Genomic DNA, 55,875 nt, shown 5'->3' on the forward strand with positions numbered 1-55,875 from the left:
CATTCATTACCTCTATAATCTTCATCTTTCTGTTCTAAAGCTGCACATTTATTTGCGAGCACCAGCCTGAATTGGTCTGCATTTACCCTTTCTGCGTCAAGGTTGGCCTGTTTCCTCTTGACTAATTTTACTCTTTCTATTTTCAAATTGAGGGAAATCTTAGACCTCACTAACCTATGGTCACTGCACTTTACCTTACCTAACACTTCTTGATCCTGCACTATGCTGGGATCCGCAGAGAGTATGAAATCTATTTCATTTCTTGTTTCTCCATTAGGGCTTTTCTAGGTCCATTTCCTGTTGCTACGCTATCCTGAAGAAGGTATATTCCTTATTCGGAGCCTATTCCTTTCCGCGAATTCTACTAACATCTCTCCTCTAGTGTTCCTAGAATCGATGCCGTAGTTGCCAATTGTTTGTTCACCAGCCTGCTTTTCTTCACTTTTTTGCTTTACGTCGCTGTAGTGTTTAGGACTGTTCGGCACTTTTTCTAGTGCGCAGTGATGCGGAATAAGAGTCGTTTGGGAGCATTTATAGAAATCAAAAGAACCTTAAAAATATATAAAGTTAATCAGCTGCGTAACTGCAGTCAGTACGCCCACACACAGTACACGAGGATAAAGGGACTGAAACAGTCTCGTGTTGCGAGGCTCACGGTTCCGTCGTCACGGCACTGTAGATTCACCCGTGCTCGAGCCGGCTGCGACGACGACACGTTCAGGCGCCGTGCAGCACGATTCTCGGGACGCACGGCACGCTCAGGAACAGCAGTGGCAGCAGCCAGGAGACGCCTTGTCCAGCACGGCATCGGTGCCCAGCTCGCACGCCGCTCGCAACCCACGTGCGGCGGTCGCACGTGAGGGCCGGGTCTAGCACAGCAGCATCTCTGCCAGACTGGAACGCTACTCGCCACAGCTCAGGTGTGGCAGCTCGGGGACTGGCGGCCCTCGGGTAGCCAGCGTCTCGAGCACTGGCAGCTGGAGCCCATAGTACCTCGGACTCCCTCGCCCTCACTCGGCTCCGCGGTCCTCCGCACCTTGCTACGGACGTCTCGCTTGGCAGGACCTCGTTCACCCCAGGAGCTCGGAACTGCTGTCCGCCTGGTCCGAACGCTGCGAGATGATGATGTTGTTGTTGTTGACCTGAGTGGTTGTGGCGCATACCGCAGTGGGGGATTGGCCATGAATCGGGTGGTTATATTCGGTGTATAAAAGCAAGGGATCACGCCTTGTGCCCCCGTGCTCGTGCACCCATTCACTTCTTCCTTCTTCACGGAGCTTAGGCATTGCCTCCCCCCCCCCCCCCCTCCGTCGGTGTGCCACTGCTCTGCCATGTTGCAGTACTGACCGCCGCCTTGGTCAGGTGCTCCGCAACCGCTGGGGAGTGAGGGACATGGGTTAATTGCAGGAATCATGAGGGAAGTAGTGGCCGAATACTGCATCATGGTGGCCAGTTCCTGTTCTGATGAGGGAGTGTCTTCGTCGAAGCTTCCCTAATTGGACCTTCATAATTTGGTTGCACCTTGACTAATATAGCCACACTGGTATGGTACGGTATGGTATCACCTTTTTTTTTTATCCAGCGGCCGTGGGTATGGTATGGTATAGTATGCCTTAGTTGATGGCGCACACCCACTGCGGGGGATGGGCCAAGATTTGGATGGTATTAGGAAATCTTTGTTAATACTAAAATTGCTAAAGTTGTCTGGAAGAATTGAACAAAAATAGAATTTGAAGAATTTAAGAAAATCTCTTTGAAGCAACTATAAATTCCTCCATGGCTGAGCAAATATCGCTGTAGCACTTTCCGCTCTGGCTGTCGGCGTCTTCTTTTTTCCGTCAGGCGCCACTCCAAGCTTGAAAATGTAGTGGACTGGAACAGGACTCGAATTCACGACCTTCAGATTAGAAGCCCAGTTTTTAACTCTGCTCCGCGCCAACCCCATATAGCGAGGACCACATAGCACGTGTTAAGGTCATGTTGCTGTGCTCCAGGAATCGCTCAACGGGTATGCTATTTGTTGAACCACACCAGCAGGTGCGACGTCTAACGAATACGTCGCAGTTAATGACGACGTGATGATGTAACCGTAACTGGTTACCGAAGGCGTCATCAAAGCCATCTAGGGCGGAAAGGACGCGAATGGCAACGAAGGCACTATTCCAAATGAACCAAAAATTCTGACCACAAGGGATTCGGTGGCAACGTTCAACGATCTTGGTGGCGCAAGGAGAGAGCAACAATCAAGAGGTACATCCCAACTGAATGGATGACGGCAATCACCACCAAGCCCTTACCCCGAAACATGACGCCGGAGAAAAATGACGGCAGGAGAGAAGCCAGAGCTCAGGCGATTAATTGCAAAATGCAGCGGTTGGAGGGAGTCCTATACATGGATGCGTCCCTCGTCAAGGGCAGCAGCAAAGCAGCGGTGGTGGTAACCGACGGGGAACGGTTGATAAACAGCGCTGCAGTCAACACCGTCAGCGACAGCAGAGGAAGTGGCCATAGCCCTGGCCATAGCCTCCTCGGAGGCTATGGCCAGGAGGCTATGCCCTGGCGCTCGTCCAACCGGGTGCCAGGGTAGTGGTTAACGACTCCAAAAGAGCTTACGGCGGCTACAGGAAAGAGGTGATCTCCTCAGAGGCAGCCGCGATACTTTAACGAAGAAAAGGGCACCGGAGCGAGCCGTAGAGCTCGTATGGGTGCCTGCCCACACAGCGGTAGCCGGCAACGTCATAGCCGATTACCATGCCCGAGCGATGACCCTCCGGGCAGGGCAGGACGCCGACACCACCAACCCGGTGCTCACGTACAGAGAGATTACCTCCGAGTATAGGGAGGATCGGCGCACCTTCCCCGGGCCGCACCGCACCCTGAGCAGGGAACAACAAACAATCATCAGGTGCATTCAGGCGGGTTCGCTTACCCACCCTGCCCTGATGAATAAATTCTACCCAGAAACCGAAGAGGACATTTGTCCATTTTGCAAAAATAACACAGGCACCCTCGCACACATATCCTGGTGGAGGGCACGTCACTGAAATCCCCTATACCATCTTCCCCCCCTCCGTCCCCCACTACCCCACCCCATGAGCGATGGGAGACCTTACGGTCCAGCCCCGCCCTGTCGATCCAGCTTGCGCTGGCGGCTAGGGGCCAGGAGCTGCTGGCCGTATATGGGTCCCGAAACCAGGGAGCCACCCTGTCCGTCGTCTGAGAAGACGCCGTCATTTGAGCTCGATAAATGTTTTTTTTTTCTCTCTCTCTCTCTCTTCAACGATCTCCATCTATGCCTTTCTTCACTTCCGCGTTTCGTCTCAAAGCATGCCGTGAACTTCTGTGCATTAAGGTCAGCTGCAGCCGCGTATTACGTCAAACGGAGTGTGCACCAAAAATAAAATTGGCAACTAATTTCACCATGTCTCCCTTATTAAATAAATGTTTTCTCTTGTCGAACATCCTCAACCTGATCTAAAGGTGCGCGATCTTTATAACGAAGTACCCTGTATAAGAAGAATTCCGAAATTCCCAAGTCCTGTTGTTGTTACATTATTGCGCTTGTATAATCGGAATGTACCCACCCCTTCTGTAATGCCACTGGGGCCCTGAGGGTATTGCAATTAATTAATAATTAATTAATTAATTAATGCATCGTAATAAATGCGTTTGACTGTTTTATTGCTTGGGGGGAGGAGGGGGGCACTTTCCGTTGCATTGTTCACCTGCCACTAGTACCCAACTGTAGCAGAAAGTAGTTAGTGGAAGCGGGGCAGTACGGCCCGGGAGAGAAGAAAGGCGGCCATCGTAAGCTTGTCCATAGAGACGCCGCCCCTGTTATAAGAACACATGCACCGAACTTGTATATGCTCCCTTCCTTACATCTGAAGAGGGCCACATCAGTGCATTCAAAGAAAAGTTGTTGCACACACCATCCTTTAGATCTATGTGTTTCTGGTGTTCAGCTGTTATGTCTGATGTGCTGTGACCTTGAGTTTCGATTAAGGGTCGCAGCCTGATGTGCTATGACCGTGAGTTTCGATAAAGGGTCGCAACAATAATCTTGAATTGACTCATCATGAAAACTGGTTTCTTAATATTTGTGCTATTCTGTTTTATTTAATCCGTTGTTTTGGCACGTCAAACACAAGAATTTAATTTTTACATGTCACCGAAATAGGTGATTTTCAAGACCTGATGTCCATGACGGGTTTTCGATCAATCGCTTCCGCCGCATGCAGCCAGCAAAAGCATGGCCTTCGAGATTTACATTTGTTAGCCAGAGTGTGAGAGGGGGCGTAGCTGGGCTGAGGAATTTTACACCACCTATAAGCATAGATTGCAACGCCATCGAGTGCACCGAGGTGCGACGCGCGTTTGTCATTGGTGACGTCCATAATTATACGTCTGATATGTGTAATGCTTCCGTCGCAGGCAACATGCAAAAGCATAGCCTTTGAGATCTACATTTCAGAACGTTTGAACACCACCTATTATCATCATCATTAAACTCAGATCAAGTCTACCGTTCAAATAAAAGTGATAGTTATTCGCACGGCTAAATGGCATTGCGTTGCTATTTTCTTTGTTTTCGTTAGTTTTCGCTCGCTGCGTGAGCGGGGTAGGCAGGCAGTAGGCAAGCGAGGTTGCACCCGTTGCACTTGATCCATTTAGGAGTCAGTTGCGCGGAACTGTTTCGCTGGAACTAAATTGGCTGTTGGGGGGCCTGGACACTGACATGAGTGGTTTTGTGGAAAGTGGAAACGGTGCGCAAAGACTGAGGATGTTCAAGGAGCGGCGCAATTTCAGTGAGTATGGCATCCCTTCCATCAGCTGCGCGCTTGACAACAAAGCTGGCACACCGCAGTCCACGCGGAGCTGAGCTCGCGTTGCTGAGCAGCCGTTTTTCAGACGCTTGCAGCATGCCTTCGCCGCTGTTCTCTGCGTGCTGACACATATTGCGTTTGGTGTAACTTATGGAACGCGCGGTGTCATTGCGGCAACGCATTGACTCATCGCGCACAAAACTGTGTTTTTCGATAAGAGTTGTGGCGATTTCATTCCAGAACTACCGCGCAGTTCGCCTGCCACCTTTGAGCGTTTGTGTAGCAATCTTTCAAATTCGTTATTTTATTTTTCGCCTTACTTTTGGGCCTGCTTCGCTGCACCTGACTTTAAGATCGATTTCATTGTGTGAGGCACGTTCACTGCCTCGTTTACACAACCATTGATTTAGTTCCGCTAAATGAACACCTTCTTGGATGCAGTTCAACGCAAGAAGGATGTCGACGCAATACGCGGGGAGCACCCGTCCAAAGTTCCCGTAAGTTGTGCGAAACGCTGTTCGTTTCCAATAAATCCCGACTCGGTGGCCTCGCTTACGGCGTTGCGCAACCAATGCTTGTGTTGCCGTCTTCGCCCGCAGGTCATCATAGAGCGCTACCCGGGTGAAAAGCTGCTGCCCATTCTCGACAAAACAAAGTTTTTGGTGCCTGACCATATCGCGATGGCCGAACTGGTGAAGATAATCAGGTAGGCTTTGTCACGACTTGCGCCTGTTAATATCTTTGGCGCGAGTGACGACTGCTGACAAAATGCGATAAGGCTGGTAAACAATGCCTATACATTTGGCGTTCATGTCAGCGATGAGATCATGGTCTGATGTATAGATTTATGAACTGTCATGGCTCCATGTATGTTTAGAGATAATTAATTTTTAGAGTAAATGTATAAAGTATTGTCTGCGGGGCTGTACTGCTACTAGTTGACTTGTGAGAGTACTGCATGCATTTGTGCCTCTCGTCATGTTTCATTTCCTTGTTGCTGTATTTATTTTTGCATTGCATAGGTAAGTGAGGATATGCTAAAGAAACATCTGAATAATAATTCATGTTCATGAAGGCGTGTTGGTGGCTTATTTTGTATGAAAAACTGGAGGCAACATACATGGCCACTGTCTTCAAGTGCACTTTTACTTTCGCAAATGTACAATATATGTGTGCGCATACAAGAGATGAAAATAAAATGGTAACAGTGTGCAGTCACACAATTTTGCCAACCATTCACGCTTGGCTGCTGGAAAATCGCGACCCTACCTTTATGACATGACTTATTTTGGTTATGCGAGAGAGAAAACGAGACACATATCCCGTTTATGTGATTTTCTTTGGTGTGATGTATGTGCCTGTCTGTATGTAGCAAGGGAACGGCTGAACTAGTGCTGCATAAATTAAGGTGCATGGATATGGTAGGGTTGACACACTTGGTCTCAGAAAATCATATGCAGACAGTGCTGGTATTTTGTCGACTGTCAGTTCTGCATACATCAGGGACTACTGCATACATTGACTACACTGTCCGTGCGACATTTGCAGTGAGAACATACACTTAGGGGCACACTTCTATGTTCTGAAGCACTCGGGGCTACCTTAGAAGGTGCATTTAGTCTCCCAGACATCGCTGGGATATTCTGACATTTCAATGTTCCATGGATGTCGGCTTACATCTGTAATATGTTCCAAGGGTGCTCACTGGACCATCCATAGCAGGAGACAGACAAGACAGACATTTTAACATTTCTACAAAAAATGCTCATAAGCTAGTTAAAAACTGTGCTATTTGCAAATAAAACTGTGACCCAGCTGGTCAATTTAGCCATTCCTAGAACCATTTCAACTGTCAACATCACCTCAGTCATATCTGCATGTGCTGAATTGTTGAATAGTTTTATGTACACTGTTTTCAACATAACTACAGCACTTAATGTTACATTCAATGCCTAGAATGCAGTGGGATGTTCTTTTTTCGACATCCTCCACATGGCATAGATGGCATATTCAACTATTTTAATTGATGTTTTCAACGCCAATGCTAAATGAAACACAGGTAGAGTATGGACACGGCACGGGTAGAAGTAAGAAGTATGTCATAAAAGAGCAAAAGTGATTATAATAATTAATACACATAATCCCACATTATTAGACTCGGGCACTTTAAAATACAAGTAAAGAGAGTTCACTTGAATTCTCGTGACTCTGGATGCCACCTTTTGCTCTCTCGTGACATCGAACTGTGGCTTCCAATAGCTGCAGGGCGGAAGTTGGCATCCGAGATCGGGCAGTGCACAGCCTTTTCTTGGATTCCATAATGTCACTTCTATGGTTACAACAGCTTCCACAAGGTGCATGTCAACACGCATTATGCTCAGCGAGTTCATGCCACCATTTTAAGTATTACAATACCTTGTGTGCAGCTATACAATAATTAAGCAATGACTAAAATGGCTCTGAAACATGCTGTCATTGCATCGCACGCGATGCTGTGCAAACCTAAATTGCACGTTACATTTTTGACCAATGATCACAGTTCCACTGATCAAAGTCACGTCCGTTTCACAAAGTGCGCATGATCGTCGCATTGTCATGATGCTATTGGCGCTGCCCGACAAGATTTCTAAAGAGAATTGCTATGCCCTTCTGTGTACTATCGACCAAAAAAGTTTACAGACCATGGCATCTCTGAAAACGCCAAATATCTGAGCAGCCTTTAAAAGTAGCCATTAAACCGTACATCACAATGTTGTTCGCGTTACCAGTAGAGGCTGGAAATGGGAATACCAGGCTGCGTTTTGAGGCTGCAGAGATATTCGGCTTTTTGTCAGATCCCTTGGTCCGTAAACGTTTTTGGTCAGAAGTACATAATGTGAAAAGAATTAGTTTTTGCCACACTTGTCCTCTTAACTGAGCCACTGCTGCATTGCAGGCGACGCATGGAGCTGCATCCAAGCCAAGCGTTCTTCCTGCTCGTCAACCAGAACATCATGGCCCCAGTGTCGGCCACCCTTGGCGACCTCTATTCCCAAGAGCGGGACGAGGATGGCTTCCTTTACCTGACATATGCCTCTCAAGAAGTCTTCGGCTGACAGCGCACAGTTGACTACTCCCTTTCCCACCAGCCCCCACAAAGCTTTTAGTAAAGAGGTTTTTTTATTTGCTTGCACAAATTTTACCAGCTGTGGTGTGTGTGCATTTTCGTGTGCCACATAGTGCAGGGAACTAAAACGGCAGGCCACATGCATTGGGCCAAGTCCTTGGGCATGACCCAGTTGATCGGACACTAAAAGTAAGTTAACGGAGCAGTTGTAATCAAGAATATGGCGCCAAATTGGGACGGCATTGGTGCCGCCATTTCAAATGCCAAGTGCCCCCTTGACATAGCACGTCCCGTTAATGAGTGGTACATTGTAGTTAGCCACCACTAACAAAAAGTTCAGTAAAAGTTGTCGCTGCGTGAGTTGGTTCAAAATGCTGGAGAAAAAGATACTGCACCAGTGGCAGACAAGCATGAAAAAGTAAATACAGACAAGCACAAAGTCTCAACTTTATTTACATCAGTCGTCAGTATAAGGGCCACACACACATGCACAATGAAGCAGCATATGTTTACTTCTTGAAAAAATATACAGAAATATCCGCCGGTGAAATATGAGCACAATAATTACACAACCACAAATTGCCACAGCTACTTTCCTGGCTACTTAACAAAAATAATGTGTTTGGCTTATGCATGTGTTCCTTTTGGAGGCAATATAAAATGCTTCCATCAGCTCTCTGGCAGTGAAATCGGGCAAACTGGTTGCTGCATTAATGATTGTGCAAGGGAGCACGAGCTGTTGATAAGAAACAACGGTATTGCGCATTTGCCTGCACGTTGTCGAGTCTACACATGTGCTCCACGACTTTGGGCGATCAAGATTCTGCGCAGAGGCAATGCTTCCACTCTTTGACGGAAGAAGGAATTGTTTTTTTCTTGCCTGCAAAGGGAACACATGCATACGCGAAACCTTAACTTCTTTGTTTAGCAGCAAGGGAGAGCTCATGTGGGGCATGTTGAGGTGATGTAATCATTATGCTCATGTTTCATCATTGTAGTGCTTTTATATATATGTATATATAAAGTAAACTTGTTGCTTCATTGTGTATGTTTGGCAAGGCTCTTATATTGACACCTCTGGCGAAAATAACATCTTGTGGAATGTTCGTGGTTATTCGTGTCGATACCCTCTCGTGCTTATCTGTTTTTGGCATAGTAGTTTTTCTTAATGAAAAATTTATTTCGTGTAGGTCAATTTGTTCCATAATCAATTAACTTTGTAATTATGACGACTGGCCTGGTGCTGCTTAAATATTTGTGCTACAGCTCGAAAATTTTTCCTTCATAGTTTCAGAAACATATATCAACTTGGAGGCCTTATGAACACTCAGTCACAATACGTGTTTGATGAGACTAACTTTTTATTGTCTGCGTAACTTTTTATGACACATTCTCTATTACCAGAAGAAAAATTTCGCAAATTTGCATTTGCAACTGCTTGTATGTGGAAGTGCTCAGAATATTTCCAGGCATTTCGTTGAAAACCTCGGGGTGTATTTTGTGGGTTTGCTATCGAAAAAAACAGACACCTGAAGTGCAAGGTGCTTTTATACCATCAGCCTACCTCATTATCTTCTGACCTGGAAAGCTTGTGTATTATAAGAGATTGCATAACAATTTGTAATGCAAATACGAGCCTAATACGCCTGTCAGGTGGGCAAATTTACTGTCATTTTCAGTGAGTGTACTTTGCTGTTAGTGTGATTTGCAGTCTGTCAGAGTGAAATTAAATGTTTAGCGACACTCGCAGGCAAGTGCATTTGTCAAACTCTCTTCACTGCGTCGAAGTGTGTAGCATCAAATAGCAGTCCGCCAAAAATAGGTAAAACAATACAAATTTTTTCACTTATGGAAACCGCCATTCTCTGTCTGTCAGTGACAGCTTGTCGTTTCCCAAGTGCAGACACATTGCCATTCTCAGCGCTTCAAAATGCACAGCACATTGCTCAGTTGTCGGATGCAATGCTGTCTTGTCGTCGCTTCCCGATGATTGATTGTGTTAACATTATTTTTCAGACATTGCCTAAGATAACAAATAATAATGTGCTGGCTGATTTACCGATGGACACCGCCACCAATTTTTAATGCCTTTCACATTTTGCAGTACGCTGTCCGAGTGACACCAACTGCACTGAAGTGCACTTGCTGAAACACCGATAGCCGGCACGGGCGCGAACACATTTGTTGGCAGAGTAGAAGCCCCCCCTCCCTTCCTCCCTCCCACGCTGCCTTCCCACTTTGCTCCTTTCGCATGGGAGATTGCGTCGCCAGTTCCCCTTGCGCCCGGTTCCAAGATACGCATTTGGTACCGCAGCACAGCGTCGCCCCCTTTCCCTCCCATACCCCCACGGCCTTTTGCGCCATGGAAGTCGCGTTTGCTTTCCGCTGTGCATTCGCTCTCCGTGAAAGCGCGCGTCCCCCGCGCGCCTTCACTCGCACATACGGCGCAGGGCGATGATTTTATCGCCCTTGGACTCATGCTCCACGTCTCATGCTCCTCCTCCGCATCGCCCTCGTTGATCTTCTCTCCCATCGGTGGGCGCATCTCGTTGAGAAGCGTGCTCATTACCGCCCTTGTCGACGAGATTTTCCCGCGGAAGCCGCATTATAACTGGTATTTCGTCTCGCTGCGGCTGCACTGTAAGCGGTATGCGTATACATGGAGTGTTATGGGAAAATTAACGGGAGTCTGAAAAGGCCGTACTCTGCACTATAAGCAGGTTACGTTATAAGTGGTCTATACTGTAAATATTAAAATAAACTAGACCATTTTATGATAGGAAGAGTAATTTTTACTTTCGTGGTTTTGCGTTTAATTACAATTGAGAGGTTATTCTATTAGCAGCAAGCGATTTGTTGCGCTTTATTTTGAGCAACCAACTTGACGTGCCTTCACCAGCCAAGCTAATCCACGTTAGGGTCTACGAGCCATGAAATCGACAATCGAATTCGTAATCAGCAGCATCTAATGAATCAATCTTCATTACACACGTTAGTTGAGAGAAAGCGATAATTGCAATCACTTCTCCTAGCTTACGAACTTCACGCGTTACTACGAATCAAGCCGAGTTTGGTACTCGGAGAGCCGTCGCTTCGATGGGTGCTGCCATGTTTGTTGACTCAGTGCTTTTGGGGCTCCCCCTAAATCGGTGAAATAGCGTGCCCAACGCAAAATTCAAACGCAGTACGCGTCTTGCGCATGCGCAGTGGTGTCGACGCTATTTCTTTGGGGCCCCAAAACGTTTGGGGCCCCTATTCTAAAACTCTCTAATAAGAGGATCCATGGGGCTCAATTTTTGTTAGTCATAGCCATTACAAAGCAACAGACAATGAAGGCAAAGAAAGCACAGGGAAAGATATGCAGTTAACTACACCCGAGTAAATGCTGTCCATGATGCTGCAGCAGGCCAATTTGAATCCGAAGTCTAGAAGCCAGTTTGTAAAATTTATTTGTGGGAAAGCTACGAGACTCTCAGTTGTACCGTTTTATCACATGTAACCGAAGTATCAACACATGCGTACACCTAAAAGAAATTGCCGGCGCTGCCTGCATTCAGGGTGGCATGCCATGCACCTGAGAACCAGCATCTTCAAGATTGCCAGTTGTATATATACGATGTAGATGTAGACAAAGCATTGCAACAAATGTTTTATCTCCCTCTCCAAGCATAAGCTATTTAATGACGCCTTCATGCAACAGAACATTGTAAATTGAACTCTTGGATCATCCTGAACATTGCATGCGTTTCCTTTTGCTGCATGCTGCAATGATTTCCTACCCGGAATACCGAGACAACTGAATGCACACGGCATTCTTGATGGGAAAGTATCAGGTGTTCAGTGTTAAAAAAGGGAATGCACACGAGGTTGATGATGATAATAGTTGCGTAACAGAAGTACCCTATAAAAGGAGTACAATAAGAAGTCTGAATCATTTGCTGCATGCTCGGGTAGTTTCCTATCAGGAACTCTGAGACAATTTAGTAGGCATGGCACTCTTGTTGAGAAAAGTACCGCGCATGCAGTGTTGAAAGAAGCAGATGCACACAATTGATGATGATAGTTACAAAAAAAAAGGCAAGTGCACATTAAAAGTTGTACCAGAAGTGTACCTCAGAAGTATATGTGATGTGTACATTACCTACAGCCTAATAAATTTTTATAATCCACATTGTACTACCTTTCTTTAGCACTGCGCACTTCATACTTTTCCAACATGAATGCCATGTCATGGTGATACAACATGCTGTTTGTGACCAGAAAGTATCGTGAGCATTGCGCTAAGGAAAAGAACTGCACGTAAAATAGATACAAGCCCCAAATGGTGCAGATTTTTCATAGTATGTGTTGGCCAAGTTCAATTTTCAGACTCCTGGTATTGGAGGCTCCTAGAATATTTTGGATCCTGGACTGGATTTCGGAAAGTGCCGAGAAGCCACCATTTCCTTTTTCTCCACATGTGCTCACAACATGATAAAGTACACAAATAAGAGATGCAGCTTGCATCACCCGGCCGGTGTCCGCATTCAGTTGGGTGCATGCGTGTAAAATTTATTACACAAAAATAAAAGCACAGATGTGCACTTGTAGGTGGTGCTCACATTTGCTTGAACATTGTGCATCCCACACCTTCTACCAACACCGCGATAATGGAAAGCTGCCATGATATCATGTCGGAAGCAAGCTTGGTTCTTTCACATTTATACTGCAAGGCACATATCATTTTATTGGTGGGGCAGTCAAACTACCACATCGTCATGAGGATCTTGGCATTGAATAGTGCACCAGAACTCTTTTTGTTAAAAACTGTGGTTTTCACTGGCAATAACCAGCTGTACACAAGTTTTGCTGTAGCCAGCAGCATATGTAACATCAAGTTGGCCAGCACGTCCCCCCCCCCATCTTGAGAGATGGTGCAACAGTACCAACCACAGAAGTTGTGACAACTAGAAGGTACAGTCTCATCACAGATGGTAAAGTGGGCATCACAAAATAATGGGCTGCAGATGAAGGATAAAATAATGCACCGGCACCTAGCATCTAGTATGCTGCACAGTCTGCACTTTCCAAAATGTCTGAATAAGCAGTGCAGCTTGTCAAAAGATAGCCCTGGACAATTCCTTGAGACCTTTTTGGAGATGACCGTTCAGGATAAAATGTCATAAAATGGCCACCGCAATTCACTTCAACGCTGTCTTGTGCCAAGTTCACTTCCTCTTCTCATGACCTACGAGGATTACATGCCTTTGAGTGTACCAGCCCAGACGACCTGCAAATGTGCACATGACACAGCTCATGAAGGCAAGACACTGCACACCAAATGAGAGCTCTTTCGAATGAAACATTGTCCACTAGCAACTGTGAAGTTTTGCAGGAGGCCCTCTGGGGACAATAAGCCAAAGGTAGCTTCCATTCAACGCAATCCATCACCCTGGCAGTGAGAAGTGTGTAGAGAAAAGTTTCTTCCAATTTGGCTGCACTTTCCGATCCAGTTCTTGACAGTGCCATCAACAGTGCAGTAGCAGCATGCTTCGTGATCCACGATAGCCAAGGATAAAAGTGCAGTAACAAACAAGCATCTAGCACTCGAGACTTCTCTCAAAAAATACATGCATGAGCACACAGAGCAGATATTCTCATAACACTATAACCCAAATAATGGTGTTACTACGAGGTGGCATCAAACTGGTGACCATTGATGCGACTTCATTGAAAAACAAATCCCACGAGAGATATATATGTATATATATATATATATATATATATATATATATATATATATTTTAAAGTAATAAGAGCAGAGAAATTTTGCGAACTGGCTCCTGCGTGGCATTGAATCGAAGATTGCAGTGGTCAGATCTACATTCCCTGAACTAAAGTGGACCCCAAACTGCGCAGACATAAAAAGACCTAAAACTGTGCAGGTTCTTGCCCAGCAGCACACTGCACAAATGTGCTCAGGCAGACTTCCAACGCTGGGAGCGAGTGTAGTAGTTAGTGAAGAGACAAAGTTTGGTCAAGATCAGTACTGTATGAGCTCAGGTTTCTTGGATATACTATGGACCAGACAGATGGTGAAGCAACAAGCTGCTGCACCAGCAATTTGGCAAACAATTTAAGTTGAAGATCTCCCTACGAACTTTTATACTTGTATGACCAGTCTTGAAGTTCCAACAGAACATCTGGTGGCTCTTTGCATGACCAATTATAATGCTCTTTGTTACCGGTTCCAGTAACCAAAACATGTTCAGCAACACTGAATGCTGGGCATATTAAGATGCTTATCAGAAAGAAAAAAAAAACTGCAAGAAATGCAAAGATGGCTGGCAGTAGAGACCCAAAGGGGGCTTGTGTTGTGGGCCTCTTCTACTTGCCTCCGAGCTTCTTTTTACCGCATATCTTACAAAATCATCGTTGTAGTTTGCTGCTTTTTTTTTTTTTTTTAACTGTGGACGAAGCTTGACATTCTAATAAAGCTTTTGAAAAGGTTAGATATGAGCTTGACAATACACTTTTTTTCAAATGCATACAAAGAAATGTGCTGTACCATTGAACAAGCATGAAGGTTGAAGCAGTGTACTTCACTGTATGACTTGACTGCAAGCACTTATAAATAGTTCAACAACTGTATCTACAGTGATGTATTAGAAATAAAAATGCCTTTACATAATATCAACAGCAGTTAATCAGGAATCCTTTTATGTTGACGTAGTAGTCTACACCTTTCTGGGAGAATTTATTTACAAGAGGCAGGGTCAGACTTGAACTAATGCACACTGACCGGCAGCTGACTACCAAAACAGTGTATGGAGAGCAGCAGCTATGGTCACATTATTTCTTCAAATGCACCACCTCAGAAGACACTAAAACAGCCCCTTTGTCCACACAAGAATGCTAAAATGGGTGTGCACCAATCTAAAGTCACTCCATCGTGGAGTCTCACGTAATGTGTGAGGTCCAACAACACCTCCGACTCATGGTCCGAACTTGACAACAAAATTAGATGCTGCCATCGTCGTGCAATGTCACTTTCTCATCCCGCTGCCCGCAGTTGAGCCCCCTGAAGCCTTCTTTTCACTGAACGAAAGACTCCGAGGCTTGGTTCTGGTTCCTTGCAAGCAGCCTGGCAAACAGGAGGTTAACGCATCCCTCCACCCAAGACTTGCTTCCATATCCCGGAATATGCATCCAGTTGGAAGCACTGTGTTGCATGTAAATGTGGTCGGCAAGCGCCATGGCAAATGTCTCCTTGTCAAGGTGGCAAGCCTTGGCAGGAGTGACCTTGCAGCCTGAATGCTCCACTGTGTCAACGACCCATTGGGCCATCGTCATGGCAGTATCGTCGTCCACGGGTAGTACTTTGACGTCGGGCTTAAACAAAGGCCGCCACATCCCTCTCTCAATAATGTCTAAGCGCCATGCACGAGGGCGTTCAGCCTTCCTCTGATGCTTCCTTGCAGCATTTCTGGCCCTGGAGTTCCTGGAAAGAATCAAACAGGGCAGAAAACTGTGACCAACCGAAGACGGCAGAACAAAAAACAGTATTCATGGCACATATACTGTCATATGGTGTTTTAAAATTAGTTAATACAGAATTTCTAATTACTTCCTGTGGTATATAGCACAATTCTAATCCTTAAGCTGGATTCCTCAAAGAGGCGGACATTAGTATAGTCGAACGCCTCCACAAGAAGCACCACCACAACGAAATTACCTTTATAACAAAGAATTCCATGTGTCCCGGCCAAATTTCTATCTTTCATATGAACTGTAAACACCTCTACAACAATGAGAACTACAACGAAGGAATTTAGGTGCCCCCTACGGCTTTGCAATAAACAATCGTAGGGACTGGTGCCACCGGAGTACTACTCCACATTGTCTACATGGCCCGCTATCATTGTAGAAAAAGAAAAGCCGAACAAGCTGAACGGTTGAACACATTGACGAGGGGTACCAGTGTATACCTAATGCTGTAATAAAAACAGTGTAATGGTAATAATGTTAGCAGACACAAAAAGAAAACAATTTTAAAGTCGCAAAAATCTTAGTGCTCCCACTCTGTTGCAGTGCTAAGTTACCGAGCTGTAGGAGCCGGATATGGAAACCAACACCAGTGAACTGTGAACAAGTGCAAGTACATGGATGAAACCTGTCCCTGCAGAGGGATGCGTGGACCAATCCGATTGGAAGTTGACGAAATGAAGTACATATACTCCGACTGCCTGCTAGGACTTTCCTTCTCAGTTGGCTGCAGTCATGCATATTGTCAGCCAAAGTATGCAATAGATTGTTAGCAACTACTTTAACTCTCTAGGTCAACAACTCGCAGAGAAACCTTATCATGAGAAGGAAGCTTGCAGAATAGAAATGGATTGGAGCACACACGGCAGGCATTACCAAATCATGACCGAGAGCTTACTGTTTTCCTTTTAAAAAAAGTTTACCATTATTTGCATTCTACCATTACCAACATGTGGAGCAGAAACATGGAGGTTAACATAGAAGCTGGATAACAAGTTAAGAACCGTGCAACAAGTAATGGAACGAGATATGTTAGGCTTAGCGTTAAGAGACACGAAGACAGCAGTGTGAACTAGAGAGCTAACAGGGGCACCCAATATTCCAGCTCATATCAAGAGGGAAAAAGATGGAGCCGAGCAGGCCATGTAATGCGTAGGGCAAAAAATCGGTGATCTATTGGTTACAGAATGGGTGCCAAGGGAGAGGAAGCACAGTTGAGGACGGCAGAGAACTTGGGTAGTGTGATGAAATTAAGAAACTTGCCGGCACAACTTCCACCACTTCCTCTTCCAACTAGATCAGCTAACCATGTGAGCCTGCTCTCTAATTCACACTCACATCTCGCTCTGTCGCACGTATTACTTTCTATTACATCGCTCAGTTCAAAATACCTGTTCTACACATCACACAACCGGACCTGCCATCACCTATTCTACTACAAAGAACACACTTACCTTATAGCAATTTTCTTTCGAGAAGCGATGAAATCCCTTGCAGCCTTGCCAGCATCATATGGACAATCCCATGAGTCTGCACTGCTGCCGGCCGGATGCGTCAAGGGATAGCCCAACCTTTCAATGACATTGGAAAAACACAACTCATTACTGTAAAGGGCGATAATGCTAGACTGACCTTCAAGCACAATCATTCTTACCAAAGCTAAGTGGTTTGTGTTGCCAGTAAGGCTCAACTGTTTCTCGCATAGCGACTAGTACAATCAAAAGAACCAACATGTCAGTAAATGTCCCCTTCTCCGAGTCTATCAAATACGCAGCAGCGCAGACGAACCTTCTTAATTCAACGATGCCTGTTGAAATTTCAATTTCAACACAAATAAACCCACATGAGCAACAAGAGCAGAGCGCAAAGACTCATGTGCTTCTATGTACTCGCTACCAAATTCTTTCCTATCGAAGGAAAACACGACTTCTACGATGGAAGAAATTGACTGCCAGGCAATGACAGCACGTGATAATGACAAAGAGAAACATCAGACTTTTACATTGTCACTGCTGGTCTTTTTCTACGGTCATTTCCTCACTTAAGAAGCGCTGGTCTTGGTAAAAAAAGCAGCGTCCTTTTATAAATTTTACTTCTGGTTACAAAGTTCCTAGGAAAGCTTGATATGTCGTCCAATTTAGCTTCTATGCGGTGCAGATTCGTTTAGAGGTGCACCTAGCCACCCATGGGAGACTAACTTGTATGTGTATTCCAGCAAACTGTCTAGCCCTTTCTACTGCAGTGCTGCAGGAGAATATTTGTAGAAGCAGTGCTTCATGTGAAAACCACTGACTGCACAATTCCTTAAATTAGTAACTTCTAAAAGCACTATAAATGCATATGCATTATTAACTTATTCTTTGTTGCACCAGTGCTGTGCTAGGGAATTTGTCACTGTTCGCAATAGCTACCTGTGTTAAAGCACAAGTTACAGTGCACACATGATTAGTCACTGTTAACAGTAATGAGACTGCAATTTATTAATTTAGTGCGCTTCTAGCAGTTACTAGTTTGAAGGAATGTGCAAGTTAGTGGAATTCACTTGAATGCACCGCCTTTATTGCGTTCTCCTGCAATGCTGTAGCCAGGAAGGTTACGCAGCTCGCTGCAATACGCATACAAGTTAGCCTCCCTCAGCTGACGTCCGAGTTCCCTCTAAACAAGAGCCATGAAGAGCGACTACTTCGGTCGGCACACCAATGTATCCCATAAATCTTCTGCAATGAGGAATAAAGACATTAAAGAACTTTGGAAAAAGCAATGCTTCGGACATTTTGAAATGCTAATCTGACACTCCAGCTCAGGGGACAATAAGCGGATGCTAAGAAGCAGCTCTAATTTAGTTTATCTTAGGCTGACATTCTTTCAGAACCCTTATTCATTTGGTAGGAAAATTTTGATTACTAGTAGAGAAGCTGAAGGCCAAACTTCCCTGCTATGAATTTTGTGCCAAAACTTCACACCAGCGTGTCAGTGTGCATTCACAGACTTTAATGTATTTTCTCATATTTGGGTTTTTTTGGTATTTTGGCTTGAGTCCTTGGTCTTTTTAGAATGCAGTATAGTTATTCTTTAGGAATAAACAATTAGCCAGACTAGAGTAGATGCTCTCAAAATAACAGTTGTGATGAGGAGCTGGTGTTAGGTTACACAGTCAATTACACAACAAAATAGTGCATGTATAGGGTTTCCCTACTACTTTCTTAACAATTTTTTGCGCACGACCTACTGGAAGAGTTCAGTAGGTCGTGGTTACACTCTAGTCGTGGTTTTGCACGAGTAACTTCCAACTGAATTGAATTGGGTTGGATTCTTTTTGCCAATGTGGCCTGACAAAGCGCTGGACGAACATAGAAACAGGACACAAGTGCAATTTCTGGGAGATTTTTCTGTCAACCGTACAACTGGGAGAAATAGTCCGAATCCGGGAGTCTCCCGGGTCATCCAGGAGACTTGGCAGGTATGCAATGGCAATGAGGGGGACAACTGCACACGGATCACTACTATTACATGCAAAAGAGCCCGATGTACTACAGATTAAGTTTAAAAGTATGGCTTTTTGGGCTAGTTGGTTAGATACATCAGAGGGGGTCATACCGCTAGAAGACACGGACAAGAACAAGAGAACAGGACGGGCGCTAACTTAGACCTAAGGATTTTGCCGATCCTCATCCCGTGACCAAATGAGGGCAAAGCCTCGAATAATAGCTTGACTTCATCTGAAAGAATCTTGCTCTGAAGTAGAAAGTCACAGGATGAGGATCGGCAAAATCCTTATGCCTGAGTTAGTGCCCGTCCTGTTCTCTCGTTCTTGTTCGTGTCTTGTAGCGCTATGGCTCCCTCTGATTTAAAAGCCATACTTTTAACCTTTAAGTATACATGCTCAAATATTTTTTTTTCTCTATGCCTTGGAATGCCTGAACCAAAACATGATGAACAAACAAACAGTACGTGCCCCATTCCTAGTTTATACCTACAATTCACAGTAAATAAAATGCACCCCGTATAGCTTCTTTTTTGTTCAACAACAGCAACACACTGGCCCTATTCGCATCACGCTGTGTGCTGCTTACTATGCATTCATTATACAGTGTAGACCGCTTATAACGTAAGTCACCGGAGTCGCGAATATCCGCATTATAAGCGGATATGTTGGAGTATATCTGTGGCTTGAGGGGAGTGTTCGTATCATTGTTGACTGCCAAACTTCCAAGCAGCCGCACTGTAACCGGTATTTCGTCTCCCACAACTACACTACAAGCGATACATGTATACATGGAGTGCTATGGGAAAATTAACGGGAGTCTGAAAAGACAGCACTATATCCAGTCCTGCACTATAAGCAGTTACATTATAAGTGGTCTATACTGTAATGTGCACAGTTCAGCATGCTTCTGCAATTTCATACCTATTGCAGTGCAATATTGGCTGCATAGCATACCTTCCACGGTGTCCAGGCAGAGATGTTGGATGCCTTGCCCCTCGCGTGCTCGCCTCTGGCTGCATTGTACGCCTGTACGCATTGTATTCCGCAGGCTGCATGGTGCGTCCATACGCGTTGTATTGTACATTTTGCCTCAGTTGCACAGGTTCATTTGAAACCTCAGATTTCTTTGCAACAAGCTTGCTTGCAGTTTGCGCAGGTTTCTTTGCAACCACCTTGCTTGGTGTTTGTGAAGGTTTCTCTGCAACCAGCTTGGTTGCAGTCTGCACAGTTTTCTTTACAACTGGCTTACTTGCAGTTTGAATGGTTTTCTTTTTAACAATCATCTTGGTCTGTTCTTCTTCTGGGTTAGTTTCACTAGATGTAACCCCTTCCATATGCTTTTGCTTAGGTACCATCTTGGTTTTAATGTTTAGTTCATTCTGTTCCTGCTTAAAGTTAGACTTCTTAGTTATTATTTTCTCCTTCTGCTTTTGTGGAGACTGAATTGTGGTTTCAGGTTTGGGCTCAGGCAGTTTTTGTTTAGGATTAGATATTTTGGGTGTTATTTTTTGCTTGTAATTTTGGTCTTGCTTGGAGTTGTTTTTAGCTTTAGCGTTTGGCTCGTTCTGTTGCCCCGTGATAACCTCGTTGGACGTCGATTCTTCCGTCTGCTTTTGTTTAGACACCTTCTTGGTTTTAACCTCTGGGCCAGTTTGTTCTAGTTTTCGGGTAGATATTTTAGGTGTTACTCCTTCCTTCTGGCTTATGGACTCCTCCTTAGTTTGAGCATTTGGAGCAGCTTTTTCTCGCTTTAGACTGGTCTTGCCAGATGTCAACTTTTGCTTCGGATTTTCGTTAGCCTCCCTCTTGATTTGAGCCTTCGCTTCATTTCGCTCTTGTTCCGAGTTGGGTTCTTTAGGTGTCGACCCTCCTGTTTGGTTTTGCTTCGAATTTTTCTTGGTCTTCTCCTCTGCAACTTCATTTTGCTCAGGCTCCTGTTTTCGTTTCGTGGCCACAACTCCTTCCTGCTGTTGGTAAGACTCCTTCCTGGCTTTAGCTGTAACATCTGGCTCAGTACATTTTTGTTTCTTCTGGGGTGTGCAACTACGACTTTCTTTCTCTTTCCTCCTGCTTTCGCTTTGACTTTCCTGGGTGCACAGTCTTCCGGGAGCACCTCGGTGTTGGTAGCCAACGCAGTGGCCTTAGCTGTGCCTCTGTTCATGCCTTGCACTTTGTCTTCTTGCCCTTTTTGCTCATCTACTTCATCAGTCGGATCATGATTAAGCTTCTTCTTCAACTTCCCAGACTGCTTCAGCACTCTTTCGGGTTGCCTTGTAGCCAAAGAGGAAGCTTCATCGAAACATCCATTTGCTGCTCTTGTACCCTCTACAGATCCTGAATGAATCTTTAGTTTGCTCGTTTCGTCTGCAACTTCAGGTGCTTTCTGTTTAGGTTTTTTTGTGACTCGCTTTGGCATCTTCTCCTTAAAGGAGGTCTGCAAAGGCAGCATTGAAACTTCCTCTTTTGCAGCTCTGTCTGCAAGGCTTGCGACTGCTGCTTTCTTGCTTCTGGTCTCTGGTTGTTCTTCTTCAACTGTACTGTGAACAGGCCGGTGCTTCGACTTCTTCATCTGCTGCTGATGCTCCTCTGAAGAGAACTCTGTGGTTGGCACAATTACAGTCGACGCTTGCAGACTGCCATCTGCAGTGTCATCCATATTTGGGCAGTGGCTGGCGTTTCAGCTTCTTTGTTCGCTTCGGTGCAGCCTCCTCAGATTTGTGGACTATGTGTTTTGTGGATGACGTGAGTGTCTCGGCTAGCGCCCAACTGGATCGGTTCCCGTCATCCCACTGCTCAGTGTTAGCCTCAAACCTCTGACCTGTAAGGTCACGATCTGGCTCATGCTTTGACTTTTTCTTGACTCGTGGCACACTGTGCTCTGAGCAAAACTCCATCTGTGATGCAGCAGTTTCAGGTAAGGCCTGCTCGCTGTTTTCAACACTGTTCTCAACTGTACGCTTCGATTTTTTCAGTCTCTTCGGGACATCCTCTTTCAAGGAGCATTCCACAGGTGATATGATGGTCTCAGTCCACTGATTTTCAGTGCCAATATGAGACTCATACTTCGACTTTTTCTTAACTTGATCAGGTGCACTGTACTTTGAGTGAAACCCCATCTGTGACATGGTAGCTTCGTGGAATGTCTGCTCACTGTCATCAGCATGTTTCAGTTTCCTTTGTCTCTTAGGGACACCCTCTTCTAAAGAGCATTCCTCAGGCACTGAGTCTCCACTAAGCCTGTCTGCTCGTTGCTCAGTGATAATCTCAGACCACTGGCTGTCGCCACCATCATAAGACTTGTGCTTTGACTTCTTCTTTTTCTTGAGTTGAACATTTGCGTTGTACATTGAGTAGGCATCCTCAGTATCAGCTCTGTTTAGTGCTAGTCCTGCTCCAACCACCTCTTCATCCGCGTGAGATGTCCATTCATCCTGCGTATGCTCGTCTTTCTCGTACCTCTTGTGTTTTTTCCTTGATGTTATCTCACTATCTTCACCTCTAGTTTCCTCTGTCTGCTCGTAAGACTGCAAGTCTCCGTCTTCATTAAGTCCTACGAAAGCAAAAAATTAAAAATGGTGCATTTTGCTATTACTGGTCAGTATGCTTCAAATGCTGCTAACTCATACAAAGTTCACACACAATAATTCAAATTCTTAACAATTCAGTTAAGTTAAACGAATCTCCAAATTTTGTAGCAACCTCCTTGCAAGGGCGAGTCGGTTCATTCTTAAGCTTCCCAAATGAAGCAGCACATAAAATAGGTGCTCCTCTGGTTTATAATTAGTGCACTACATATATAATTTGAGATGTTGCCATGGCAACTGCCTTGAGCATGAGGAGCCACAGCTGCACTTCCATATAGTGTGCAATGCAGAAGTCCCACTAGCTTCCACTTCACCAGAAACAGCGGGACTCAGCGCAGGCATTTTATAACGCTGGTCAAAAAAAGTGCAATAACTTACGCATAATGCGTCTTTTTACAGCATTTTAACAAACATTAAAGCCTTTTTAAGAATGCCTTTGTCAGCATTTCAACAAGCACTAACGACAAGAAGAATGATGTAGCACTGTGGAGCTGTACACAGGCAAAAAAGGCCTAAGGATAGATACCTTGGTGGTGAGTATGTATGACATTTTAGGAACCTGGTAGCAACACACAAGATACAATGGGCAGTGAAATACACAACATGGATTCTGGTTCGCAGTAAAATGCTATTGGAAAAGCATCAAGCATATCTATATACAGGAACAGTGCAACCATGAGCCAAGATAGTTGTCTAGCAAAATTTCTCTACAAACTAAGCTAACTAACAAAGTTACACCACGTTAACAACCACCAAGGTACAGGGCCTCACTGTCATGCAAAATTATTGATTTCTTCTTACGCTCGTGTCTGGATTGTTTTTATGGAAAGCCTCAGTAGCAAGTTTCACATGCATATATTCTTTTGCATTGCTTTTTCACATAGCTTGATGCATGCGTGTCTTGTTTCTGTATGTATGTTTGAAGCTTTCCCAACAACAGTTAGTAGCAAGTAGGTGCCTACGTTGTCACTAAATAACATCTCTTGTGTGCTGAAACTAGGTTCTAAATTGTACCAACTCGCCTAACTCTTGATTCATACATGGCACAATCTTGTAAACAATAGAGACTGGTTTTATCATGTTTTGGCATCCACATTGAACAATGTAAAAGTCTGACAATAATTTCCAACATAAAATGCACTGCGAGCCTCGGTACGCTATACATTCCGGGATCATATAAGGTAATGATTCTTTTCATTTTTCTATCTTTTTACCCTTTATCATTGGCTGGGATGTCAAGAGTTCATCATCGGTAGTGTCGACCACTTGCTGTGACAGGTGATTAAAAATGAATATGATCAAAGGAAGAGAATTGTCACATAATAAGTCCCCTAAATGCAATTTCAATAGCCTTTTCAGTTGCAAAAGTCACACTACAGTGATTTTCTGACGAGCAGTCCAACCTTTATGACGTCTTGATGCCTTCATGCGTTGAGCAAAGTACTCTTGGTAGCTCATGCTACTAGTGTGCGTTTTCAATCCCGACAGATCTTCCTGGCCCGTTGCATCTGCCTCTTGCACATTTTCCTGGAATACAGTGTGTGGCACAGTTTCGGTTAATGTAATCACGCAAGACATTTGGTTAGATTTTCTCAGTCTGCACCTTGTGGAGTATTTTTGAGCAGCGCGAGACATACTAGCATATATCATAGATGCACAATGGAACCAGTGTTGGCATTTTACTTATCTTGTCGGCAGATTTAGCAACCTTTCTGTCTGTTTAGCGTCAAAGCTTTCTATTTAGCGACCAGCAACTCTCTTTATCGACATAAGAGAACAATTTCACGACTCTTTAACAACTTTGAACTTGGTTGCACCAGAAATGGCTTTCTAGAATGCACCTTATTATTCAAAAGCTACAAGTAGGAAATTGTATGCCATTATAAAACATGGTTACAGTGTCAGGAGAAACAAAACAAAGCTACATAGAACAAGTGCTTGACATCGACTGGCTTTACTGCACCAGTTTTTACATGCTTGAAAAGCACAGTCACTTCGGAAATGCAGAGTACATGGCATATCTTTCAAATCGCCCATCAGCCTTTGTATGGTGCTTGGGTTCTGTGATCTTGATGAAGCAACTCATGTCACTCATGATGAAGCAACTCAGTCACTCATGAAGGCCATATGCTGCAGTTAATTTTGCCGACGGAAACAAGCATCAAAGTGCGCTCACAAAAACAAAATGTCTGATTTACAGTAAATTAAGTTACTGGAACCTATTGCAGTAAACTTTTATGGGAAACTTTAGAATGCAGTAGGCGAATAATAAGACAGGTCAACTGTAGCACGCCATAAATGCATACACATAAGGAGCAGCTGAGCTTGCTTATGCAATGCTCGCGCGAATTTGAACGCACCGCTTCCTGTCACATGACTTTTGGACAAGCTTTCCGTGAAAGAAAAACCCGACACTTAGGGTGCGTCAAATTCGAAAAAACCCGACCGTGAGAGGGTTGAATAACCAACGCAGTTCTACCGAAAATCTGCAAAGTGGACCAATTTTGCAAAAGGGAAAGAACTGTATTCATTCTAAACGTAGCACAAAGCTATAAAGAAAACCTATGTGGGCTTTTTAAAAAGAAGGCTTTGCATTTGAAGAAAACTTCTTACAGATATTGTGGGTGTTAGCCAGTTTGATTCATAAAGCGCTGTGCTTCTGTCCATTTCCACATAAAGAACCTTCCAGCTAGTCATTGATGACTCACCGCGTCGTTCTTCTTCCTCTTGACCACAATGGCATTGAGGTCTTCTTTCTTCTTCTGACTCAAGTCTTTTCCTTTAAGAAACTTTGAGTAGCTAGAATGTAGAAGAAAAAAAAAACGACATAAAGTTAGTCTCAGATACCAAACTTCCGAAGTGGGCCACAGAAGATAATGTTCCACCTCAACGTGGCAATAGCAGCAGTTCACACTGTCACCCATAGATGATTTATTTTCTGTTCATGGGTGCCGCCGTCACGGGCTCTTACAGAAACAATACCCGAATTTTGTGCACAGTGGCATCAAATTAACGTGGTCGTGAAACACCAACTGCATCTGTACACATATCTCCACACATATGAGTTGACCATTTTGATTTGTACTGCTAGGAAACGAAGCATTAACAGTTCGAGATAGCGACACTCTAACACTTTCATAAAATATTCTGTAGACGGCTCCAACAAGAGCTTACTAGGTGTTGCCATAATGCCATCTGAACTGTTGTGAGCTCTAGCGAGACCTGCCCAAGAGCACTACAATAGGGACAGTGGAGCAAGTGCACGTTATTATTATTATTAGTATTATTTGATTTGAAAACATATACATTTGACAGGAAAGGGAAAGCGAGGAGCAGGCTGGCAACTGCCACCGGAAGGGGCACAATGCCTGCCTACTCTTCAGAAAGTAGGAGACAGAAACATAGAAATGGAAGATAGGAAGGCGTAGAGGAAAGAAAGAGCAAGATGACAAATCTCAAAGAATAAAGTAGAACACACAGTACAGGTCACACACAGTAGGCCTGTGACTGTAGGTCAAGCTACTAAAGAATGTCAAATAGAAGAAATAGTCTCTGGGTTACAAACATGACCCTAAGTTCATTACTACGGACTGGGATGCATAAAAGTCTGTGCATGGAGAATGTTCTCATGCCCTGATAGGAAGGTCTATAGAGACAACTAAGCAAGAAGTACCTGACAACAGAGGAAGGTATGATGGTTCCAGCCAGGTGAAAAGACACGAGCACAAGTAGAAGTAGGACATGAGACGACCGCTAAGCATAAAACTAAGCTTTAATTCACAAAAACATCCCACCCCACCAATCACTGCCGCACATGTGCAGAAAAAAACACAAGCAAAGGGAAAAGAAGAAACAAATTAAACGGCAGTGAAATCGGTGGGATGTTTTTTCGAATTTAAAACTTAGTTGTACATCCTGCGTCCTACTTGTGCTAGCGCTTCTTTAACTTGCTGGAACCATCATATGTTCACTATGCACCAATTTACCCTACAAACCATCCTACTTAACTGAAAACAGATGCCACAACCAAAAGTTGTTGCCTACTACAACAAAACTGAAAAGAGACAGTTTATCCACATTCACACCATTTAAGTCATGAAATCAGCAACAATTAATGCTGCTAGTTTGCAAGCTCATGGGGATCGGGAATGCTTGCTTTAGTAATTGGAACTACGAATTAGCCCAATAATATCAATTAGAATATGGCCCTAAGCTGAATTGCGGCTCATTATGTAAAACACATACACACACACACCCGGTGCTTGAACAAGAATGCAAACAAATATGCATACATGACTAACCAGACTTATTTATCTGCAGTTGAATTGTCATAAATCTAGACTGATGGTGACCTGAGCATGTCCCATGTTAGAAGCAACACAATATAAAAACACGACTGGAGTCAATGTAATATCAACTTCAGTCGTTACAGCTGTAATATATGATGTTTTTCCTTAAAGGGCAACTCCGGCGATTTTTCGATGTCAACGGATGTCGATGAAATTCGCTGGGTCTGTTCCTCTGAATACCTCCGTCATGTCCTAAAAAAAGTACGCTTGAGAGTTGCACAATTTTTTTACAAATGAATTTAATCTATTGCCTTGAGCACCCTACCTTACCCCTTCCTCAGTTATAGGCCACATTGTGTATGACGTCAGGAATGGACCACGCAGAGCATGCCGGGATCATGCAGACGACCATGGAGGATGCAGACGACAGCGACGAGAGCGTGCAGGAGTCGACGATCGTGAGCGAGCGCTTGGCGTGAGATGTTGCTGTCGCGAGAAGTTGCATTCCCTGTGGACGGGCAAGTGATGCAGGGTGGCATGCGGTGTTGCGTTGTTCGCTGCACTAAATTCAGCCCTCGCCTTCCGCAAACACAGTTTGAGCCGATGCCGATCGCGTTCAGCCGAGGTTAAGCCTATCACAGTGGCCGAGTTCGTGCGTCTGCTGCTGGCGGACCAGATCGACCCACTGATATGAAGCTAATTAAGCTATTAGGACGAGGAAAGCTGCTTCTGTAGTTCAGTTTTGACCATACGGATTTGAAATAAACCATTCCTCTCAAAAAGTTAAAGCGACAACACGTCGCGCAATCAACATCCGTATACGTTGCCGTTCTCGAATGCGGCCAGTCGCACTCGCCGGCGCTTCTCTAAATGAAATGTGACTACGCAAATCCATGGGTGTATTATTACCTATTGTTATGCTGACTCATTATTTAGCTTACGAAGTGCACTGTTTGCCCCGTATCCCAAATGGACAGCAAGCGGAGGCCCCTTCGATACAGCATGCGTAAACAATTGCCGTCTCGTTCAGCTGCCAACGATGTCATACTTCATAACATCGGCGTTTCCGCGAGAAAACTACATACATTCTCTAAATGAACGATCATACGCGCAATGTCCCAATCTATGTCTACTTTACGGAACACTAATTGTGTGCATGAAGAGAATACGATCGAAGAATGATAAGCAGACTGCACAACGCTTCCCTACTACGGTCTCCCGCTCGCTGTTTCCGAAGGTGCATGGTCGCACGTATCAGCTCGACCCAGAGTGATGTAACGGTGCCTACATGCACAAAATCTACGTGTTTTTATATGTTCTGACATTAACTGATGTCACCGATGAGCGGCTATCTCAAGCGAACGACGTACGAGTGGTCGCTGTACCTGCCGATGTAAACAAATGCACCGGTCGGTGCTTTGGACTGTTAGCGGCGTTCTTGTGGGATACAAATGCGGAAAGTCGTGCTCCACATCTTACAGTGAGCATGCGAAGCGGTTCACTGAGAGGGGTAAAATTCCTAAAATAGCAAGCAGCACGTATATCAATGGTTAGGGCTACCCTTGGTCTTCATGTCGCAGGGCGATATGTTGCGCATGGGTGCTGGCTCTAGTGGCGGAGGACGGCGATTCGTGGCTATTGAATTCTTCTGAATCATAACTGCCACTGTTTGACAGATCCGAATAGGTGGTGCAGCTTACATGCAATGTCACCCGAAGGTCCCCGAAGGTCCGGCGCGGTCACGAATAAGCTGAGCGTCTGCTCTTCGCCGGTTTCGTTCACCCCGCGGGCGAGACCAGCATGCATTGCGCGCCTTCCCCGCCGGTGATACATTCGTGACGTCACACGCAGAGGTTCGCTCGGCTGCTTGCTCAGGTTTCGGTTTCGTTTTTGCGCTTTTTTGGTTATTTAAAATTATTTTCGAATTTGCGGAACAATTCTCCTATCAGGTGAGTCACAGGAGGGCCTCGGGAACATAAATATTTTATTAGCTCGACATGGTCAAAAAATCGCCGGAGTTGCCCTTTAAGTGTCGATGCATCACTAAACTAGTTCACTACAAAGTGGGTGGACTACAGTACATGTAAACGACTGTGCGCTACTACCGCAGCTTTAGTTGGATTACCTGCACAATATAAAATGGAGTACAAAATGCCAATGCTGTGACAACCAGCCATTTTCTTAAAGAGCTATTTTGGGTTTGTAACCAAAGCACACTACTCATCAGACAATGAAAGCCATTGTGAATTATCCAAGAAAGAGCAAACTTGAATGCGTCACTAAGGAGAGCTTCCAGGTTTTGTATATCGTGTAAACTTCTCTATGATAATTGTTGTGATTGTCATCATAATCGTTGTTGTCATTCTCTTCCTGTCCTTTTTCCCCATTGCCCCTTACATCAATGCTGAGTAGCTGGCTAAAAAACAGTGGTTCGGGCCAACCTCCCTGATTTTCTCTGTTGCTCCCAGGAACTAACTACAGCAAGCGTAACTCTTCGGTTCATTCTGCTTCTCTTCAGCTACCTCGCAAAAGAAACTTACTGGACACGACCCCCAAGCTTGTATGCCCGCTCTTCAACCCCAATCAACTTGTCTTCTTTCGCTGCTGGGTTTCCATCGTTGAGGTTGCTTAGCAGGATGTCGAAGGCCTCTTGGTGCTCGATCCAACGATCGTCCACACCGTTGAAGCCTAATGCCTGAAAGAACAAAGCACAGGTATGAGTTGCTGGAGGTCATTAGAGGACACGGTTGCACTTGTGAACGTAATAAAATGACAATTCATCGCACTTTCTAAACCTGAATTGTACAGAAGTGGCCAAATCATTCCATCAGTACTGTGATACAGAACATCACTCGATGAACACATACAATGCACATAAAAATGCAAATAAGTGAATCTTACTGCATGTGGGGGTCTTGGTAAACCAGAAAGTGTGCAAAAATAAAGTACCAACATATAAAAGCACTTCACGTGTCTCCATTCCATGACATAGCAGGTTTTGGTGACATTTGCTTGGTACTAGATAATTGGTACTCTGACATGAATGGAGAAGCATGCAAATAAACATCCTCAACGAGAGCTAAAGCTGGCAACTTTCGTGGACTCTTCTTTTTTTTTTTTTTTGGAACAAAAAAGACCCGAGGTCATGCATTGCAACAAAAGAGGGATAACAGCCCTGTTTTTTAGACATAAAATTCTGGACAGTGCATTTGGCCTCCGTGTCTCTGCCAATGGTCAACCTGTTTTTCATTGAAGATATCCTAAAGGTGATTTGAAAATGTAGTCTACCATCCTCAAACAATTTATGATTCTTCCAAGAAAAAATCCCTTCAAACTAGGAAGTAAGCAGAGAACAGCCATACATCTTAACTGAAGTTTTGATCTTAGTTACAGATAACCTTGCATGATGCCATCATCAAGCAATGCAGCTCTTGGCTATGTCTCGGTGTGACAGTACTGTAGCAATAGCAACATGCACTCATCTAGGACTTTCATACAGGCAACATGGTACCAGCATCCTCTTGTAACCTTGCTAAGCTCCAAGTAAGGTGCTACGCTACTTTTGTGCTACGTTCAGAAGTATGTCAATGGCCCTTTCATAAAGCTTCCTCCGCCTAGGCGTTATCCTGGAAGTTATGTGCATCTCACCTTTAGTGTTCACCTTTTTTTTCGGTCGAATGAAATCAGGCATGCCGTCCTCATTTTTCCCCAATCCTTTGCCTTCGGTCCAGCCCATCTGCTTCATCAGCTTCTCGCTGTAGGCGTAACCTGAAGGAGCAAAATGTGACCCCATGGCCAGAGTGACGAAATGTTAATGGATAGACGGGTGGCAACAGAGAGGAGAATTTATTTGAGGAAAAGCAGGAGGTCAGCCTGTGGCAATATGCCTCTGTCCCACTGATCTGCTTAGAGGGAAGGCGAGAAAGATAGATGTGATGAGGAGGATAGGCGGTAGGATGTGAGCATATACAAATTGGCATCCGGAGGGCCTGTTCAAAGCAACAAAGGCAAGCACGTGTGGCTGAAAAAATGCAAGAAGTGAACAGAGGGCTGGCTCGCTTTACTTATATAAAGTACAACCAAGGTCCCCTCTAGAATGTCTTCATTCAGACATATTGCCAATTATAGTTCATGAAGAGGTCAATGAGATGCACTGGTCATTTGGCCACACATATGCATGCTTCATTGCCTCGAAGCACAGCTGAGCAGTGGGAGTGAGGATGAGAGGTTACCACAAGCCCACCTGTTAAGCACCATATTGAACGTTCTCAGAAATGCACAAACAACATGCACCTACATTATGGCCAATGTGTCAGTGAACTAAGAGTGCAGCAAAAGGCTTGTGTTTGCTTTATAGTGGTAGCTAGAAATAGAGCAATGGAAAATGCAAGTGGAAAGCCTAAGTAGGTGTGTAGTGGGGTAGTGTAACAGGGGGGTAGTGTAATTTAATGCATCAAATTAAGGGCCGCCTTTTTACCGCAGTTGTGGTACACCACAATGGTAAATACAGCCCAGCAGTATGGCAAGTTGAATAAACCAGCACAAAAGTAGATGCAACTGGAAGAATCCACAGGATGCACCCACTAAAAACAGCTCGCCCCATGTATTATTCCAGATATGTGTGTCTGTTTTTCCACAACGTTGAACAACTCATGCAACCTTCCTAATACAAATGCACAATGGCCTCCAGCATCCATTAACATGGCTGGCCAGTGGACGTACAATGTCATTACAGCGAGTTCTGGCAATGAGCTGCTAACGTTCACGTATGGTCTCATTTCAGTGGGCAACAAGAATTAGAGTTTTATGTCCCATGACAAGGGGCCTAGTAATGAAGGGCTCTAAATTGACTTTGATCATTCAGGGCCACTTTGACGTGCAACTATTATATCACATGAAAATTCTTGCACTCTGCACTTGTTGAAACATGGTGGCCACAACTGAAAACCATTGAAGTGCTGCTGGAGACTAGTGCTGGCCAGGAGGCACAATTGGCCAGTTTGAGCGTGCAACTCAAATATTCTGATGCTGTCCGGTGGGGACATCACGAAAATGACAAAACCTTTTAAATGATAACACACACGTGCCTGTATTAACACTGGCTAATGTCCAACACATCCAACCAAGCTCTGTTCAATGACCATGTGCGCTCCTATGGTCAAGGATGACAGTGCCCAGTCAAATCAGACACTGGATACATGTGCCTCAAGATTAGCAGTGAATTTGTTGACATGAAGCCTCAGCATGTCCTACTAAAATCTGTTTTCTACGCTTGCTAGGCCATGTGTTACAATGCTGCTGCTGGCATGATATGTTTCAGCATTGTTTCCCATACATAGCGTACCCTAATTGTTGGGTATTAATAGCTCAGACAGTACGCAGTTGCCAGTTACAGTCCTGCAGTGCACCCACATCGGAGATACGGTGGCCAGAACATATCCTCTAGACAAAATCATAATTTCTGACTTACAATTTAAAGGGACATTAAGGAGGAGTATAAGTTACGATAGATCCATAATTACATCTCCAGAACTGCAAATAGGTGAGTATCATCAGACATGGAGGCTTGGTAGACCAGAAAAGCACGTAAAATACCATATTCATTAAGGAGTAAAAGAAGTGGATACATGCACAGTAGCACACAGAGCAAGTCCCGAACTGAATCATCTCTGCTCGTGTGCTTTTTTTTTTCTATTCCTTTCGATATAATCAATATGAATCTCAATCAGTTCGCCTACCTGCCCATCCTGCAGCTTAAAAAAAGAAAAAAAAAAGATGAGTGGCGCCGCCGGATTACAATTTTCGCACTAATGTCCGTGTCACGTCATATTTTTTTTTAATGTGCAGAAGGCTGAATCTAGTCAAATTTCTAGAAACAAAAGGCAATGACACTGGATTCTAAAACAAGCAATACCAAAACACTGCATCTTTCGTCACTTTTTTCTGCACAAAGGTGAACTGAAGTACGCAAAAATAAATGTGTACGTATTCTGTGACGTCACGGCGGCTGGCCTGCAAAATTCAAAATGGGGCTTTGCACCTTCACTTCCTTCAGTGTTGGAGTGTACATTCTACCCAGTATTAAGGACTTTTTTTTTTTTTATGCGAAGCATTTCTTGGCGAACATTTGCCACTTTGACAGTATCTATCTAGACGCCTACGTCTTGGTGCTCTCATGGTCATATTGTTAGCTTGGTATTTACCAAAATTGGCATACTATGACAAGAGTGTATGACGAACATAAATGATAGGTCATGACATGAATATCATGACATGTGTCATGTAGGTCATGAAACAGCTGCTTACGTCTTGGTGCTCTCATAGTCGTTTCGTTAACTTGGTAGGTACCAAAATTAGCATATTATGACAACAGTGTATGACGAACATAAATAATAGGTCATGACATGCATGTCACGTAGGTCATAAAACAGCCGCCTAAAACGACAATGATCTAGCGAAAAAACGTTAACAGTCAAAAACCACTCAAATGGGTTCTGACATAGCTACTAAGTGAAGGAAACGCTAAAGGATTGCACTAGAAATCAGTCATGAGCATGACTCAGCAAAAATGACAATGACTCAGCAAAAAAAAAAGATTAGCACTCAAAAACCATTCAAATGGGTTCTGACGTGGGCTTTAAGTGAAGGAAACACTAAAGGATGATGCTAGAAGTCATAGTCATGAGCATGACTCAGCAAAATTGACGACTCAGCAAAAAAAAAAAAAAAAAAGATCATCACTCAAGAGCCACTGAAATGGGTTTGGATGCAGCACTAAGTGAAGGAAAAGGCTAAAGGTCAATGGTTGAAGTCATAGTCATGAGCATGGCTAAGGCTTTCGCCTTAAGGTCTCCTAGGCATTGCTAAAGGGACTCCTGAGAACTCATGACGTGAATGTCATGACATGCGTGTCATGTAGGTTATGAAAGAGCCGCCTAGGTTTAGGTGCTCTCATGGTCGTTTCGTTAACTTGGTAGGCTTCCCGCACACTGCTTCGCATAACATCGATTCCCACAGGGCGTGGGATCTGCCGGCTTTTTTTCACTTGCGACGAAGTTCAGTAGCGTATTGATTTGTTCTGGTTGGTACAGATTCACAGTGTTCAACTGGGCGAGACACGCGACTCGTGCAGTCTGGTGTAATACCGCTGTTTAGTGTTCAATTAGGTAATGGAGGATACTACTGGTCACGAAGGTAGATGTATTCGCAGTAAACTGATCTCGACTAGCACCAGCAGCAATTTCTTGCTAAGTTGGCACCGCGCGATACACTCGTATACATGTGCGTCAGCTTTTCTACGAACAGATGATATATAAGGCAAAGCCGCAAACGGCGCATAACGAAACCAAAGTGCGAACTTGGACCGTTCCAGCAGCGATTGAGCTACATCGCAACCAACCGAAGATCACGATACAGATGATTATTCGTACATTTAGTGTTCGTGGACATGATTCGCACACATTAATTCGCAATGTTAGGGGAAGCGATCGCTGCTGCGACAGCTGACAGTTGCACGTGTTACAACAGTCAGTCTAGGGCGCAGTACCCGAAGCCGTACAGACGACGTCGTTGCACGATCGTGCTTTCTCATTTGGCAGGACACTGATTACTTCTCATATTTCGCGGATCTGTGCGGTGTGGAAGCAATGAATAATGGAGATGTAGCTTACTTGGTCTTCCCTTCATCATCGTGCCAGTCGCATACAATCTCACGGTTTAACAAGCACAACGCGTCACGGGGGCTTGACCCTATGCAACTAGTAATCCATGTTTGATACACATCATAGATCCAATCAGTGGGTCAAACTCAGGCAGATGCTTCGGCGATATGTCGATTGAATCACTGCCGCTGCGCAGTTTGCAAGGAGCGTACATACGGACCACAAATCACATGTAAAGCGCCATATTTGACTTGTAGCGACTTGTCTCGGCTTCTTAATGATTGAACTTGTTCTCAAACTGATTCGTATTAAATGGTATTAAATGTTGCTTTTCAATATATGAAGCATTCAGTTTATGTTATTGCTCAAGAAGATATTTATTATTTGTAATTTACCAAATTTTGTTTCTACGCAACTGCAACTTTAGCACAAATAACCGTTAGCCAATCAGATATCACCTTTTCTTTCGTTTTTTTTTTTTTTTTCGACGCGCTCTTGACCAATAGCGTACTTCGTTTTGGCACGTGATACAAAACAGTCTAACTTTGCCAACATTCAAAAACCGGCGCTCGCAGAGGTGGCGGCTGCTTGCGCAAAACGCTATTGTAGGCAGTTATTGTAGGCTCGTGGTGGTCGGTTGAGGCAATTCGAATTGGTGCTCGCGGCAGGTCGCGGCAGATCGCGGTGCTCGTGGTCTGAGGTGTGCTACGGAGCCCGGGACGTTGAACGGTCAGACGGATTCCGCCGTTCTCTCACGATGGCCTCTGCTATCCCTACCAGGACGGGCCCAGCCGTTACCAAGGACCTACCAGAGATTGTCCTGGACAAAAAGTCTAAAAAGGAATACGTCCGGGGCAAGTTCCTCGGAAAGGTAGGTAATTTTCAATGTCGTGCTGTGCCTCTATGGGCTGCACTGCCTTAGCATCGCCATAATCGCCTGCCGCTTTGATGAGCATTCCGAGGTGACCACAAACGCTCTGTTTGCTCCGTTACGTACACTGCCTATTACTAAACGAGGTATAGTAATAGACTGTACCATGCCTTTAATTGCTTTTTTTTTTTTTCAACAGCTCTAGCTTCTTGGAGCAAAGAAACGTGAAGCTGGAAAAAAATTCCGGCATGCCATCGTGGCGTGCAGTTTCCTTGTTATCTGCACCTAACTATGCGCCCGGCGCGTTAACATTAGTCTGTGACGACTCCCCGGGCTCTTTTATCGCTGTTTGAATTCTCGGCGCAAATGTTGAGGCGGTCTTGGTTACCACGTAACCAATCATAGTATAGTCATGTGACCGCTCCTTCATTGGGTTCACCATTTTGGTCAGGCCTACTCTGTTTGTACCCGCTGCCCCCGTGCCCAACGTTTGCCAAGCTACTTCAACGACACCGTCTGCTTTTCATTCCGTTTTCACTGCTGTGTGGAATGGCTGTGATGCGGTGTAGTGCCGAAAAATTAAAATGTGCAAACCGTGAGCATGCCGTGACAAGATTGACATGGGACCATGTGCGTGGTTAGCGTGAGCCTGTAATATGTTTTATCGTTTAAATTTGCGCTAGTGGTGCTCGCCGGGCTTTCGCTTCATCAGTGTGGCAGCTTGCCATTGTTCCTATAACGTACGTCATGTTCCCGATGGACCACCAATTATCCGACGGATATCCGGATAAAGTCCGAACAAGCGACGTTGCATTTTGGATCGTTAAGAACAACCGATAAATTTCATTTCGTCGTTATCCTGCGGACGTCATTACTACGATATCGGACAGTGGACATTGCGAGGAGGTGTTCCGGTTTTTTTTTTTTCGGTCTCGCTGAAACAATTAAATGTAAAAATAAAAAATAAAAAATAGGCGGCCTATTGTGCAGCGGCCGTTGAATATTCACTTTGCAAGTTCCCAGACACAAACAGTCCCATTGACGTCCTACAGAGATCCACGCATCCCACATCAATATGTCTAGTACACCTCGCAGTGACATCCTTGTTGTCAAGACCCATAAAAGGTGTCATAAACCGACATGATTAGATAGTGGAATCTGCATGCAAAATATTTTCTGCGAACGTAGATTAAGAGATGGCCTGTAAGGCGGCTGTGTCTGCTTTCTAGACGGCGTTATCTCTAAATTTTAGGTTATGGTACTAAGAATGTCCCGAAATGTTGCCCCCAGATATATTTTGGCCTCCACATATGAATAGTTCAGCCTCCCAGAAGTTCTCTTTTCGTTTTCTAGAAAGAGAAATGTTTTCCGATATGTTCAAATTATAACACAGATATGACGTCTCCAGGTGTGCTTCGTGTATTTCAGGTTGGCTGTCCGTCTCCCTGCAGGGCATGTTGCCATAGCCTAGATTACATCTCTTCATATGAAGCAGTTGGCAGGGCAAAACGTTTCCCACAGCTATGTGCCATGTAGCAGAGCTTGTGTACAACATCTTGAATATTAGAGGCGAAAACAGCTCCAGCCACAGGTACAATAGTCTTCATCTTTTGGGACTGCTTTGGTCCCTTCTTCAGTGACTGACTGAAGTGGTCGACGGAACAGCATTCTTTGGCCGGAGCAGTTTACATCTCTGATATTTCCCAGCAAGCCAAATCTGTTGAAGATGCTTGCTTTAAACATTTTGAACGTACTGTTCACTTTTCAAAGAGCAGCCTGGTAATATGTTGCGGTTCTTTAAAATGCCTTAAAGCTTTTGTTCCCTGAAACCTTTTTTTAGATGTCACCGTGAGGACACCTGCATTTTTGACATAACTAGTCACGATTGACTCTTTTGCAGGGCGGGTTTGCAAAGTGCTACGAGCTAACAGACAAGGCAACGAACACGATCTACGCAGGCAAGGTGGTTTCCAAGGCACTTCTCGTGAAGTCGCACCAGAAAGAAAAGGTGATTCTCCAGGAGAATGTCTTAAAATTATGTCTTTCAGTCTTGAAATTGTGAATCTGATTTTGCTGCAGGGGCTGCATGAGGGCCAATTTTAATTTCTAGAATTTTGCACCAAAGCCCCAGCGCTGATGTCAGCGCCATAGCAACCATGAGAAGCCAGAAAAGGTGTAGGGGAAATTTTTTCATTGAAACAAAGAAATCTAAAAGAAATGGAAATCAAAGCGGGTGAAAAGATAACTAGCCGCAGCTGGAAGCAAAACCTGAATCCACTGTGTTTTGAGTGCAGTGCTTTACCATTTAAGCTACCTTGGCTAACTTTTTTTCTGCATTCATGTATCTGTACAAGATTAGCCACGAGAGTGTCAGCCAGCACTACTAAAAGCCCTAACTGCAAGGTCTTTCTGTCCACTCCTTTATTTCCCTCCTGTTTTTCTTTTTTTCAGCACTTAAATATAATTTCCACTGTGATTTCTCTGGATGCATCTTCTGTTTCTTCTGCAAACATTTTATGATCATAGCACACGTAACTAATCATTGCCATTATTTTAGTACACTTATATTTTAAGCAATTTATAGACTTATTTTAGGGCCCTTTACATGTTACATTCTTTGATCCCATTAATACTTCATTACACCATGTGTTTGGCACTCTTTGGCCAGAACTGGCCCTTGCATCAATAAAACCCATTAATCATCATTCTATTTCATATGGTTGCAGCTAACAAAGAATTAAGCTTCTTGGTACTCTTATTTGTCTTGTATTTTTGGGCCATTGTGTTACAGTGAAGTGCTCTAAGCTTGCACAGCATACATGCTGTTAAAAGTTGTTTACAGGTGATAGCCTGAACTTCAGGTATGTATACAATATATAACAGAGTTGAGGCTGTTCCAAACTGGGCTGCTTAGTGTACGTCAAGCAGTGGCGCATCGACGGGGGGGGATTTGGGGGTTGTAACCCCCCCCTGAGGCCGACTTAACCCCCCCCCCCCCCTTTTGTTTAACCCCTTTTCTTTCCTAGTGCATTTGAGTACTGCAACTAAGATGTAAGACGCGCAATCGTCTGCACACTCGCAAAAAGCGCATTTTTTTTACAATTTCCCGTGAAGAAATTGAAATTAGTGCTGTTTAGATGGTATTGGCAAACTGTCAACCCCCCCCCCCCTGGCAGAGATCCTGGGTGCGCTACTGACGTCAAGTGCATATGTATACCCCACAGAGGTGTGCTCATGGCAGTTTTTAAACCTTGCTATTTTCTCCTGCACCCTTCTTTTTGCATCTGTGTGATTTTTACATAGTGTAGTTATCTGGTATGACACCAGATTCCATGCTGTCGTTCCCAACTTTTATCTGTTGTTTGCAGATGGCCCAGGAAATCCAGATCCACAGGAGCCTGAATCACAAACACATTGTGGGCTTTCATAGCTACTTTGAAGATGAAAAGAATGTGTACATAATCTTGGAACTTTGCAACAGGCGGGTATGTATCCCTTCCCACAGCCGTATGTCGATATGCAGCACTGTAGCAAAGCTGTGCTTCTAAGCAGCTCCTTGTCATAGGAATTCCCAAGGAGCATTTATGACCTGCAGTGTTTTTGTTATCTGAGGTTAACAAACGTGGGCAAATCTCCTGCAAAGCAAGCTATGTTTGCCGTCTGTACAGAGCTTTGTAAAATCGTTAACACTTGAAGGATGGGACCTAGGAAATAGCCAAAGTAAATGCGCAACTTTAATTGAAGTGTGCAAAATCCACTGAGAATTTAATTCAATGAATGAGAATTCAATATTTAACCCTCTAACTCCCAAAATCCGGGAAAATAGGCCAAATTCGGGAAAATAGGTCAAAGTAGCCATGAATTTATCTGCAGTTCTGATTCTGATAATATATTATACTTGAATCTAAATACTTGCTTACTTGTTTGACTTCTACCACCCTCTAGTGTTCAAAATTCAACCCATAGCCGATTACAGACCGTAACTCGTCTTTGGCGGTGAGAGCAACGCATCGGGCTGAACAATTGTGACTCGTCATTGGCGATATTGGTACAACCTCAGTGATGAGTACAGCTCAGGTTTGTGGGTTAAAGGGTTGATTAAAAAAAACTATGGCAGGAAATTTTGTAGCAATTGGCAGGCAACACTACACAGAATATAAAAGGGAACTTCGGCCCAAGCCACCTATTACACCCTGTGGAACTTGTGCAGACAGGTCACATAAGATGTGAAATATAAGTGTACATTGCATTTCCTCTCCATTATCTGTGACAACGCTACAGCCGGGGATGTTAGATCGGTATTTCTCCTTTGACTGCTTTGAAGTTCATGTAATCATGTGCTAAACTTTCTATTCCTGCTTTAGTCCAGCACATGGTGCTTGCTGCCTGTCATTCAGTGTTGGTCAGTTTCTGATTTACAGGTGTGGAATATGTCTGATTAGAGTGTCTCTCTTCGCTAATGTTTTCATCAAAGCTTAATCATGAGCGGAATTATTGGCTGACAAATGCCAGCCTCAATTTACTCCAACCATCAAAACTCAGCAGGGCTGCTCTGCTGCACCCACTGAGCTGTGGTATCAACCTATTGCACCACTCGATCTTGCATTGTAGTGCTACTTCATCCATTATGTTGCAAAGATGCTACACTGCTTTGATTCACTAGCAGCGTTTCCACTGCATCCACTAAAGTTTGGGAGACTGAATGCCATTTGTCAACTGGTACAAATAATCGACTATACAATTTGTCAAGTCCTCGTGTGCAGCTCTGCCCTTGTGTTGTACAAACTTTGTAGCTTTTATTTTTTGGTCTTGCAAGCTCTGCAATAACCTTTGTAGTATACTAGGATTACTGAAGGGCAACCTTGCACTAGTGTATGCGTGTTGCCAGCATGGTTGTTACACACAATCTGTTAATCGTGTAGTGTAATACTAGTCACTGCCATATCCTTCTACCTAACAAATGCAAATAGGTTTGAGTTTGCATGTCTCAACGGATTCATTGTTGCTCGTTATTGTTTCTTTAAAAGGTGTTGACATGGCATGTTTGTCTTCTCTTTCTTGTTTTAAATGAGAGATCCATACTTTCTAAACCCTAATCGTCATACCCTACCTTATCAGCAAGTGCTCTGCTTCTTGGCATAACAATGTTTGCTGTTATGCTTACTAAGTGACCTTCTTTCAGATACTAGAAGCATGTGATGGCTTTTACAATGTTGGCTTCCCCAATACGTTGCTGTGAGCATGCATCTCTGTACCACAGGTGTAATTAAAGAACTTTTTTCTCCACTCCTAGTCCCTCATGGAAATGCACAGACGTCGCAAGACGCTGACGGAGGCGGAGGCACGCTACTTTCTTCACCAGATCCTCCTTGCCTGCCGCTACCTCGTGCAGCAGAAGGTCATCCACAGAGACCTCAAACTGGGTAACCTATTGCTCAATGACAGCATGGAGCTAAAGGTCGGCGACTTTGGTCTCGCCACCCGTGTGGACTTCGACGGCGAGAGGAAGAAGACCCTCTGCGGCACGCCAAACTACATCGCACCGGAAATACTGGCAAAGAAAGGGCACAGCTTTGAAGTTGACATCTGGTCTATTGGGTGCATCTTGTGAGTGTTCATTGCTTTTACTGTTATCAACTGGCGACATGCTTACTGCAGGCCTCTCCCAGCAATCTCCAATTACCCCTCTCTTTCACCAGTTTACTACTGTGCAGCTCAGTTCCGTGCAGTAAAGCGAAGGCTAGGAATCGTGTTGGGAGAGAAGGCGGCACCAATCAGTGCAATAAGCTTGGTCGTGCACAGTGTTTTGGTTAACAGTGTGCTTGCACTTTAGGCTTTTGACACTTTTTAGGCTTGCACTTTTGACATGGTTGAAAGCCATGCAATGACTCTCAAAAAGCTGCCAAATTGGCCCTTCAATTATGCACATCTCCCCTTTCCCAGCACCGCTGAGTGCTGAATGGACTTTGCTTTCAGCATATAATAGTCCTTGTGTTTGTGTGTGCGTCAGTGGTCTCTGGTACCACGAGACCACCACATCAGGTTTTGGGGATGTGTTCTGATCTGCGTCCAAAAGTGCATTACGCTTGACATGCAATTTGGATTGGTCGCATTCAAAAGCACTGTCAAGGAATCGGGGCTCTTTGGCATATTTACTATGTCACCGGCTATCCAATAATGAAAACAAAATGAGACCAATTTGTCAGCACTCTTTTAAAAGCTTCTAGATTTTCACTGCTCCTATTGTATGCAGGTTTACACTCATTGTGGGCCACCCTCCTTTCGAAACACCCACACTGAAGGAAACTTACGTGCGCATAAAGAAAAATGAATATCATGTGCCTTCATCGGTAAGCTCTCCTGCCCGGAACCTCATCCGCCGCATGCTTCAGCAGGAGCCGGAGAAGCGGCCCAATATTGAAGCAATTATGGTGGACGAGTTTATGACCTGTGGTGAGTTTCTCTGCATAACTCTGGTACATCGTGCAGTGAGCTGTAGTTTTGAGCATAGAAAATACTATTTAATTGCCTTGCTTTACCAAGAGAAGTGCGTGCAGTGGCAAACTGAAGGGACAATAATTGTAAAATGCAGTTTACTTTTCTGAAATAGGAAATACCTTATTTATGGGCATATAGCTTGGATTTACAGTGCAGCAATTGTTTTTGAAAAGCAATGCAGTGCCGTTGTCGATAAAAACGAAATCTCTAAAATGTCTGGTTTGATAGTGTGTTCAGTCTTCTCCAGCAATGCTGCCGCTTTGTGGAAACGTGGTGCTGCTTCACTTCTCAAAAATTGAGGCTCCATAACTTGCACAACCTGAAACTGTTTCATTGGTGGGATACTGATTCTTGCCATGGACTGGGAAACGTCACTCGCCAACACTCGGTACACGTGCAATGAGGCTGCTAACCATTTTTTTCCTGGGAATTAATTTATCTTGTCTTGGTTGCGCCAATGGCCCGTTAAGTCTGACGCCCTTAGCATGGCAGCGATTGCTCAAAAGGTATAGAAGCGTTCACTAAGCGTTCATCACTTGTTGCAGGACCCTTGCCATCGCGCCTCCCGACATCTTGCCTAACCACCGAACCTAGGTTCGACACTCTCAATGCCACCCTGAGTGTGACTGCCCGCAGACCTCTGCTGGAGCGTAACGAAGGCCGCGGTAAGTTGGTTTGTCTTCTCAATCGATCCATCGCGTCATGATTGCAATCCAGCAGAGGTGCAAGAGGTAGGGGAGGATTGGGACTAATATAAATCTATCTTGCATACCTGTGAAGTGTCAGCTACAGTTGATCCCGTATATATCAACCCTAAGGGGAACACAAAATAGGTCAATAGTATATTGATAATTCTAAATACAAAATGTGCCTCTCTGAAGCTTGTGTACAAACTTGGCACATCTCGAACAGTCTCCCGAGATTGCAAAAAAAAAGCTGTACGGACCGGACAGGTACTGTTAGTATCAAAGGTGGCTTTCAGTTTGCACAGCATCGGAGTCCTTTACCACTTACTACCAAGTCTTGCATGCTGTTGCCGCAATGCTGACTGACGTGCGGCAGTTTTCATAGATCTAGTAACTCGTAATGTAAAAACCTGTCCAAGGGTGGGTTCAGGCCCGAATTTGTTTTGATAGCTCACGCTACCCTAAGATGTCGATAAATAAAAATCCTAAAACACCAATTCGGTATCCGATGCCTGTAGCCACTCGGAAGAAATGTAGTGTCATCCTCTTGTGGAAAGTGTCTCCGACTGGGAGGCCTTTCACATTCAACACATTCATGCAAATGTCAGACATTCCAATCAAAAAACAGGGGCTATCGCTTCTCAAAAAATTGACATGCTGCTGAAGGAACCTTACGTGCACATAAAGAAAAAAATGAATATCATGTTCCTTCAACGGCAAGCTCTCCTGCCCGGAACCTCATCCGGCGTATCAGTCTGCTTTTGCTGATAACAAACGACCGCTTGCAGAGACATGTGCCTTCGTCAAGTTCATTCTCTGACATGTACTGCTCTTCAGATATGATGCCTTGTTTGACGGCATCTGCCAAAACAGCGCTGTTTTGTCGACTTGTACATTTCCGACATTGGGAGAAGTGATTGTACCCCCGTTAGGAACGACATTACATAGCTGACTGAAGATATAGTTGGCAACAGATGTTGCAGAGTGCTCTAAAAATATAAAATGTTGTTCTTCTAACATGCTTTGATTTTCTTGCAGACCTGGAGGCGAAGGTCACTCCAATCAGAAGCCACCCAGAGAAAGAGACCAAGCCAGTACAGTGCCTCAAGCCACAGCTACGTAAGTGATCTTTTTCGCTGCTAAAGCCTGAAGTTAGAAAGTTATGGGATTGTAAGGATTCGTGAAGAAATTGAGACGCTAACAGCACTGCAGCATCTGATGCAGGGTTTCAAACAGAGCCGTATTTAATGGGGTTCGTACGCCTACTAAACCTACCCCTCACTTACCCTTAAATTTGGAAAAAGATATTCAAGGGCCCTTAAAACTCCTTCAAAGTGAAAGTTCTCCTTGAATTCCTTTAGGAACGACCACAGAAAGTACGACTACACATAAAGCGCAAACTACCAAGAACTTTTTTTTTACAGAGCAGTTTTATATGCCCATAAAGCCACCATGCATTACCTCCTAAGAAAAACCCAGTTTCCTATTGTGAGCATTAACAGATGGGGTGCTTGTGCACTCTGGACCTAATTGCAAAAAATATTTTCGACCTCAGTGATTTTTCTTGTGAGCTTGTCATGCATGATGCATACAGTGGTGCATGAGCTGAACAATGGTTCACATCCACAGGATTTACAATGAATAGTGAGCCACCCATGACTTGCATTTTTGACATTGTTGTGGAAATCTGGTTCAACCAGGTTTTATAACACCTGTTTAGGGTGAAAAAATTTATTATCGTGTTTTACGCAAGGATCTTTGGCGTGTGCAACATGCGACTTCCTGTCTCGTACCCCTTCACCTTGCCCTCAAGACATTGGCTTTCCCACACAGATTAGTCGTCCAGCAGTTAAGTTTATCTTGTGGCTAAATTGCACCTTAACAAGAATGTACAAAGTAGCACAAAATTGGCCACATTTGCAAATTGGAATACAACAAAACTTCCAAGAATTGCTTCTGCTCCTGCACATCGGCATTGTTTACATTTACAACAGCCAGTGTACCTTAATATTGGTGCAGCAGAGTGTTCTTCAATAATGATTCTAAATGAGGATGGAAAACTGGGCGAGTTGGTTTTGATCCATGGCAAATAAGCAACAAAGCACTGTAAACGAAGGTGAAGGAAGGTGTGGACACAACACAAGTGCTTGTGTGCTTGTGTTGTGTCCACATCTTCCTTTTCAGTGCACTGTTGCTTATTTGCCATGAATATCGATTCTAGTGTAGAAAAAGGAAGGCTTGAAGGCAGGAGGTTATCTTGCCTTTAGGCTTTCCTATCCTTTCTAGTCCTGTGTTCTTGCCGCTACAATCGTGAACGACATGCACCAACTAGCCAAACAGCAAGTACTACTACAGAATGTTCTGCTGATGAGGCCTAACATTTTGTGCAGCGGCTCCACCAGTAGGTGCTCAAAAGGCAGCAGCAGACAGCCCGGCACGCAAGGGTGCTCCGCAAGAGGCACATCTCACCGAACTCCAGCGCCTTCTACGTCGTCTGTGCAATGCTCGGCCACCCGAGCAGCGCTTCGAGCGCCCCGATGAGGCGGAGGACCCAGCCTCGGTGCCAGTGTTCTGGGTGAGCAAGTGGGTGGATTACACCGACAAGTATGGACTAGGCTATCAGCTCTGTGACAACAGCATCGGCGTGGTCTTCAACGACAACACCCGTGTCATCTTGCTGAACAACAACCTGTGAGTTCCTCCTACCTTCGTGCAAAATGAGGCTCAAAGGAAATTGGCATTGGGGAAACTTGACTCCTTGCAGTGTGTACTGGTTCTCGCCTGTCCTAGCACTGCCCCCCCCCCCCCCCCCCGCCCCGTCTTTCAGGCTATATAGAACCGTCAAGGCTTCCCAGGCTGGCTGATACAATACCGTTAATTCAACTGTAGTCGTGTTTCTTGAATTTCTTCCCACTTGCAGATCTCGGTTGACAACCATGCATTTCTATGGCATGTGCATGACGTCAATGACTGTCTTGCTGGCACTAGGTGAGGGTGAATGTGTTGAAGATATGAAAATAGATATGAAAGGTCTGCCAATTACCTTTTGCAAAATTGGTAAATGGCAGAGTCATATGAAGAATTCTCGCATATACTTGATTCTAACGTGTGCCTTAGTAGACACAAAACGCAAGAAGTTGCGTATAGTGGAGCATTTCATACACTGTGCATATTATTACTGTATTAATGATACAACCATGTTTCTGCTTAAAATATGTTATGTAGAAGCCCTAGCGACTGATGTTCCCACTTTTATTATGTTGTGAGGCTGACTGCTTACCACGCGTTCCCTATTACCATTATGTTGCTTAGCACAAAGTCGCGGCCCAATTCCTGTCTGCAGCAACAACATTCTGATAAGTCCGGACATGATTTGCATCGCACCCAGGACATTTGAGTACTAGCCCGATCATGTAGGCACTCCTCATAATTCTGTAACTAGTGGGCGATTTGAATTGCACTAAAAGTATTCGGACCCTTTAGACGTGATTTTCTCCTAATCTAAGTCTTTTTCTTGGAACAAAACAAGTGCTGCGAGGTTTCTAGAATGGTATTAGTCCACAGTGACTTAATGGTTATCTCCCATTAACGAACCACAGGTGCTCAAAATTTATCTGAGGCACTATGGTATGCCTCGTAATCATAACATTGTTTCAGCATGTAAAACCCCAGGATTTGAAATTACTATTAGAAGTGACAGGCTCTCATCAGTGGCCATGAAGTTCTTGTAATCTAATACAACCCACATGGCATTGCGGCTGTACAAGCTGCATTAAGTTTGTGCGCGCTCTGCAACTTCACGAGGCTGTAGTATATTCTAGAAACTATGGTCGGGCTGCCGAGTGAGAACAAATGACCATTGCTGTCTAGCTGTAAAAAAACTGGCACTGAACAGCCGATACAGCAAGCTGCAAGTAAGTGTGGCTGAATCCATGTACTGTAGGATCTGGTAGAGGTATTGCATGCCTTAGTTTATTTAATGCATCAAGGTATTAGGCACCATTAGTAAAGCTTCTTCTGCCTCCCGTTTCAACAGGAGCGTGACGTATGTCGACGAGAACAGCATTGAACACTACCACACTGTGGAGGAGTACCCGCCGTCACTGGAAAAAAAGATGACCCTCTTGAAGTACTTCTGTACCTACATGAAGCAGTACCTGCTCATGACGGGCGAGGATGTGAGCCCCCGGGAATGTGACAACCTTGTCAGGCTACCATGCCTTGGAACGTGGCTTCGCACTCGTTCAGCCATATCGTTCTACCTCACCAACGGGACGGTTCAGGTGAGTCCTAATCAAAAACTACAGTTGGCAAATGAGTTCTGCTGAAATCTGCAACATGAACGAAAGTTCATGAAAGGGGAAAAATTATTTTCCTCCAGACTGTAGCACGAAGCTTCAAAATTTTATTTGTAGTTTGTGCTAGAGTTGGTGAATAAAACTGTTTCCCTCTTGCGGAAACGGTAGTCACGAGCCGTCCTTTATTTATTATGCACTGCTGTAGCCCTAGTGTTACATAATTTGGTTTGTCTGTATTGCAAAATGCAGCCGATGGTTCACCTTGTACAGGACGACCCTTTAATCTTTTCAGCCTGTTGAGAATAAAAGCTGTTAGAATGCCTTTATATCTTTTTCTCTCTCTTTTTTTTTTTTTCATCTCTCCTTTTAGGCTTTCAACTCGTTGGATATTAAATGACTCTCAATATCCTGTAGTGGTGTAGTGGCTTTGGTGTTGCACTGTTATGCACGAGGTCACGGAATCAAATCGCAGCCACTGCAGCTGCATCTTGTTTCGGGGCAAAATGTAAAAACACCTGTGTACCCTGCATTGGGCACGGCATGCTTCATCAGATCATGGTTTTGGCACGTAAAACAGCAGAATTAAATTCTTCTTCTTTCTGGGGTTTTACGTCCCAAAACCAGTTCTGATTATGAGGCACGCCGTAGTGGAGGGCTTCGGATTAATTTTGACCAGCTGGGGTTCTTTAACGTGCACTACAACGCAAGCACACAGGCGTTTTTGCATTTCGCCTCCATCGAAATGCGGCCGCCGTGGCTGGGATTCGAACCCGCGACCTCAGCAGCACAACGCCTTTGCTAACGAGCCACTGCGGCGGGTGGCAAAATTAAATTAAAGCATACTGCATAGCTCGCGCACTGGCAATCATCTCGGCGCAATGCAACAGTTTTATACTTTGCAATGTCAGCTAAAATTAAACGTGAAAGTCCATGCGATCTCCCTCTCGAGGGAGCCCCTCTTCCTGACGTGACATACAGTGACGTAAGTGCATCTACGTCGAGAGCACTGCCTGAAACATCGCGGGTTGGGGCATATGTGCCGCGCAGAAAATGGGGAAAGAATAAAATTGGTAGTTTGCTCAAGTGCGATGCATTTATAGTGACAGCAATGTTTAGTGGAGCTCATTGGCTGGTGTCTGCAATATGTAGCACCTAAGGCAACTGTTGCTGTGCAGCAGTAATGGCACCCTGGCCCAGCAACTAGGCATCTGGCATCTGGCAGAAAATAATCGGTTTACTGTCCGTTCAGACCACTGTGTGCAGCTCTGTATGGTATGCACATGTCTGCAAAGCAAGAACATTCGCACTGTAGCGCACAACAGACGCGCCAGCAGTGACAGGCCGAACGCTCTTGTTTTTAAAACGCATATTTGAAGACCTACTCTACCAAGAGCAGGCTGTGCATGCATTCCACAACTGACAGCATGGTAGGCTTGTCTAAGCAAAGGGAGAGCATGGTAACATGACACTCCTACCTCCTCTATAATGAACCAATTTGTAGAATGGCAAGCAATCTCTAGGCGACATCTTTGAACTTCCAGTGTGTCTCCTAACGCGGAACGGAGACATTCGGAGTTGCAAACTCCGCATATTGGCTATGCCATGGACACAGTCTATCGGGAAACAACCCTAGATATTCTTTTGAGTGTCGCTAAATGATTGCAGTCTGGTGTGTCCGCCGCCACTGACAGGCTTGTTTAAATTGCCGTCCCACCATTTCGTTTTGCTAGTTAATTCACACTGCAGCCATCATGGCTCCATTTTAGAGCTGTAGGCTGTAGTAATGCCCGATTCGGCCATTTGACTTTAGCACGATGAGTATCTTGTCAGAAGGCCACACGAAGCATTTGAAGCAGCTGTTAAATTTTTTGCCTCTAAGCAGCTGCTGAATTACACTAAGATTTCACTATTTCTGAATGTATGTGTAGGAACAAGGTTTGTTTCCCCCTCCTTGGACGATGGCCTTTGTTATCTTAGAATGCAGCCACAGGCAGCGGTTGCAGGAATCGAGTGAACGGAGTCATCACGTTGCAATTACAGTGGAATCTCATTGATGCAATCTTCACGGGAACCGGAAAATAAAGCTTATCATCCAAAATTGTATCCACGTATTATCCAGCCAAATGCGAGAGGTACTGGGATCGTTACCCATCACCGCCACCAGAATGTTACGTGTGGAAGGACACAGACGAAAGAGGCTATTTACAGGCTATTTACAGGCTATTTACACAGAAGCCAGACAGCCAGGCCCACAATCGCTCGCACCAAGAGCACAGACACACTTCGTCGTCTTTCGCGCGGCGGCTCGTCTCTTCAACATCTTTCGATGTTATCGTAATAGTATCATCTGGAAAATAAAAATAAACGTATTATGTCAAAACGAGGTCCAATGTAGCGGCATAGCAGATGACTCGGCTAGCCGAGCAAGTGCCAAACTGTCTCAATGTCCTACATGACAACCTTCTGTGTCATGACGTTGCGATAGTCACCTCCTGGGAAACTAAACCGAAACTAGCTGTACAAAAGCTGTGGTTTAATGCATACTTGCTTTTCCGGAACTCCGTTTGAGCATGCTTTTTGTCCATAGCTTCAAAATGCTCTTGCAACCAACACTTCCTCGCTCCTTTCCAGATCAACTTTTTCCAGGACCACACCAAGCTGATCCTGTGCCCGCTCATGTCAGCAGTGTCTTACATTGACAATAACAGGGTTTTCCACACTTACCGGCTTGAGACACTCCATAAAGGATGCCCACCAGATCTGTTCTCCCGTCTCAAGTACGCACGGACCATCCTAGACAGACTGGCCGGTACACCTACACCATCCTAGTCCGACCACCCAGCTGCTGCCCCTTTGGCATGTGTTCCCGCCAAGTGCGACTTCTTCAAAGCTTCAGGGGTGTGCTTTTTTTTTTTTTTTTTTTTGTCAATGAAGAAAAAAATACATGACTCGGGTTGCCAACAAAACTTGTACATAGTGTTTCTTTTTTACTGCACATGTCCATGTTCTTAGTTTTTATTATTTAGCATATGTCACTCTTTTACCATTGCCTGTTTCCCATGTGTTCCATCATTGCAGATGACAATATGCTGGAAATTTTCAGCTGCACATCGAGTGCACTCCTCTCCCCCATTCCCTTTTCTTTTTTCACAATGCTTTCTTTGTGCAAGGCTTGATGTGGTGTGCTATTGCAATAGCCATCAGGCATATCTGGCTTTTTTTTTTATGCCAGTAATTGCAGTTTTATATTAGTGGTCTATGCTGACTGATCCAGATTGGACCTTTCTTTGTCCTCGTATTGTTACTGTAGTGTTTTCAGTGTTGCTAACGTTTCCTATAGCTGTCTGCATACATATTTGCTAGAGACCATGATCTCGTATTGTTGCCTTGAAAAGCTTATGCAGCAGAGATTTAGCAATGATTTATTTATTGTATGTGCATTGCGCTTGGTCGCTGAAACAATGCTGGGGTTTTTTTATCAAGAGGTTAGTCTCCAGTGGTGAATTATTGGGGCAATGTAACAGTGTGTTCCATCTATTTCATGCTGTGTATCTTCCATGTTGCATTGTGCTATATGTTCAAACATGACTGGCCATATGGAGACTTATATACATTTTGCCGCTGACAATGTGGTCTTTCTGCAGAAATTTTATTTTTGCAGTCCACAAATTGCTCCAGATGCAGTGGTGCATGTAGGCTTCAATTGCCTTGCTGAATGCAGGATGAAAAATTTTGAGCTGTAATAAAAGTGATCACCGTTGCATTTTCAGCCAGTACTCTGATTTCACTTGTGTACTGCTCTCTACTTCTGCAATCTCTGCACATCTGCCCCAAGTCAATGTTGTGATTGAAGGCTTAGCATGAGTTCTTAGAGTAAGGGATCTTTATTGGCACTGGACAACTCTGCCTTTTTGCAGGCCTAGCATGCTACTGAAGTGTAGTCTGAAGAATGAAAGTAACTAAATGAGTCCATGCACAACATACTTTTACGGTATGCTATGTCTGCATTGGTTCATGAAGCCTCTACGTGTCATGTGTGCCTTGTGTGGTGCCATCGGTGCACATGACTCGTGCCAGAACGCTGACCTGCGCATGATTAACGACTTTTTTTTCTCTACTAAATACTACCAAAGTAAGGCGTGTGGATATTACAGTTGCAACGATCTCGGTGAAAACACTTTGTCCAAGGGGCATCTGAATCTTGTTCCAATGTCAGTGCACCGTTTTAGAGGCAAGACATCTGCTGGGCGTCCAGTTTTGGATACCCTACCACGGATGTCAAATTGGGGCTTTGTCAGAGTTTCCTTGTAACAGAATTATGTATTTTCGCATGCATTTCGAAGGCAATGCAGTAGCGTCGCTAGATATGGCACCGAGTGTACTTAAAGAGGTGCACTGCAGTACACGCGTCATACTTGACTCGTTTCGATGATGGCAATTTACTCTCATTTAAGCCACTTGTACATCGCGGAAGGCCTAGAAAAGCATTATGTGCACACAATGTTTGTGCTTGAAATGTCTACGCTCTGTCGCACAGTGTGTGCTGCGACTGCAAAAGACATTATAGCAAACATTGTGCAAGAGGCCCTAGCTGACTAAGAAAGGACATGAAATAGTCTTTCAGTGGCTACCAAGTCACTGTGGAATCATTGTCAATGAACGTGCCGATCAAGCAGCTTGTGAAGAAGACAACCGCCTATCAGTCCCCGCTGTCTAGGCCAGATGCTGCAAGTATGCTCCGCCTACTTGCATGCCAATGCACTTCATCAAAGTGGAATAAACCACATTTTATCCACGCCCGATTATACACCTTGGATCCAAACTTAAGCTTTCGACTTCCCTTCTGTGTAGGTTATGGTTGGGCGTCGCGTTTACCAATGAGTACGCATTCCGAATAGGGATGGCCGACAGTGCAGCATGTGGCGATTGTGGGGACACGGAAACGATTCGTCATGTTCTTTGTCAGTGCCCACAATACAGTGTGCAGAGACAATTGCTTTCCGTCGTGCTAAACCAGTTGGACGACCAGCCTTTATCGGAAGAATTCTGCAATATTGCATAGGAAGGCCGTGCAAGGGCTCCTGTGCTTCCTGAAATTGACTGGCCTGTGTCAACATCTCTGATCAGAACGCCTTTTCTGTTACCTATACCTGTATTTTTTTTTTCGCTCTCTCTCTCTTTGTACACTTTCTAACCCCAATATCCCCCACCCCAGTGTAGGGTAGCAAACTGGAAACTTGCTTCTGGTTAACCTCCCTGCCTTTCCTTTCTCACTTTCTCTCTCTGTTCCAAATATGTCCATTGCATCTTTGCAGGACACGGAAAGTACAGCTAAACAATCATGCGAGGGTCGTCCGCAGAGTGTGTTCAGCTCATCCTGTTACGTCTCAACCTGGACCAGCGTATACCTTGAACGTTTCCCACGAGGCAGTTCCTTGCATCAGCGTCGCCCGGACGGCGACAGTGCCCGACGGTGACGGGCAGACAAGGGTCCCAAATCGGCAGTGCGCATCCTTTGGGTGTTGCCCCGAGGCAGCCCCTTTCATCAGCGCAGGCCAGATGGCGACAACGCCCGACACCGTCCGTGACAAGCTGACCGTCGCGGAGATGCCACGGATTGATGCGAGAGGCCAACTTCGCGGAATTATCGTGGGAATGGCGACGATAACGGTTTCCCAGATGGCCACGCAGTTGCCGTAAATGCAAGGGCGAGGATGCAACATTGAGGTGGAGTTCTGTGAACAATACAACCCCTCTGATTGGCCGCACCAAGGTCATGAGATTCCCTAGTCGGGTCAACTAGGGAAGACGACTGCTTTATAAGGGGACACATTTGGTTCAGTGCAGTGGGTTTTTTTACGTGTCCTGAGGTGAACTTGGACGTTTAATATGCTCCTGATGGAGTGGGCTTCCGTACCAGGGGCCAGTGTACATAATGTAAATCAAACCATTTTTCCCTTATTCTTACTACTGGACGTACTCGTCAATGGGCTTGGTGGATTCGTGGCCCAAACGCGACCTTGAGCCGCAACAATCCCTAGGATATCCATAGGACGCCATTGTCACTGGCAAATAAGTGATAATAGAAGTAACCCGCCGTGGTTGCTCAGTGGCTATGGTGTTGGGCTGCTGAGCACGAGGTCGCGGGATCGAATCCCGGCCACGGCGGCCGCATTTCGATTGGGGCGAAATACGAAAACACCAGTCCCAACTACGGCGTGCCTCATAATCAGATCGTGGTTATGGCACGTAAAAACCCCATAATTTAATTTTTTTTGATAATAGAAGTACATGTTTATTGTATGCTGTTTTAGCAAGTGACCCCCCCTCCAATGCTGACCGATCTGAAGGACGTTTCAGGTGGTAAACGGTGGGCCGCTGCTGACAGACCGGCGGCTCGTGCGCGAGAATCGTACGACTGGCACGCGACAGGAGGCGAAGAGAAAAACGAGGTTCGAAGAAGTGAAGCACGAGGGACGCTTTTGTTGAGTGTACAGCCTTTAGTTGACGGGCACAGGTTCGCCCAGAATAAATTAGTTTTTATAGAAACGGCTGTCGTAACTGTTGGTTACAATATGTTTGGCTAAATGGTGTAAACATAAATTGTCAGTTGAAATAAAGCACTATTTTAAGGGCGTACTATGTGCAGTCGGCCTCGGCGCCCCCAGCGAAAATACGTTGAAAAATTTGGAGGACGCTTAAGCTTCGTCTTTAAGAGTAGAACGCGATAGCGTTATCGGGACCCGTTCGCATCGTTCGCATACGGCAAGTAGGCTTCGTTCACTGCAACACTGAACGTGGGAAAGCCAGCTTACAAAGACCAAGCTTATACCGATCCCCTTAAAGTCGGCTTCACTTTTAAACATAAATTCATTGCTGGAAAGACGTTTTTCCAGGGGCAATATAGTGGTCTTATATTAAAATGTGAACGCCCTAGCACCTTTCTTTGTTATTTTATTAATCGTTTGCTAGTGCCCCGACGCGTGCAGGTCTGGTAGAAATGCTGGAAAAGGGCTTTGGGGTGGCGAGTTTCCTCGTAGCAGAATTAGGTTTTCTCGTACATTCCAATTACAATCCGACGGCGAATGCGACGCCGAAAAAGTCGTACTTTACCATTTTTCTGACGGATTTCACTGTGAAATTCAATTTTTGTTCACCAAAACCTTGCACCACGTGGAGGGCCTGCGCGGTCGAGGTGGTTGGGGATGATTTTCTCCGCCGCCGAGCCGACATTGCACGCCGGTTGCCGACGCCGGATTTGGTCAAGTGATAAGCGCGCGCGAGCAGCGCGCTTCTTCAGCGTTCAACCGACGAGACCAACGCCGAGGCGCCGCGCGTCTCGTCGTGGTAGCCAGGGCCACATCTAGCCGTCCAACCCCACCAAGATGGCGTTCCGGGAACCCCCACCCAAGGCGCTCTGCTTCACCTTCAGCGTGCCAACGGGCAGCAGCGCCGATGAAATCATCGACGCCATCGAAGAGACCGTAGGGCCGGGAGGCCTTGAGACCCTCCAACACCAGGGAGGAGTGAAGTTCATCGCAGCTGTCGCGTCCGCAGCAGCCGCCGTAAAACTATCGTCCCGGGGCTCCGTTGCCTTGGTCCCAGTCGCTCAAGTCGGACCACGAGTCCTCTACATTTCCGCCTTCCGTGTTCCGCACTCGCTGCCGCCCTGTCTACGTATGGAAAAGTTCTTGCAATTCAAGAATCGCAGTTCAAAGGAGGACCCCACAGTCGGTACCGGCGTAAGGGTCATTCGTATGGAAATGCCAAAGCCCGTGCCAAACTTCATGTCCATCCAAGGCCACCGCATCATGTTTGACTACCGAGGAATTCGGAAGGTGTGGAGTGGAAGGCCACCTTGGGAAGACATGCGAAACGCCTCGTTGCAACAGGTTGCGAAGTCTACGGTCACGAGACTGCCACGTGCACGTCCCCTTGTCGCCGCTGTGCCGGGAACCACGTCCCAGCGGACTGTTTCCTGCCCAGGTCCTACGCCGCTGCAGCTGCAGGTTTAACATCCCCGCCAGCGTCGAATACAACGACGGCCAGCCAGACCAAAACGAGCTCCTCAAAGATTTTCTTAACGATGACCGGGCCCCCGAAGTACAAACGTCGCTAGAAGAGCCACGCAACCGCGAACTCTCGGAAACCTCGTCTCACTCGGAATCTTCAGACAGCTCTGAAGACGAAGATTCCCCACCGCTCCCCTCTTGTAAGAAGGGCACCACCGAAGTCAGCGCATCAGAGGCAGAGTCAAGCAAGACGACCTCTTCTCCAGAGCACGGAACGAACCAGGCAGCAGATTCCGCAGTGCGCGAAGGCGTCGCCGCCAACGAGCCCACCGACAAGCCGCGTCTTTTGGTTGGACGAGGGCACCGCCCCCAGCCCGAGCAGATGCCGTCACCTGGTACCGTGCGTGAGACGGGACTCCCCCAAGCCAGCGGATGTCATGTGCCTCGAACAATGGACCCGTCGTTGAAGAACCCAGTAAGTCAAGTAATCGACCTGCTTCCTAGAGTAGAAGCAATGGACACTGATAAACCAGAGAAAGCGAACATGCGAAAATGAAACGGACTCGAGCGGTTCGCATAAAGATGGTAAATCTAAGGTCCCGAAAAAGCTGCGCGCATCAGGTTCCGCCGTGGGCGGAGCTTTTTAACTAGGCCTAACATGGCGACGTATTTTGCTTGCATCATGGCGGTGGTGCATTTCCTCTCTGAATACTCAAGGCTTTCGGTCCGTCGACACACAGAGAGAGGTGTTGCACTTCGTGCGAGCACGGGGCGTCGACGTGCTTTTCTTGCAGGAGTGTAATTTCCGGACATGCCTCGAGGGGGGGGGGGGGGGGGGGGGGTTGACAGTTTGCCAATACCATCTACATAGCACTAATTTCAATTTCTTCACGGGAAATTGTCAAAAAATGCGCTTTTGGTGATGTGTAGACGATTGCGCGTCTTACATCTTAGTTGCAGTACTTAAATGCGCAAGGAAAGAAAAGGGGTTAAACAAAAGAGGGGGGTTAAGTAGGCCTAAGGAGGGGGGGGG

The 55,875-nt window shown here is 45.1% G+C and overlaps 3 protein-coding genes across 4 annotated transcripts; 2 read left to right on the plus strand and 1 right to left on the minus strand.

Moving 5' to 3' along the window:
• Positions 1 to 4,579: 4,579 nt before the first annotated feature.
• On the plus strand, positions 4,580 to 7,985 carry LOC119433947 (microtubule-associated proteins 1A/1B light chain 3A-like). Its single transcript, XM_037701234.2, has 4 exons — positions 4,580 to 4,808; positions 5,268 to 5,323; positions 5,426 to 5,532; positions 7,762 to 7,985. The coding sequence occupies exons 1-4, from the start codon at positions 4,739 to 4,741 to the stop codon at positions 7,919 to 7,921; spliced, it is 393 nt and encodes a 130-aa protein (XP_037557162.1). The 5' UTR covers positions 4,580 to 4,738; the 3' UTR covers positions 7,922 to 7,985.
• A 4,756-nt stretch (positions 7,986 to 12,741) lies between these two features.
• On the minus strand, positions 12,742 to 34,755 carry LOC119433436 (G patch domain-containing protein 4). Its single transcript, XM_037700642.2, has 8 exons — positions 34,487 to 34,755; positions 30,462 to 30,584; positions 29,357 to 29,507; positions 25,236 to 25,326; positions 23,931 to 24,054; positions 19,898 to 22,493; positions 16,911 to 17,027; positions 12,742 to 15,412 (listed from the first exon to the last, which is right to left on the minus strand). Exons 1-6 carry the CDS (start codon positions 34,503 to 34,505, stop codon positions 21,592 to 21,594), a joined length of 1,410 nt encoding a protein of 469 aa, XP_037556570.1. The 5' UTR covers positions 34,506 to 34,755; the 3' UTR covers positions 12,742 to 15,412; positions 16,911 to 17,027; positions 19,898 to 21,591.
• A 269-nt stretch (positions 34,756 to 35,024) lies between these two features.
• On the plus strand, positions 35,025 to 50,606 carry LOC119433927 (serine/threonine-protein kinase PLK1). Of its 2 annotated transcripts, none has more exons than XM_037701212.2 (10): positions 35,025 to 35,348; positions 37,249 to 37,356; positions 38,717 to 38,833; positions 40,642 to 40,955; positions 41,602 to 41,801; positions 42,392 to 42,511; positions 43,571 to 43,651; positions 44,923 to 45,223; positions 46,569 to 46,815; positions 49,462 to 50,606. In XM_037701212.2, exons 1-10 carry the CDS (start codon positions 35,235 to 35,237, stop codon positions 49,657 to 49,659), a joined length of 1,800 nt encoding a protein of 599 aa, XP_037557140.1. In that variant the 5' UTR covers positions 35,025 to 35,234; the 3' UTR covers positions 49,660 to 50,606. The 2 variants fall into 2 exon arrangements, with proteins under 2 accessions (XP_037557140.1, XP_037557142.1); XM_037701214.2 differs by lacking the exon at positions 35,025 to 35,348 and adding an exon at positions 35,788 to 35,985.
• Positions 50,607 to 55,875: the final 5,269 nt, after the last annotated feature.

Source organism: Dermacentor silvarum, chromosome 11, assembly GCF_013339745.2.
Source record: "Dermacentor silvarum isolate Dsil-2018 chromosome 11, BIME_Dsil_1.4, whole genome shotgun sequence".
Taxonomy (NCBI): domain Eukaryota; kingdom Metazoa; phylum Arthropoda; class Arachnida; order Ixodida; family Ixodidae; genus Dermacentor; species Dermacentor silvarum.

Coding starts and splice junctions, on each gene's coding strand:
- LOC119433947 (XM_037701234.2), top strand. CDS start 4,739: ATGAGTGGTTTTGTGGAAAGTGGAAACGGTGCGCAAAGACTGAGGATG. Junction 5,324..5,425: donor AGCACCCGTCCAAAGTTCCC/GTAAGTTGTGCG, acceptor CTTCGCCCGCAG/GTCATCATAGAGCGCTACCC. Junction 5,533..7,761: donor GAACTGGTGAAGATAATCAG/GTAGGCTTTGTC, acceptor GCTGCATTGCAG/GCGACGCATGGAGCTGCATC.
- LOC119433436 (XM_037700642.2), bottom strand. Junction 29,508..30,461: donor AAAGGTGAACACTAAAGGTG/AGATGCACATAA, acceptor TCTTTCAGGCAT/TAGGCTTCAACGGTGTGGAC. Junction 22,494..23,930: donor GGCATCAAGACGTCATAAAG/GTTGGACTGCTC, acceptor TTGCTTTCGTAG/GACTTAATGAAGACGGAGAC.
- LOC119433927 (XM_037701212.2), top strand. CDS start 35,235: ATGGCCTCTGCTATCCCTACCAGGACGGGCCCAGCCGTTACCAAGGAC. Junction 35,349..37,248: donor GGGGCAAGTTCCTCGGAAAG/GTAGGTAATTTT, acceptor ACTCTTTTGCAG/GGCGGGTTTGCAAAGTGCTA. Junction 41,802..42,391: donor GGACGAGTTTATGACCTGTG/GTGAGTTTCTCT, acceptor CACTTGTTGCAG/GACCCTTGCCATCGCGCCTC.